The sequence below is a fragment of the Tinamus guttatus genome, unplaced genomic scaffold (assembly GCF_059628265.1).
Source record: "Tinamus guttatus ecotype Peru unplaced genomic scaffold, ASM5962826v1 Tinamus_guttatus_pri_ptg000275l, whole genome shotgun sequence".
Taxonomy (NCBI): Eukaryota; Metazoa; Chordata; class Aves; order Tinamiformes; family Tinamidae; genus Tinamus; species Tinamus guttatus.
In genome coordinates, this window is record NW_028288809.1 from 1 (window position 1) to 69451 (window position 69451).

General features: G+C 57.9%; 4 protein-coding genes across 4 annotated transcripts in view; 3 read left to right on the forward strand and 1 right to left on the reverse strand.

The window, feature by feature from the left end:
- The first annotated feature begins 475 nt into the window (after window positions 1–475).
- POLR2G (RNA polymerase II subunit G) lies at window positions 476–4990 on the forward strand. The gene is made up of 8 exons (XM_088527296.1): window positions 476–498; window positions 778–887; window positions 3825–3984; window positions 4061–4111; window positions 4192–4257; window positions 4497–4568; window positions 4644–4677; window positions 4831–4990. Exons 1-8 carry the CDS (start codon window positions 487–489, stop codon window positions 4842–4844), a joined length of 519 nt encoding a protein of 172 aa, XP_088383422.1. The 5' UTR covers window positions 476–486; the 3' UTR covers window positions 4845–4990.
- A 355-nt stretch (window positions 4991–5345) lies between these two features.
- On the forward strand, window positions 5346–10167 carry LOC104570486 (elongation factor 1-gamma). The gene is given in 11 exon segments (XM_088527293.1): window positions 5346–5423; window positions 6192–6350; window positions 6427–6490; window positions 6770–6912; window positions 7320–7463; window positions 7536–7665; window positions 8903–8968; window positions 8971–9088; window positions 9375–9547; window positions 9644–9768; window positions 9997–10167. Coding segments are annotated over 11 exon segments (1296 nt in total). The 5' UTR covers window positions 5346–5408; the 3' UTR covers window positions 10156–10167.
- Window positions 10168–40785: 30618 nt separating this feature from the next.
- LOC104571096 (neuroblast differentiation-associated protein AHNAK) lies at window positions 40786–63851 on the forward strand. The gene is made up of 5 exons (XM_088527295.1): window positions 40786–40939; window positions 43620–43810; window positions 46122–47505; window positions 47578–60611; window positions 60774–63851. Exons 1-5 carry the CDS (start codon window positions 40786–40788, stop codon window positions 63849–63851), a joined length of 17841 nt encoding a protein of 5946 aa, XP_088383421.1.
- A 5306-nt stretch (window positions 63852–69157) lies between these two features.
- Window positions 69158–69451, reverse strand: part of OTUB1 (OTU deubiquitinase, ubiquitin aldehyde binding 1) — a 13014-nt gene continuing 12720 nt past the window's right edge. The window contains exon 7 of the mRNA XM_088527294.1: window positions 69158–69360. Coding sequence (XP_088383420.1) covers window positions 69163–69360 — 198 coding nt within the window. The 3' untranslated portion in view covers window positions 69158–69162. The remainder of the gene's footprint in view (window positions 69361–69451) is intronic.

Sequence of the window (69451 nt, forward strand, 5' to 3'; positions counted from 1 at the left end):
TAGGGATCCTGGGGGGATCCTGGTGCTTCCCAGGGGGGTCCTGTTTTTTCCTAGGGATCCTGGGGGGATCCTGGTGCTTCCCGGGGGTCCCGGTCTCGTTCCGCTCCCCCCCGCCCTTTTGTAGGCTCCTCCCCTTACGCTGTCAATCATCGCCCACCTGTCAATCACGCCCAGGCGGACCAATCGGGCCGCGCGTCCCCTCTGGGTCCGCCCCCTCCGCGCCGTCGCTGTCCATCAAGGCTCCCAGCCACGCCCCCCGATAGCGCATGCGCAAAGGTCCTCCCGTCCCCAACGCCGCTCTTTTGCGCATGCGCAGGAGGCGGGGGAGAGGCCGGCCTCCCAGAAGGGGCGTGGCCTCCACGTTAAGAGGCGGGGCTAGCGGGAGGCGAGGCCCAATCAGCGGCGAGCTGACGGCGCGCAGCGGCCAATCAGCGGTGAGCTGGCGGCGCCGACCGTCCGTTCCGGCGGGGCGGCGGCGGCGGGACGATGTTTTATCACGTGGGTGGCGGCGCCGGCGCAGGGGGGTTCTGGGAACGCGAGGGGGGGTCACCGGGACACCGGGGAGACACCGGGAATGGGAGGGGGCACCGTAAGGAGAACGGAACACCGGGGAACCGCGACCGGAAGACCGGAGGGAAACCGGAAGGGGGTCAACACGGCCCGTTTTTGCGGGAGGGGGAGGGGGGGACAGCCGGTTCCGGTTGGGGGCAGTTATCCCGGTCTCCCGTTGCTCCCGCGGGAGCTGTTCCCGGTTTCCCGCCGTCCCGTTCCCGGTAGATCTCCCTGGAGCACGAGATCCTGCTGCACCCCCGGTACTTCGGGCCCAACCTGCTGAACACGGTGAAGCAGAAGCTGTTCACGGAGGTGGAGGGGACCTGCACCGGGAAGTGAGTGTGGGGGGGGGGGGCACCGGGGGGGACGGGGACCGGGAGAGGGGGAGGACACCGGGATGGGGGGGGGAGCACCGGGATGGGGAGGGGGAGGACACCGGGATGGGGGGGGGAGCACCGGGATGGGGAGGGGGAGGACACCGGGATGAGGGGGTAAAGCGGCATGGGGGGGGGGGGCACCGGGAGAAGGGGAGGACACCGGGATGGGGGGGGGCACCGGGATGGAGGGGGGGCACGGGGGGGGGGGGAGGGGCAGCGGGATGGGGAGGGGGGGGACACCGGGATGGGGAGGGGGGGGAGGACACCGGGATGGGGGGGGGGGGCACCGGGGTGAGGGGGGAAAGCGGGATGGGGGGGGGGACACCGGGAGAGGGGGAGGACACCGGGATGGGGGGGGGGGGGGCACCGGGATGGAGGAGGGGGCACGGGGGGGGGGCAGCGGGATGGGGAGGGGGAGGCCACCGGGATGAGGGGGGAGGGGCAGCGGGATGGGGAGGGGGAGGACACCGGGATGGGGAGGGGGAGGACACCGGGGTGAGGGGGGAAAGCAGGATGGGGGGGGGTGCACCGGGATGGGGGGGGCACCGGGATGAGGGGGGAAAGCGGGATGGGGGGGGGGCACCGGGATGGGGGGGGCACCGGGATGAGGGGGGAAAGCGGGATGGGGAGGACACCGGGATGGGGGGGGGGCACGGGGATGAGGGGGAGGACACCGGGAATGGGGGGGGCACCGGGATGGGGGGGGGAAAGCGGGATGGGGGGGGGGGGTCACCGGGATGAGGGGGGAGGACACCGGGATGGGGGGGGCACCGGGATGGGGGGGGGGAGGACACCGGGATGGGGGGGGGGGCACCGGGATGGGGGGGGACACTGGGAGAGGGGGATGTGGGGAGGGCACCAGGGTAAAGGGATATTGGGGGGGGGGACACTGGGAATGAGGGGACAGCGGGAGCAGGGAGACTGGGAGCGGGAAGGGCACTGGGAATAGGGAACAGCGGGAGTGGGGGGGACACTGGGAGGGAGAGACACCAGGAAGGGCGATGCTGGGAGCAGGGAACACCGGGAGCGGGGTGACGCTGGGACCGAGGTGATACCAGGAGCAGGGAACACCGGGAGCGGGGTGACACCAGGAACAGGGAACACTGGGAGCGAGGTGATGCCAGGAGCAGGGTGACAGCAGGAACAGGGAACACCGGGAGCGGGGGTGATGCCAGGAGCAGGGAACACCGGGAGCGGGGTGACGCTGGGACCAAGGTGATACCAGGAGGAGGGAACACCAGGAGCGGGGTGATGCCGGGAGCAGGGAATGCTGGGAGCGGGGTGACACCAGCAACAGGGTGACACCAGGAACAGGGAACACTGGGAGCTGGGTGACGCCAGGAACTGGGAACACTGGGAGCTGAGTGACACCAGGAGCAGGGAACACCGGGACCGGGGTGATACCAGGAGCAGGGTGACACCGGGACTGGGGTGACGGCAGGAACAGGGAACACTGGGAGTAGGGTGACACCAGAAACAGGGAACACTGGGAGCGGGGTGATACCGGGAGCAGGGAACACCAGGAGCAGGGTGATGGCAGGAACAGGGAACACTGGGAGTGGGATGACGCCGGGAGCAAGGTGGCCCCAGGAGCAGGGAACACCGGGAGCGGGGTGATGCCGGGACCGAGGTGATGCCAGGAGCAGGGAACACCAGGAGCGGGGTGATGCCGGGAGCAGGGAATGTTGGGAGCGGGGTGACACCAGCAACGGGGTGACACCAGGAACAGGGAACACTGGGAACTGAGTGACACCAGGAGCAGGGAACACCGGGACCGGGGTGATACCAGGAGCAGGGTGACACCGGGACTGGGGTGACGGCAGGAACAGGGAACACTGGGAGTGGGATGACGCCGGGAGCAGGGTGGCCCCAGGAGCAGGGAACACCAGGAGCGGGGTGATGCCAGGAGCAGGGAATGCTGGGAGCGGGGTGACACCAGCAACGGGGTGACACCAGGAACAGGGAACACTGGGAGCTGGGTGACACCAGGACCGATGTGATGCCAAGAGCAGGGAACACCAGGAGCAGGGTGACACCGGGAACAGGGTGACACCAGGAGCAGGGTGACGGCAGGAACAGGGAACACTGGGAGTGGGATGACGCCGGGAGCAGGGTGGCCCCAGGAGCAGGGAACACCGGGAGCGGGGTGATGCCGGGACCGAGGTGATGCCAGGAGCAGGGAACACCAGGAGCGGGGTGATGCCGGGAGCAGGGAATGCTGGGAACGGGGTGACACCAGGAACAGGGAACAGTGGGAGTGGGATGACGCCGGGAGCAGAGTGGCCCCAGGAGCAGGGAACACCGGGAGCGGGGTGACGCCAGGAGCAGGGAATGCTGGGAGCGGGGTGATACTGGAAGCGGGGTGACGCCGGGAGCAGGGAATGCTGGGAGCGGGGTGATACTGGAAGCGGGGTGACGCCGGGAGCAGGGAACACTGGGAGCAGGGTGATACTGGAAGCGGGGGTGACGCCGGGAACAGGGTGACACCAGGAGCGAGGTGACGCCAGGAACAGGGAACAGTGGGAGTAGGTTGACGCTGGGAGCAGGATGATGCTGGGAGGAGGGAACACCGGGAGCGGGGTGATGCCAGGAACAGGGTGACACCAGGAGTGAGGTGACACCAGGAACAGGGAACACCGGGAGCAGGGTGACACCAGAAACAGGGAACAATGGGAGCAGGGTGATACTGGGAGCGGGGTGACGCCGGGAGCGGGGTGACACCAGGAACAGGGAACAGTGGGAGCAGGATGATGCCGGGAGGAGGGAACACCGGGAGCAGGGTGACACCAGAAGCGGGGTGACTCCAGGAGCAGGGAACACCCGAAGTGGGGTGACACCAGGAGCGGGGTGACGCCGGGAGCGGGCGCCAGCGCCTGTCGCCGCCCTTCCTCCCAGGTACGGCTTCGTCATCGCCGTCACCACCATCGACAACATCGGAGCCGGCGTCATCCAGCCGGGCCGCGGCTTCGTCCTGTATCCCGTCAAGTACAAGGCCATCGTGTTCCGGCCCTTCAAGGGGGAGGTGGTGGACGCCGTGGTGACACAAGTGAACAAGGTGACACCCGCAGCGGCTCCGGAAAAACCCCTCGGGATCGGGATGAATCCGGCCGCCTCACGGGGCTGTTTTCCAGGTCGGGCTCTTCACGGAGATCGGCCCCATGTCCTGCTTCATCTCCCGGCACGTAAGTGGGAGGGCACCTCCGGATCGCTCCGGAGGCGGAATGTGGTGGAAATTCCCGGCTGATTCCTTGTCTTCCCTCAGTCCATCCCTTCGGAGATGGAATTTGATCCCAATTCCAACCCTCCCTGCTACAAGACGGTGGATGAGGTGAGCGCTCGGCTGCGACGGGAATGGTCCGGCAGGGAAAATTTGGGATGCGGAAGTGACTCGTCATCCCGTCTGCCCCTTTCCCAAAAGCTCCATTGGGCTCCAGGGTGACGGTATCCATAATTCCCCACCGTTTCCCTGCTTGGCTCCGCTTGGAGTATTCCCAAGGGAGCTGGGATGGGGGTCAGGAGCCGCCCTGGCTCCGTATGGATCCTGATCCCGGCCTCCCGCTCCCTCAGGACATCGTGATCCAGCAGGACGACGAGATCCGCCTGAAGATCGTGGGCACCCGCGTGGACAAGAACGACATCGTAAGTGGCATCCGCTGGGATCGGGAATGCCGGGAGCCTCCGGCTGTGCTTCCCACAAATCCCTTTCCCTCCTAGTTCGCCATCGGCTCCCTCATGGACGACTACCTGGGTGAGTCCCGCCGGGCGCTTCCCGACGGATCCCGGGCGCTTCCCGACGGATCCCGGCCGCTCCCGCCGGCATTCCCGGCCCGGCAAACAGCCTGCGGGATGGAGGGATGGAGCCGGGATCGCTCCGGGCTCCATCTCCCTGCGTCTCCCGTAGGTCTCGTGAGTTGAAGTGTGTCCGTTCTCAGCCCAACACCGGATGAATCCCGAGGTGACGGCATTCCCACAGGGATGACCGGGATGGCACCCGCCACCCACCCCAGTTTCCCCTTCGCTCCTTAACCCTTTTCCCAATAAAAAGAGTCTTTATTTTTTAACGTAATTCTTCATTTTCTATCATTTTTGGGCATAATTCCTTATTTCTAGCTCTTTCACTCAGGAGGAGTGCACGGTTGGGCGCCATTGGAGCCTGTGCTGGGGAAAAGGGGGAAAGTGCCGGGATCACGGGAGGGGCAGCGACCCGGTGCACCGGGACGCACCGGAACGGGCGCCCGGGGGCGGGCCCCCCACTCGAGCATCGCCGCTTTAAGCCGCCTTGCCCCTTTTAATGCGGCGAGAGCAGCGCGCATGCGCAGAGGCGCGCCCCTCCCTGCCCACACTCCCCCGCCGTCTCGCTTTACGGCATTCCGGGCTTCACGCGCCGCGCCCGCCGCGGGCCTTGCCAGCACTGCGGCGCTTTACGGCGTCGCGCGGCGTCGCGCGCGGCCTCCCTCTCCGTGCGGGCGCTCCTCCAAGATGGCGGTGGCCGGGGTGAGCGCGGCGGCTCCGCGCCGCATCCGCCGCCATCGGCGGCCGCGCGGGGGCCCCGGGGCCGCCCCGAGGGGCTACGGGGGCCCGGGAGGACCAAGAGGACCCGGGGAGCGCGGGGGGGGGGCAGGGAGCGGGGTTGGGGGGCGGTGCGAGTTGGGGGGGGAACCGAGTTTTGGGGTGAAACCGGGTCTTTGAGGGGAAGGAACCGGATTTTGGAGGGGGAACCGGGTGTTGGTGGGGGGTGGGAGCCGTGTTTGGGGTGAAACGGGGTTTTTAGGGAAAAGGAACGGGTTTTGGGGGGAAACTGGGTCTTTGGGAGCAGGGAGCAGGTCTGGATGGGGGCAGCCGCATTTTGGGGTGAAACCGGGGAGATTTGGGACTTTGGCAGGGCAGAACCTGGGTCTGCGGGGAGGGAACCGGGACTTTGCGGGGGGAAACCGGGTTTTGGGGTGAAAAATGGTATTTGCGGGGGTGAAACTGGGTCTTAGGGTGAAAGCGGGTCTTATGAAGGGGGGGCAGCCGGGTTTGGGTGAAAAAAACGTTTTTTAGGGGGTGAAACTGGGTGTTTAGGGAGGGAAATTGGGTCTTTCGGGTGTGAAACTGGATCTTTAGGGGGTAGGGAAGCAACTTTGGGAGAGCGGGATGAGCAGGAGGATCCCTCTGGGAACAACCGGAGCGGATAGTGTTACCGGGGGGGTTGTTCTCGCGGGTGTCACCGCGCCCGCCGCCTGTTGTCACCCCGCGGCTGCCTGTCGTCACCCCCCGCAGACCCTGTACACCTACCCGGAGAACTGGCGCGCCTTCAAGGCCCTCATCGCCGCCCAATACAGCGGCGCCAAGATCCGCGTCCTCTCCAGCCCCCCGCACTTCCACTTCGGACAGACCAACAAGACGCCGGAATTCCTCAAAAAGTTCCCTGTGGGAAAGGTGAGTTCCTGGTGGGATTAAGTGCAAGGAAAAAAGGGAATTTTGTCACTTACTGTCACCGTTTTATGTCCCCAAGGTGCCGGCGTTTGAAGGGGACGACGGTTTTTGCGTCTTCGAGAGCAACGCCATCGCCTACTATGGTGAGCGCCTGTCACTGTTGTCCCCAAAAGTGTCACTTTGGGGCCCCACAGACCCCCCTTTTCCCCTTCCCGCTGTTCCCAAGGCCCTTTTCCCATTTTCCCCCCCTTTCGGATAGGGAAGCGGCTTCTCCTTGCCAAGGTCAACAGCCGGACGCGCTTGGAAGCGGCTCCATTGCGGTGGGGGGGACATGGGGGTTATTTTTCCTGCTTATTTTTGGGAAAAGGGGTTTCCTAATGGTGCCGGGCTGGGAATTTGGGATTTTTTTTTCCTGTTCCCAGTGAGCAACGAGGAGCTCCGAGGTGCCACCAAGGAGACGGCGGCCGAGATCGTGCAGTGGGTGAACTTCGCCGACAGCGACATCGTGCCCCCCGCCAGCACCTGGGTATTCCCGACGCTGGGAATTATGCACTACAACAAGCAGGTGAGCAGGGGAGGCCGCAAATCCTTGCAAATCCCTCGGGAATTGTCGCTATTCCGGAGCGTTGCATCTGCAGGGAGGTAGGTCTGGAATGAGGGCGGAAATCCGGGCTGGAGATGGGAAAAACGGGATTTTTTCCTCTTGGGATGGATCAGGGGTTGCTCCGGAGAATCCGCGGAGCTCCCATCCCCTTGGGATAGCTGCGTTTTTCCCAAGGGATCGGACCGGAGCTCGGATCAACCCCGGCTTGGAAAGTGGCCACCTTAGAGGTGCTTCCAGCCCCTTGCAAGGGAGGATCCGCATCGGATCCCCACCAGGATCCCTGGATTTGGAGACCCGATCCGGATAAAGAGGACAAGGGAAGCGTTCCGAAGCCGGCCGGATTCCCACCATCCCTTTTTCCCTTCCAGGCCACGGAATTTGCCAAGGAGGAAGTGAAACGAGTCCTGGGAATCCTGGATTCCCACCTGAAAACGCAGACATTCCTGGTGGGAGAACGCGTGTCGCTCGCCGACATCTCCGTAGTTTGCACCCTCCTTTGGCTCTACAAACAGGTAGGAAACCTCGGGAAGGGCCCGGAGAAGCCGCCTCCCTTCCCGCCTCGGCATTCCCGACCCGTTTTCCAGGTGTTGGAGCCGGCTTTCCGGCAGCCCTTCGTCAACGTCAACCGCTGGTTCGTCACCTGCCTCAACCAGCCGCAGTTCAAGGCGGTGCTGGGCGACGTGAAGCTGTGCGAGAAGATGGCCCAGTTCGACGGTGAGCGGAATTCCCGGAATTCCCACCATTCCCGGCGGATCTCGGGATGTGCGGAAGGGCCCCGCCCCTTCCCGTGTGCTCCGTTCGCTCCGGGGTGTTTCCAAACGGATCATTGGGGGGTTCAATCCCCCCTTGTTCCCTGTGGTTCCCGCTCCGAAGGCGGGATGCTCCGAGGGAGCTCCCGGTTGTTGCCTTTCCCCTCGGGATCCCTCTTTTCCCCTTCAGGATCCCTCCCTTTTCCCCCTCGGGATCGCTCCCTTTTCCCCCTCGGGATCCCTCTTTTTCCCCCCCCTCGGGATCCCTCCTTTTCCCCCCCTCAGGATCCCTCCTTTTTCCCCCCCTCGGGATCCCTCTTTTTCCCCGCCTCGGGATCCCTCTTTTTCCCCCCCTCGGGATCCCTCTTTTTCCCCCCCTCGGGATCCCTCTTTTTCCCCCCCTCGGGATCCCTCTTTTTCCCCCCCTCGGGATCCCTCTTTTTCCCCGCCTCGGGATCCCTCTTTTTCCCCCCCTCGGGATCCCTCTTTTTCCCCCCCTCGGGATCCCTCTTTTTCCCCCCCTCGGGATCCCTCTTTTTCCCCCCCTCGGGATCCCTCTTTTTCCCCCCCTCGGGATCCCTCTTTTCCCCCCCTCGGGATCCCTCCTTTTCCCCCCCTCGGGATCCCTCCTTTTTCCCGCCTCGGGATCCCTCCTTTTTCCCGCCTCGGGATCCCTCCTTTTCCCCCCCTCGGGATCCCTCTTTTTCCCCCCCTCGGGATCCCTCTTTTTCCCCCCTCGGGATCCCTCTTTTTCCCCCCCTCGGGATCCCTCTTTTTCCCCCCCTCGGGATCCCTCTTTTTCCCCCCCTCGGGATCCCTCCTCCCCCCCCCCCTCGGGATCCCTCCTTTTCCCCCCCTCGGGATCCCTCCTTTTCCCCCCCTCGGGATCCCTCCTTTTCCCCCCCTCGGGATCCCTCCTTTTTCCCGCCTCGGGATCCCTCCTTTTTCCCGCCTCGGGATCCCTCCTTTTTCCCGCCTCGGGATCCCTCCTTTTTCCCGCCTCGGGATCCCTCCTTTTTCCCCCCTCGGGATCCCTCCTTTTTCCCCCCTCGGGATCCCTCCTTTTTCCCCCCTCGGGATCCCTCCTTTTCCTTCCAGGATCCCTCTTTTCCCTCTGGCATCCCTCTTTTCCCTCTGGGATCCCTCCCTTTCCCTTAGGATTAGAAACAGGAGGGAATTGACCTCCATTATCCCTCCCACAGCCAAGAAATTCGCCGAGAACCAGCCCAAAAAAGACACCCCCAAGAAGGAAAAACCCCCCAAAGAGAAAAAAAGCAGGAAAAGAAGGAAGAGAAGAAGCCGGCGCCGGAGGAGGAGCTGGACGAGTGCGACCAGGCCCTGGCTGCAGAGCCCAAATCCAAGGATCCCTTCGCCCACCTTCCCAAGAGGTGAGGCCCTTGCCGGAATGGGAAGCAGGGGGGGCTTCCCATCCATCCTGGCCGTATTCCCGTGTTTTTTTCCCACTTTTTTTGCCGCGTTTGGCCCCTTCGGGCCGTCCGTTTGCGCCGGCCCCTCTCCCTGCCTGGAAAAGGGCAAAGCCGCTTTTCCAGAAGGGAGGCGGAGCGGCTTCCCGCTGGGAAACCCGAGCCGCGTTGGCAGCTCCTCCCGCCGCTCCGGAGGCTCCGGAATGGCCAGGAGAGGGCGAACGTCCCGCGGTGCCGCTTCCCTCCGCAGCCCCTTCGTCATGGACGAGTTCAAGCGGAAATATTCCAACGAGGATACGCTCTCCGTGGCGCTCCCGCACTTTTGGGAACATTTCGACAAGGAAGGCTGGTCCATCTGGTACGCGGAATACCGCTTCCCGGAGGAGCTCAGCCAGACCTTCATGAGCTGCAACCTCATCACGGGTGAGATCCCGCTGCCGTTTTCCTCCTTTTCCCGACATTCCCTATCCCCGACATTCCCTATTCCCGACATTCCCGGCTGCTTTTTGATTTTTCCAGGGATGTTCCAGCGTTTGGATAAGCTGCGTAAAAACGCCTTCGCCAGCGTCATCCTCTTCGGAACCAACAACGACAGCAGCATCTCCGGAGTCTGGGTTTTCCGCGGGCAGGAGCTGGCATTCCCGGTGAGCATTCCCGTTCCCGGAGCGGCTTTGGGAGAATCCCGGCTTCTCCCAGAGCAGCTGCTTGGGATCCCTGCGGCACCCTGGGGATCGTGCCGAAATCAGGGAAAAATCACTATTTTGGGCTACGGATTGGGCACAAACGGGAGCAGCACAGCCAAAGGGAGGGAAAGGCATCCCGGGAATGCTTTTTTCCTGGAATGCCGACCTTTCCCGCTGCCTTTTCCGCAGCTGAGCCCGGACTGGCAGGTGGATTACGAATCCTACACCTGGCGCAAGCTGGATAGCGACAGCGAGGAGTGCAAGACGCTGGTCAAGGAATATTTCCTTTGGGAAGGAGAATTCCAGCACGTCGGAAAACCCTTCAACCAGGGCAAGATCTTCAAGTGAGGAAGAGGAGGAGGAAGGCGGCGGCGCCCGGCACCGCACGGACTCTCAGCGGGAAAGGGGGGGAATTTCGGGAAGGGCCGGAGCGCTCCCGGGAGTGGGAATGGGGTCGGAATGTTGTGACCCCCCCACACGTTATTCCAACAAAAAATAAACCCCCCCCCCAAGTGCTAGAGCTCCGGATTTGGCTCCGAATCTCTTCCCAGGTGGAAAAATGCTGGATTCTTGGGGGGCTGGGCACAAGGAGGAGGGGATTCCAGCCCTTTCCCGCTGGGATTTAAGGATGGGGTCGGCGCTGAGGCCTCCGGATCTCCTTGTGGCTCCCTGTTTTCCTTGGGATTTCCGGATCCGCAGGGATGGAGGGAGCACCCTGACCCCCCCCCTTGTGTCCCTGTGTGTTGTGCAGGGGTTGGAGGGGACACCCCAAAACTTGGGAACACCGCAAACCTTGGGAATGTCCCAAAACCTGGGGACAGGGAGGGGACACCCCAAAACTTGGGAACATCCCAAACCTTGGGAATATCCTAAAATTTGGGGACACCTCAACCTTTGGGGGCACCCTGAAACTTGGGGACACCCCAAACCTTGGGAATACCCCAAAACTTGGGGACAGGGAGGGGACACCCCAAACCATGGGGACATGGGGGGGACACCCCAAAACTTGGGAATATCCTAAAACTTGGGGACAGGGAGGGGACACCCCAAAACTTGGGGACATGGGGGAGGGACACCTGAAACTTGGTGACTTTGGGGGGGACATCCTCAAACCTTAGGGTTTTTTGGGAGGGACACCCCAAAATTTGGGGACTTTGCAGGGGGGGACCCTAAACCCTGGGGACAACCTGGGCTTGGGGACTTGGAGGGTTCCTCAAACCTTGAGGACTTTTGGGGGGGAAACCCCAAATATCAGGAGTTTGAGGGGGGACACCCCAAACCTTGGGGACACCCTGAAACTTAGGGACTTGGGGGCAAATATGGGGGAGCTGGGGGGGACACCCCAAATACAGGGGACACCCCAAACCTTGGGGACATGTTTTGGGGGGGAAACCCCAAATATCAGGAATTTGAGGGGGGATAACCCAAAGCTTGGGGACACCCTGAAACTTGGGGACTTGGGGGGGCAAATATGGGGGACATGGGGCACCCTAAACCTTGGGGACTGGTTTAGGGGGGACACCCCAAACCTTGGGGACATTTTTTGGGGGGGAAACCCCAAATATCAGGAATTTGAGGGGGGACGCCCTGAAACTTGGGGACTTGGGGGAGCAAATACAGGGGAGCTGGGGGGACACCCCAAATACGGGGGACACCCCAAACCTTAGGGACATTTTTGGGGGAAACCCCAAATATCAAGAATTTGAGGGGGGACACCCCAAATATGGAGGACACCCCAAACCTTGGGACCTTTTTGGGGGGGGAAACCCCAAATATCAGGAATTTGAGGGGGGACACCCCAAAGCTTGGGGACACCCTGAAACTTGGGGACTTGGGGGCAAATATGGGGGATTTGCGGCACCCCAAACCTTGGGGACACCCTGAAACTTGGGGAATTGGCAGAGCAAATATAGGGGAGCCAGAGGGGACACCCCAAGTACGGGGGACACCCCAAATGTGGGGGACACCCTGAAATTTGGGGACTTGGGGGGGGGAATATAGGGGAGCTAGGGGGGACACCCCAAATATGGAGGACACCCCAAAACTTGGGGACTTTTTTTGGGGGGGGGAAACCCCAAATATCAGGAATTTGAGCGGGGACACCCCAAACCTCGGGGACACCCTGAAATTTAGGGACTTGGGGGCAAATATGGGGGATTTGGGGCACCCCAAAGCTTGGGGACACCCCGAAACTTGGGGATTTGGGGCAGATATGGGGGGCATGGAGCACCCCAAACCTTGGGGACATTTTTTGGGTGGGAAACCCCAAATATCAGGAATTTGAGGGGGGACACCCTGAAACCTGGAGAATTGGGGGAGCAAATATAGGGGAGCTAGGGGGGACACCCCAAATATGGGGGGCACCCCAAACGTCGGGGACACGCTGAAACTTGGGGACTTCGGGGCAAATATGGGGGATTTGGGGCACCCCAAACCTTGGGGACATTTTTGGGTGGGAAACCCCAAATATCAGGAATTTGAGGGGGGACACCCCAAAGCTTGGGGACACCCTGAAACTTAGGGACTTCGGGGCAAATATGGGGCATTTGGGGCACCCCAAACCTTGGGGACACCCTGAACCTTGGGGAATTGGCAGAGCAAATATAGGGGAGCCAGAGGGGACACCCCAAGTACGGGGGACACCCCAAATGTGGGGGACACCCTGAAATTTGGGGACTTGGGGGGGGAATATAGGGGAGCTAGGGGGGATACCCCAAATATGGGGACACCCCAAACCTTGGGGACATTTTTTGGGTGGGAAACCCCAAATATCAGGAATTTGAGGGGGGACACCCTGAAACCTGGAGAATTGGGGGAGCAAATATAGGGGAGCTGGGGGGACACCCCAAATATGGGGGGCACCCCAAACGTCGGGGACACGCTGAAACTTGGGGACTTCGGGGCAAATATGGGGGATTTGGGGCACTCCAAACCTTGGGGACATTTTTGGGTGGGAAACCCCAAATATCAGGAATTTGAGGGGGGACACCCCAAAGCTTGGGGACACCCTGAAACTTGGGGACTTGGGGGCAAATATGGGGAATTTGGGGCACCCCAAAGCTTGGGGACACCCCAAAGCTTGGGGACACCCCGAAACTTGGGGACTTGAGGCAGATATGGGGGGCATGGAGCACCCCAAACCTTGGGGACATTTTTTGGGTGGGAAACCCCAAATATCAGGAATTTGAGGGGGGACACACTGAAACCTGGAGAATTGGGGGAGCAAATATAGGGGAGCTAGGGGGGACACCCCAAATATGGGGGGCACCCCAAACGTCGGGGACACGCTGAAACTTGGGGAATTCGGGGCAAATATGGGGGATTTGGGGCACTCCAAACCTTGGGGACATTTTTGGGTGGGAAACCCCAAATATCAGGAATTTGAGGGGGGACACCCCAAACCTCGGGGACACCCTGAAATTTAGGGACTTGGGGGCAAATATGGGGAATTCGGGGCACACCAAAGCTTGGGAACACCCCAAAACTTGGGGACTTGAGGCAGATATGGGGGGCATGGAGCACCCCAAACCTCGGGGGCTGGTTTAGGGGGTGACACCCCAAACCTTGGGGACATTTTTTTGGGGGAAACCCCAAATATCAGGAATTTGAGGGGGGACACCCTGAAACTTGGAGAATTGGGGGAGCAAATATAGGGGAGCTAGGGGGGACACCCCAAATATGGGGGGCACCCCAAACGTCGGGGACACGCTGAAACTTGGGGAATTCGGGGCAAATATGGGGGATTTGGGGCACCCTAAACCTTGGGGACATTTTTGGGTGGGAAACCCCAAATATCAGGAATTTGAGGGGGGACACCCCAAACCTCAGGGACACCCTGAAACTTGGGAACTTGGGGGCAAATATGGGGGATTTGGGGCACCCCAAACCTTGGGGACACCCTGAAACTTGGGGAATTGGCAGAGCAAATATAGGGGAGCCAGAGGGGACACCCCAAGTACGGGGGACACCCCAAATGTGGGGGACACCCTGAAATGTGGGGACTGGGGGGGGATATAGGGGAAGTAGGGGGGACACCCCAAATATGGGGACACCCCAAACCTTGGGGACATTTTTTTGGGGAAACCCCAAATATCAGGAATTTGAGGGGGGACACCCCAAACCTCGGGGACACCCTGAAACTTAGGGACTTGGGGGCAAATATGGGGAATTTGGGGCACCCCAAACTTGGGGACACCCCAAAACTTGGGAACTTGAGGCAGATATGGGGGGCACGGAGCATCCCAAACCTTGGGGGCTGGTTTAGGGGGTGACACCCCAAACCTTGGGGACATTTTTTTGGGGAAACCCCAAATATCAGGAATTTGAGGGGGGACACCCTGAAACCTGGAGAATTGGGGGAGCAAATATAGGGGAGCTAGGGGGGACAACCCAAATATGGGGGGCACCCCAAACGTCGGGGACACGCTGAAACTTGGGGAATTCGGGGCAAATATGGGGGATTTGGGGCACTCCAAACCTTGGGGACATTTTTGGGTGGGAAACCCCAAATATCAGGAATTTGAGGGGGGACACCCCAAACCTCAGGGACACCCTGAAACTTGGGGACTTGGGGGCAAATATGGGGAATTTGGGGCACCCCAAACCTTGGGGACACCCTGAAACTTGGGGAATTGGCAGAGCAAATACAGGGGAGCCAGAGGGGACACCCCAAGTATGGGGGACACCCCAAATGTGGGGGACACCCTGAAATTTGGGGACTTGGGGGGGATATAGGGGAACTAGGGGGGACACCCCAAATATGGGGACACCCCAAACCTTGGGGACTTTTTTTTGGGGGGGGAAACCCCAAATATCAGGAATTTGAGGGGGGACACCCCAAACCTCGGGGACACCCTGAAATTTAGGGACTTGGGGGAAAATATGGGGGATTTGGGGCATCCCAAAGCTTGGGGACACCCCAAAACTTGGGGACTTGAGGCAGATATGGGGGGCATGGAGCACCCCAAACCTTGGGGGCTGGTTTAGGGGGTGACACCCCAAACCTTGGGGACATTTTTTGGGGGGAAACCCCAAATATCAGAAATTTGAGGGGGGACACCCCAAATATGGGGACACCCCAAACCTTGGGGACATTTTTGGGTGGGAAACCCCAAATATCAGGAATTTGAGGGGGGCCACCCCAAAGCTTGGGGACATTTTGGGGGGGTTCATGCCATGCCGGTGCCAGGGGGGAGGGGACACGTGGTGACATTGCGGCCGGGCCTAATCGGCTCCATCTGGCGCTTTTGGGGGCCCCGAGGAAGGGTGAGTCACCCACACGCATCCTGCCCCGGGGGGGTGACACGGAGCGGGTGACAGCGCCCTGGCAACGCCGCGGGGGGGGACAGGCCACCACCGTGCAAAAACTACACCCGTTTCGGTGCAAACGGTGCAAATATTGCAGGAAAACGCTGCGCCGACAGTGCAAGGAATGGTGCATGTTGTGGTGCAAATATTGCTGCAAATTGTGGTGCAAATGGTGCAAATATTGGTGCATATCATGGTGCAAATATTGCTGTGAATTGTGGTGCAAACAATGCAAATATTTGGTGCAATTTTGCTGCAAATTGCGGTGCAGATGGTGCAAGTATTGGTGCATATTGTGGTGCAAATGCTGCTGCAAATTGCAGTGCAAACGGTGCAAATATTGCTGCAAATTGCAGTGCAAACGGTGCAAATATTTGGTGCAAATATTTGGTGCATATTGTGGTGTAAATGCTGCTGCAAATTGCAGTGCAAACGGTGCAAATATTGGTGCATATCATGGTGTAAATATTGCTGCAAATCGTGGTGCAAACTGTAAATATTTGGTGCAAATATTGCTGCAAATATTGGTGCAAATTGCAGTGCAAATGGTACAAATATTGGTGCATATTGTGGTGCAAATATTGGTGCATATCGTGGTGCAAATGCTGCTGCAAATTGCAGTGCAAACGGTGCAAATATTGGTGCATATTATGGTGCAAATATTGCTGCAAAGCGTGGTGCAAACGATGCAAATATTTGGTGCAAATCATGGTGCAAATATTGCTGCAAATTGCAGTGCAAACGGTGCAAATATTTGGTGCAAATAATGGTGCATATCGTGGTGCAAATATTGCTGCAAAATGCAGTGCAAACAATGGTGCATGTTGTGGTGCAAATGCTGCTGCAAATTGCAATGCAAATGGTGCAAATATTGGTGCAAATCGTGCAAATATTGCTGCAAATTGCAAATTGCAATATTGCACAGTGCAGCAAAGATTGCTGCAAATTGCAATATTGCACAATGCAAATGGTGCAAATTTTGGTGCAAATATTTGGTGCAAAATTGGTGCATATTGTGGTGCAATTATTGCTGCAAATCATGGTGCAAACTGCAAATTTCGATGCAAGTATTTCGTGCAGATATTGCTGCAAATCGTGGTGCAAACGGTGCAAAGTCTGGTGCAAATATTTTTTGTAAGATTGGTGTGTATTGTGGTGCAATATAGCTGCAAATCGTGTTGCAAACAATGCAAGTATTTGGTGCAAATTTGGTGCATATTGTGGTGCAAATATTGCTGCAAATCGTGGTGCAAACGGTGCCAATTTTGGTGCAAAATTGGTGCATATTGTGGTGCAATTATTGCTGCAAATCACCGTGCAAACTGCAAATTTTGGTGCAAATACTTGGTGCAAATATTACTGCAAATCGCAGTGCAAACGCTGCAAATTCGGGTGCAAATATTCGGTGCAAACAGTGCAAATATTGGTGCAAACCACCATGCAACCCCCACCCGTTGCCCCCCCCCCCCAGTAAATCCCCCCCTTTTAACCCTCCATTTACATTATCCCCCCCCCCCCCCACATCTGTCTGTCCCTCTGTCCCCATGACGGGTCCCCAGATGTGGCCGGGGGGGGGGGCACACCCAGAGCCCTGCCCCCCCCCCCGCACACATCTGGATTTGGGTTTCTTTTTTCGCTTGTTCTTGCTTAAAACAGGGCGGTGCCCGGACGGACGGACGGACTGACTCACCGAACACCCCCCCCTTCCACGTGCCAAGCCCTTCCCGCAGCCGTTTCCTTGGGAAAACGGGAATGCTGCTCCGGAGGGGGCTGCTCCATACGTATCCCCCCCTCCATGGCGAAAATAAGCTGGAAAAACACACGGAATTGCAGCAAAATTTGGTGCAAACTGGGGGGGGGATTGCAGCAGGAATGAGCCCCCTACTCCATGGGTTTTCCAGCCCCACTCCATGGGTTTTCCAGCCCCACTCCATGCGTTTTCCAGCCCCTCTCCATGGGTTTTCCAGCCCCACTCCATGCGTTTTCCAGCCTCTCTCCATGGGTTTTCCAGCCCCACTCCATGCGTTTTCCAGCCCCTCTCCATGGGGTTTCCAACCCCTTTCCATGAGTTTTCCAGCCCCTCTTTCCCGGTGCAATCCGGGGTGCCGGAGCTCGGCTCGCTCCGGGGTGTTTCCCTGCTCCGGGGCCTCTTCCCGGCCGGGGCGTGGGAGGGAGGCGGGAGCAGCCCCCGGAGCCGCGGCCAAATTCCTGTTTGTTTACTGGCGGCAGCAGGAATGCGAGGAAGGGCCTTCGGATCGGCCCTTCCCCGGCTCCGGAGGAGCGGGCACGGCGTTCCCAGAGCCGGAACGCTGCCTTGGAAAGAGCCGGGTTTTTAAGCCGTGGATAGAGGGATCGTCAAGGCCCGACCCCATCCCAGTTGGGAAAAATCCCACTCGGAATGGGGATTGTAAAGGGTTGGGGGGGGGAGCTGCTGCTTTCCCGCATCCGGAGCAGTTCCCCCTTTTCCAGTGACTCATGCCGGGCTCGGCAAAACGCAAAGAAGGGAAGTGGCTGCCGGAATCACTGCTCCGTGTGTCCCCCCCATTCCCAAGCACATTCCTAGGGTGCCAACGGGATCGGGGCCATCAAATGCATGTGGCGCTTCCAGCTTTGCTCCGATCCTTCCCGGATCAGGCTCCGGAGCGGCGGCCTCTCTGTTGCATCCGGGCGGGAAGCGGGAGCTGGGGCCGGGCTGCGTTTTTCCCGCCTGGATTGGAGCCGGGAGGCTTTTCCCGGTGCCAATGGCCGCGCTTGGCAAAGGCTGTGGCCGGCAGCCAGCTCGGAATCCGAAAAATCCCTGTGCGCGGCCGCGCTGCTCCGAGCGCGAGGCCTGGCGGGATTGCACCCGGAATGGGATCGCACCCGGAGCAGGATTGCCCCTGGGGCTGCACCTGGGGATGGGATTGCATCGGGAATGGGATTGCACCAGCCCCGGAGTTGCATCCAGCGCCGGGATTTCACCTGGAATTGCAGCAGGGAAGGGGGCTGCGTCTGGGGGTTGCCCAAGGAGAAGGGATTGCACTGAGGCTAGGGATGCACCGGGATTGGCGTTGGGAATTGCACCGGGAGTTGCACTGGGATCAGGATTGCACCCGGACTGGAATTGCACCAGGGTTGGGAATTGCACCAGGAGTTGCACTGGGATCAGGATTGCACCCGAACTGGAATTGCACCAGGGTTGGGAATTGCACCAGGAGTTGCACTGGGATCAGGATTGCACCCGAACTGGAATTGCACCAGGGTTGGGAATTGCACCAGGGGTTGCACTGGGATCAGGATTGCACCCGAACTGGAATTGCACCAGGGCTGGGAATTGCACCAGGAGTTGCACTGGGATCAGGATTGCACCCGGACTGGAATTGCACCAGGGCTGGGAATTGCACCAGGGTTGGGAATTGCACCAGGGTTGGGAATTGCACCAAGGTTTGTGGCGGGGGGGGGGGGGAAGCTCCTTCCTGCCCCCCCCCTTCCCATCCATCCATCCATAGCGATCCATAGGGATCCATCCATAGGATCCATAGGCTCCTGCTGCGCTGCTTCCCCATCTCCCTCCGTGTCCCAGCAGCAGGAACTCGCTGCTGTATTCCCAGGAAGACAGACCGGAGCCAGTGGAGGAATTTCCTCCAGCTCCGTGCCCCTCCGGGGCGGTTTCTTCCCAGCGGATCCCTGCCGGAACGCCGCAGCGGGCGGCGCGGCCTCGTGATGAGCCATGGCTCCGGAATGCGCCGGCCGCCTCCAGGGGCCCGGGAAAAGGCGCTTGCAAGGAGGCGTATCCCGCCGACATTCCTGGGGAGCCCGGAGAGCCGGGAACGGCTGGAATCCTCCTGTGTTTGGAAATACTCCCCCTGGGAGGGTGTGTGCATGGATGTGCAAATGGGTGTGCATGCCCTTGCATGCATGTTAGTGCATGCACATGCATGTATATGCGTGCGTATACATATATATAAATGGGTGTGCATGTATACACGGATGCATATATGCATGCATATACATGCACTGCATATTGCATGTGGTTGCATGCATGGGTGCATGTGCATGCATGAATATGCACACATTGGCATATTGCATGTGCATGCGTGCGCAGGTGGTTGCATGCATATGCATGCACTGCATATTGCATGTGCATGCTGTTGCATGCATGGGTGCGTGTGCATGCATGAATATGCATGCATTGGCATATTGCATGTGCATGCGTGCACAGGTGGTTGCATGCATATACATGCACTGCATATTGCATGTGCGTGTTGTTGCATGCATGGGTGCGTGTGCATGCATGAATATGCATGCATTGGCATATTGCATGTGCATGCGTGCACAGGTGGTTGCATGCATATACATGCACTGCATATTGCATGTGCGTGTTGTTGCATGCATGGGTGCGTGTGCATGCATGAATATGCGTGCATTGGCATATTGCATGTGCATGCATGTGCAGGTGGTTGCATGCATGTGTGCATGCATGCTTATGCACACATTGGCATATTGCATGTGCATGCATGTGCAGGTGGTTGCATGCATGGGTGCATATGCATGTATGTTTGCACACATGTGCATGAGTTTGCACACATGTGCATGAGTTTGCATGCATTTAAATGTGTTTGCATGCATGTGCGCTGGCATGCATGAGTTCGCACACATGTGCATGAGTTTGCACATGTGTGCATGAGTTTGCATGCATTTACATGGGTTTGCACACGTGTGCGTATGTGCATGAGTTTGCATGCATTTACATGAGTTTGCACACATGTGCATGAGTTTGCATGCATTCACATCTGTTTGCACACATATGCTCTGGCGTGCATGAGTTTGCGTGCATTTACGAGTTTGCACACATGTGCACGAGTTTGCACACGTGCATGAGTTTGCACGCGTGTGCGCTGTCATGCACACATATGCATGACTGCGCACGCATGCATGTGCATGCATACAGGTGCCTGCAAGTGCACATGCTTGCACGCATGTGCAATCGCACGCGTGCACGGGCGCGCATTCCCATGCATCTGCTCGCACGGAATGCGCGGAATCCATAGGTGCGCGCGCCCGTGTTTGCCCGTGTTTACGTGCCGGCCTGCCCGTTGCCAGGCCGTGCGGCTCCGGAGTCAGCGGCATCCGGAAAAGCCCGGCTCGCCGCCCCCGGAGCGCGGCTCTCCGGGCGGGAAGGAGCCGCCGGTGAGTCATGAGCGCGGAGCGCGGCGCCCGGATCGCGCCGCCTCCGCCCCGGCTCCGTGTCGGCCGCGGCGCCTGCGGATCCGCCGCCTTCCAGGGCTCCGGATACGCCCGGCCTCGGCGCGGGGTGTCCCAGGGCTCTGGATACGCATGGAATCAATGCAGGGTATTCCAGGGCTCTGGATTCCTATGGCCTCAGTGCAGGGTGTTCCAGGGTTCTGGATATGCCCGGCCCCAGCAAAGAGTATCCCAGGGCTCTGGATACACATGGATTCAGTGCAGGGTGTTCCAGGGTTCTGGATACACATGGAATCAATGCATGGTATTCCAGGGCTCTGGATACACATGGAATCAATGCAGGATATTCCAGGGCTCCGGATACGCCCGGCCTCGGCGCGGGGTGTCCCTGGGCTCTGGATACACATGGAATCAATGCAGGGTATTCCGGGCCTCTGGATTCCTATGGCCTCAGTGCAGGGTGTTCCAAGGCTCTGGATACACATGGAATCAATGCAGGGTATTCCAGGGCTCCGGATACGCCCGGCCTTGGCGCGGGGTGTCCCAGGGCTCTGGATAAACATGGACTCGGTGCAGGGTATCCCAGGGCTCTGGATTCCTATGGACTCAGTGCATGGTATTCCAGGGCTCTGGATACACATGAATTCAATGCAGGGTATTCCAGGGCTCTGGATTCCTACAGCCTCAGTGCAGGGTGTTCCAGGGTTCTGGATACACATAGAATCAATGCAGGATATTCCAGGGCTCTGGATACGCCTGGCCTCAGCGCGGGGTGTCCCAGGGCTCTGGATATACATGGAATCAATGCAGGGTATTCCAGGGCTCTGGATACGCCCGGCCTCGGCACGGGGTGTTCCAGGGCTCTTGGATACACATGGAATCAATGCAGGGTATTCCAGGCCTCTGGATTCCTATGGCCTCAGTGCAGGGTGTTCCAGGGTTCTGGATATGCCCGGCCTCAGTGCAGGGTGTTCCAAGGCTCTGGATACACATGGAATCAATGTCAGATATTCCAGGCCTCTGGATTCCTATGGCCTCAGTGCAGGGTGTTCCAGGGTTCTGGATATGCCCGGCCTCAGTGCAGGGTGTTCCAGGGCACTGGATACACATGGACTCAGTGCATGGTATTCCAGGGCTCTGGATACACATGGAATCAATGCAGGATATTCCAGGGCTCCGGATACACCCGGCTTCGGCGCGGGGTGTCCCAGGGGTCTGGATACACATGGATTCAGTGCAGGGTGTTCCAGGGTTCTGGATACACATGGAATCAATGCATGGTATGCCAGGGTTCTGGATACACATGGAATCAATGCAGGGGTATTCCAGGGCTCTGGATACGCCCGGCTTCGGCGCGGGGTGTCCCAGGGCTCTGGATACACATGGAATCAATGCAGGATATTCCAGGGCTCCGGATATGCCCAGCCTCAGCGTGGGGTGTCCCAGGGCTCTGGATAAACATGGAATCAATGCAGGGTATTCCAGGCCTCTGGATTCCTATGGCCTCAGTGCAGGGTGTTCCAGGGTTCTGGATACGCCCGGCCTCAGTGCAGGGTATTCCAGGGCTCTGGATACACATGGAATCAATGCAGGATATTCCAGGGCTCCGGATACGCCCGGCCTCGGCGCGGGGTGTCCCAGGGCTCTGGATACACATGGAATCAATACAGGATATTCCAGGGCTCCGGATACGCCCGGCCTCAGTGCAGGGTGTTCCAGGGTTCTGGATATGCCCGGCCCCAGCAAAGAGTATCCCAGGGCTCTGGATACACATGGATTCAGTGCAGGGTGTTCCAGGGTTCTGGATACACATGGAATCAATGCAGGATATTCCAGGGCTCTGGATACGCCCGGCCTCGGCGCGGGGTGTCCCAGGGCTCTGGATACACATGGAATCAATGCAGGGTATTCCAGGGCTCTGGATTCCTACAGCCTCAGTGCAGGGTGTTCCAGGGTTCTGGATACACATAGAATCAATGCAGGATATTCCAGGGCTCTGGATACGCCTGGCCTCAGCGCGGGGTGTCCCAGGGCTCTGGATATACATGGAATCAATGCAGGGTATTCCAGGGCTCTGGATACGCCCGGCCTCGGCACGGGGTGTTCCAGGGCTCTTGGATACACATGGAATCAATGCATGGTATGCCAGGGCTCTGGATACACATGGAATCAATGCAGGGGTATTCCAGGGCTCTGGATACGCCCGGCCTCAGTGTGGGGTGTTCCAGGGCTCTGGATAAACATGGACTCGGTGCAGGGTATTCCAGGGATCTGGATACGCTCGGCCTCAGTGCAGGGTGTTCCAAGGCTCTGGATACACATGGAATCAATGCAGGATATTCCAGGGCTCCGGATATGCCCGGCCTCAGCAAAGAGTGTCCCAGGGCTCTGGATGCACATGGAATCAATGCAGGGTATTCCAGGCCTCTGGATTCCTATGGCCTCAGTGCAGGGTGTTCCAGGGTTCTGGATATGCCCGGCCTCAGTGCAGGGTGTTCCAAGGCTCTGGATACACATGGAATCAATGCAGGGTATTCCAGGGCTCTGGATACGCCCGGCCTCGGCGTGGGGTGTTCCAGGGCTCTTGGATACACATGGAATCAATGCAGGGTATTCCAGGGCTCCGGATTCCTATGGCCTCAGTGCAGGGTGTTCCAGGGTTCTGGATACGCTCGGCCTCAGTGCAGGGTGTCCCAGGGCTCTGGATACGCATGGAATCAATGTCGGATATTCCAGGGCTCCGGATACACCCGGCCTCAGTGCAGGGTGTTCCAGGGTTCTGGATATGCCCGGCCCCAGCAAAGAGTATCCCAGGGCTCTGGATACACATGGATTCAGTGCAGGGTGTTCCAGGGTTCTGGATACACATGGAATCAATGCAGGGTATTCCAGGCCTCTGGATTCCTACGGCCTCAGTGCAGGGTGTTCCAGGGTTCTGGATACACATAGAATCAATGCAGGATATTCCAGGGCTCTGGATATGCCTGGCCTCAGCGCGGGGTGTCCCAGGGCTTTGGATATACATGGAATAATGCAGGGTATTCCAGGGCTCCGGATACGCCTGGCTTCAGCAAAGAGTGTCCCAGGGCTCCGGATACACATGGACTCGGTGCAGGGTATCCCAGGGCTCTGGATTCCTATGGACTCAGTGCATGGTGTTGCAGGACTCTGGATAAACATGGACTCAGTGCAGGGTTTTCCAGGGCTCCGGATACGCCCGACCTCAGCAAAGAGTGTGCCAGGGCTCTGGATATGCCCGGCCTCGGCGCGGGGTGTCCCAGGGCTCTGAATACACATGGAATCAATGCAGGGTATTCCAAGGCTCTGGATACACATGGACTCAGTGTAGGGTATTCCAGGGATCTGGATACGCTCAGCCTCAGTGCAGGGTGTTCCAGGGCTCTGGATACACATGGAATCAATGTAGGATATTCCAGGGCTCCGGATACACCCGGCCTCACTGCAGGGTGTTCCAGGCCTCCAGATACACCCAGCCTTGATGGAGGATATTCCAGAGCTCCAGTGGCTCCGGATATGCCTGGCCTCAGTGCAGAGGCTCCAGGATCTCCAGAGGTTCCAAAGTCTCTAACGATTCCATGGTCTCTGGAATCCCCGCAGGTTACTCCAGGGCTCCGGATATGCCCGATCCCAGTGCAGGGTGTCCCGAGGCTTCGGGGTTTCCAATGGCTCCAGGTGCAACAGGCCTTGGAATCTCCAGCAGCTCCTGGGTCTCCAGAGGCTCCAAGGTCTCCAATGATTCCAGGGTCTCTGGTAGCTCCCGGAATGCCCGGATTCAGTGCAGGGTCTCCGGATGCTCCGGGGTCTCCACGGGCTCTGGATACACCTGGACTCAGTGCAGGGTGTCCCATAGCTCCGGAGTCTCCAATGGCTCTGGATGCAACAGGTCTCCGTGCGGCTCCAGGGTCTCCAGCGGCTCCGGAGTCTCCAGCGGTTCTGGAGTCTCCATCAGCTCCGGAGTCTCCAACAGCTCCAGAGTCTCCAGTGGCTCTGGAGTCTCCATCAGCTCCGGAGTCTCCAGCAGCTCCAGGGTCTCCAGCGGCTCCAGAGTCTCCAGCAGCTCCAGAGTCTCCAGCAGCTCCAGGGTCTCCAGCAGCTCCAGGGTCTCCAGTGGCTCCGGATTCTCCAGTGGCTCCGGAGTCTCCAACAGCTCCAGAGTCTCCAACAGCTCCAGAGTCTCCAGTGGCTCCGGAGTCTCCAACAGCTCCAGAGTCTCCAGCAGCTCCAGGGTCTCCAGTGGCTCCAAGTCTCCAGCGGCTCTGGAGTCTCCAGCAGCTCCAGGGTCTCCAGCAGCTCCAGGGTCTCCAGGGGCTCCGCAGTCTCCAGTGGTTCCGGATTCTCCAGCAGCTCCAGGGTCTCCAGTGGCTCCGGATTCTCCAGCGGCTCCGGAGTCTCCCGCAGCTCCGGTGTCTCCAGCACCTCTGGATACACCCAGCCTTGATCCGGGGTATCCCACGGCTCCGGGATCTCCAATGGCTCTGGATGCAACAGGCCTTCATGCAGCTCCAGGGTCTCCGGCAGCTCCGCATTCTCCAGCAGCTCCGGAGTCTCCAACCGGCTCCAGATTCTCCAGTGACTCTGGAGTCTCCATCAGCTCCAGGGTCTCCAGTGGCTCCGGATTCTCCATCAGCTCCAGGGTCTCCAGCAGCTCCAGAGTCTCCAGTGGCTCCGGAGTCTCCAACGGCTCCAGAGTCTCCAGCAGCTCCAGGGTCTCCAGTGGCTCCAAGTCTCCAGCGGCTCCGGAGTCTCCAGCGGCTCCGGATTCTCCAGCAACTCTGGAGTCTCCAGCAGCTCCAGGGTCTCCAGTGACTCCGGAGTCTCCAGCAGCTCCAGGGTCTCCAGTGGCTCCGGAGTCTCCAGCGGCTCCAGAGTCTCCCGCAGCTCCGGTGTCTCCAGCACCTCTGGATACACCCAGCCTTGATCCGGGGTATCCCACGGCTCTGGGATCTCCGTCGGCTCCGGGGACGCCCAGCCTCTCCGCTTCGGCTCCCTGGCTGCTCCGATGCCTCGTCATCCCGGTTGTCCTGGCGACCAAACCATAATAAATGCAAATAATCGGAGCGGCCGCCGGCGTTGCCGGGGAAACTCCGATGACAGCAACGGAGACGCCAGGGAAACCCCTCCGGAGCTCCGGCTTCGCTTCCCACTTGTGGCCGCTTCCCTTTGGTTTCCCGCGAGGCCGGAGCAGCCGGATGAGGCGCAAACCAGAGCTCCCCGCGCTTCCGAGCGGCCGCAAAACCCTAAAATTAGCCCTAAAAATTAGCAGGAAACACTTGGGCATCGGAATAAGAAAAGGGAAAGGGGAGGCCGGGCATGGCAGCACCTCCAGGATCCTGGTTGTTGTATCCTGCCTTTTTTTTTTTTTTTTTCTGGAGTCAGGGCATGAAGGAGCTGCTCCGTTTGCTGGATGGGGGATCCTGGCTCCGTGATCCCATTGCAAGGGGAGATCCCATCTCCGTGATCCCATTGCAAGGGGGGATCCCAGCTCCGTGATCCCATTGCAAGGGGGGATCCCATCTCCGTGATCCCATTGCAAGGGGGGATCCCGGCTCCATGATCCCATTGCAAGGGGGGATCCCAGCTCCGTGATCCCATTGCCCTGGAGGGGATCCCAGCTCCATGATCCCATCACTCCAGGGCAATCCTGGCTCCATGATCCCATTGCAAAGGGGGGATCCCGGCTCTGTGATCCCACTGCTCCAGGGTGATCCCGACTCCATGATCCCATTGCAAAGGGGGGATCCCGACTCTGTGATCCCACTGCTCCAGGGTGATCCCGACTCCATGATCCCATTGCAAGGGGGTGGATCCCAGCTCCGTGATCCCATTGCAAGGGGGGATCCTGACTCCATGATCCCATTGCACAGGAGGGGATCCCAGCTCCGTGATCCCATTGCTCCAGGGTGATCCCGACTCCATGTTCCCATTGCAAGGGGGCGGATTCCAGCTCCATGATCCCATTGCCCTGGAGGGGATCCCAGCTCCATGATCCCATCACTCCAGGGCAATCCTGGCTCCATGATCCCATTGCAAAGGGGGGATCCCAGCTCTGTGATCCCACTGCTCCAGGGTGATCCCGACTCCATGATCCCATTGCAAAGGGGGGATCCCGACTCTGTGATCCCACTGCTCCAGGGTGATCCTGACTCCATGATCCCATTGCAAGGGGGGATCCTGACTCCATGATCCCATTGCACAGGAGGGGATCCCAGCTCTGTGATCCCATCGCTCCAGGGCAATCCTGGCTCCGTGATCCCATTGCAAGGGGGGATCCTGACTCCATGATCCCATTGCACAGGAGGGGATCCCAGCTCCATGATCCCATCGCTCCAGGGCAATCCTGGCTCCATGATCCCATTGCAAGGGAGGATCCCAGCTCCGTGATCCCATTGCTCCAGGGTGATCCCGACTCCATGATCCCATTGCAAGGGGTGGATCCCAGCTCCATGATCCCATTGCCCTGGAGGGGATCCCAGCTCCATGATCCCATCACTCCAGGGCAATCCTGGCTCCATGATCCCATTGCAAAGGGGGGATCCCGGCTCTGTGATCCCACTTCTCCAGGGTGATCCCGACTCCATGATCCCATTGCAAAGGGGGGATCCCTGCTCTGTGATCCCACTGCTCCAGGGTGATCCCAGCTCTGTGATCCCATTGCAAGGGGGGATCCTGACTCCATGATCCCATTGCACAGGAGGGGATCCCAGCTCCATGATCCCATCGCTCCAGGGCAATCCTGGCTCCATGATCCCATTGCAAGGGGGGATCCCAGCTCTGTGATCCCATTGCTCCGGGATGATCCCGGCTTCATGCTCCCATTGCCCTGGAGGGAATCCCAGCTCCATGATCCCATTGCACAGCAGGGGATCCCAGCTCTGATATCCCACCGCTCCAAGGTGATCCCGACTCCATGATCCCATTGCAAGGGGGCGGATCCCAGCCCCATGATCCCACTGCACAGGAGGGAATCCCAGCTCCGCGATCCCATTTCTCCGGAGCGCTCCTGACTCCATAATCCCATTGCCCCAGAGGAGACGTCAGCTCCGTGATCCCATTCCTCCAGGGCGATCCCAACTCCATGATCCCGGAGGGGATCCCGGCTCTCCGGCCGGCATTCCGGACCCGTCCGCCGCTCCCGGGTATTTATAACGTGGGCAGAGCCGAGTCCGGCGGTTATTTATAACGCGGCGGCCGCAGCTCGTAAACATCCCCCCTTTCCCCCCCCTGCTTCCCAATCCCAGCCCCGTGTCCAGGCCTGAGGCCACGGTGAGGGGCTCCGGGATTGGGAGGGGGCAGGTTTGGGAAGGCGGGGGGGGGTCAGTCTCTTCCTGCTGCCTGGAATTTTATTGGACACCTGGTGGGGGCCGAAATGTTGGGATTTCAGGTTGGGAGCAAGAGGTTAAAAATAATAAAAGTCAAAAAAAATCTATAATCTATTATATTATATATAATTATATATAATACATATATAATATATGTATATAATGTATATATATGTATATATAATGTATATATATGTATATACATAATACATATATATATACACACATAATATATATATATAAAAAATATATATATACATAATATATATATTATGTATATATACATGGGTATTGTGTATTACAAATATATATAAGTGACCCTGAGGTTCTGCCTGTTTTATGGAAAGATATTCCCATTCTGTCAGCCATGGGATCCCGGTCCCATCCCGAGGATGGGGGAGTGTTTGGAGACGACTTTTTGGGGAAAAGGAGGGAGCAGGATGGGGGGGTCTGGGGTGGGATGGGGGCGCTTCCCATGCTGGGATTTGGGACCTGTTCTGGGATAGGGGGTCCCATCCCAGGCTCCAGATCCCATTGGAGTGTCCCATCCCTGGATCAGGGTCCGATCCCGGACTTGGGATCCTGTCAGGGGTCTCATTCCGGACTCAGGGTCCCATCCGGCCAACAGGATCCTGTTGTGGGGGGGGGTGTTGGGAGCTCCATCCCGGTCCCGCCATCCCAGGACTTGGAATCTCCCGGATGCTCCATGCGCTGCCATCCCTGTGCGCTTCCCAGTCCCATCCCGGGTGTCCCAGGCCGCCCTTCCCGCTCCCATCCCAGGCTCCCTGGGTTGCCCTTCCTGCTTCCAACCCGGGCTGCCCTTCCTAGTCCCATTCCAGGTCCCCTCAGGCCGCCCTTCCCAGGCCCATCCCAGGCTCCTCTTCCCGCTCCCATCCCGGCCTCCTTGGGCCGCCCTTCCCGCTCCCATTCCGGGCTCCCCGGGCCAGTCTTCCTGCTCCCATCCCAGTCTCTCTAGGTTGCCCTTCCCAGTCCCATCTTTGTCCCCTCGGGCTGCCCTTCCCGGTCTCCCGGGGCCACCCTTCCAGGAATCCCTGGATGACACATCCCAGGCCGCCCTTCGTGTTCCCATCCCAGGCTCGTCAGGCCGCCCTTCCCACTCCCATCCCGGGCTTCTCAGGCTGCCCTTCCTAGTCCCATCTCCATCCCCTTGGGCCGCCCTTCCCGCTCCCATCCCGGGCTCCCCTTCCTTCTCCCATCCCGGGCTCCCTGGGCTGCCCTTCCCGCTCCCATCCCGGCCTCCCGGGCTCCCCTTCCCGCTCCCATCCCGGCCTCCCCTTCCCTCTCCCATCCCCGTCCCCTCGAGCCGCCCTTCCCGCTCCCATCCCGGGCCCTGCATCCCGGGCTCCCCTTCCCTCTCCCATCCTGGGGCCGCCCTTCCCTCTCCCATCCCAGGCTCCCCTTCCTTCTCCCATCCCGGGCCCCCAGGCCGCCCTTCCCGCTCCCATCCCGGGCTCCCCTTCCTTCTCCCATCCCGGGCTCCCGGGCCGACCTTCCCGCTCCCATCCCAGGCTCCCCTTCCCTCCCCCATCCCGGGCTCCCCGGGCTCCCCTTCCCTCTCCCATCCCGGAATCCCGGGCCGCCCTTCCCACTCCCTCTCCCCTCCCGGACTCCCCTTCCCGTTCCCATCCCGGGCTCCCCTTCCCGTTCCCATCCCGAGCTCCCCTTCCCGCTCCTTTCCCGGGCTCCCCTTCCCTCTCCCATCCCGGACTCCCGGGCCGCCCTTCCCGCTCCCATCCCGGGCTCCCCTTCCCGCTCCCATCCCGAGCTCCCCTTCCCACTCCCATCCCGGGCTCCCCTTCCCGCTCCCATCCCGGGCTCCCCTTCCCACTCCCATCCCGGGCTCCCCTTCCCGCTCCCATCCCGAGCTCCCCTTCCCGCTCCCATCCCGGGCTCCCCTTCCCACTCCCATCCCGGGCTCCCCTTCCCGCTCCCATCCCGGGCTCCCCTTCCCGTTCCTATCCCGGGCTCCCCTTCCCGCTCCCATCCCGGGCTCCCCTTCCCGCTCCCATCCCGGGCTCCCCTTCCCACTCCCATCCCGGGCTCCCCTTCCCGCTCCCATCCCGGGCCGCCCTTCCCACTCCCATCCCGGGCTCCCCTTCCCGTTCCCATCCCGGGCTCCCCTTCCCGTTCCCATCCGGGCTCCCCTTCCCTCTCCCATCCCGGACTCCCGGGCCGCCCTTCCCGCTCCCATCCCGGGCTCCCCTTCCCGCTCCCATCCCGAGCTCCCCTTCCCACTCCCATCCCGGGCTCCCCTTCCCGCTCCCATCCCGGGCTCCCCTTCCCACTCCCATCCCGGGCTCCCCTTCCCGCTCCCATCCCGGGCTCCCCTTCCCACTCCCATCCCGGGCTCCCCTTCCCGTTCCTATCCCGGGCTCCCCTTCCCGCTCCCATCCCGGGCTCCCCTTCCCGCTCCCATCCCGGGCTCCCCTTCCCACTCCCATCCCGGGCTCCCCTTCCCGCTCCCATCCCGGGCTCCCCTTCCCGTTCCCATCCGGGCTCCCCTTCCCTCTCCCATCCCGGGCTCTCGGGCTCCCCTTCCCGCTCCCATCCCAGACTCCCCGGGCTCCCCTTCCCTCTCCCATCCCGGTCTCCCGGGCCGCCCTTCCCACTCCCATCCTGGGCTCCCCTTCCCACTCCCATCCCGGGCCCTGCATCCCAGGCTCCCCGGGCTCCCCTTCCCTCTCCCATCCCGGGCTCCCCGGGCTCCCCTTCCCGTTCCCATCCCGGGCTCCCCTTCCCGTTCCCATCCCGGGCTCCCCTTCCCGTTCCCATCCCAGGCTCCCCTTCCCACTCCCATCCCGGGCTCCCCTTCCCGTTCCCATCCGGGCTCCCCTTCCCGCTCCCATCCCGGGCTCCCCTTCCCTCTCCCATCCCGGACTCCCCTTCCCGCTCCCATCCCGGGCTCCCCTTCCCACTCCCATCCCGGGCTCCCCTTCCCGTTCCCATCCCGGGCTCCCCTTCCCGCTCCCATCCCGGGCTCCCCTTCCCGTTCCCATCCTGGGCTCCCCTTCCCGCTCCCATCCCGGGCCGCCCTTCCCTCTCCCATCCCGGACTCCCGGGCTCCCCTTCCCGCTCCCATCCCGGGCCCTGCATCCCAGGCTCCCGGGCTCCCCTTCCCTCTCCCATCCCGGGCTCCCCGGGCTCCCCTTCCCGTTCCCATCCCGAGCTCCCCTTCCCACTCCCATCCCGGGCTCCCCTTCCCGTTCCTATCCCGGGCCGCCCTTCCCGCTCCCATCCCGGGCTCCCCTTCCCTCTCCCATCCCGGACTCCCGGGCCGCCCTTCCCGCTCCCATCCCGGGCTCCCCTTCCCTCTCCCATCCCGGGCCGCCCTTCCCGCTCCCATCCCGGACTCCCGGGCCGCCCTTCCCGCTCCCATCCCGGGCTCTCCGGGCGGCGCCGCCCGCGCTGGTCCCTCCCCCGGTGACACGGGGCGAGGCTCCCGCCGGGCGCCCTACAAAGAGCGCGGCCCGCGCGGGGCGCGGCCACTCGCCGCCCTCCGCCGCCCCCGAGCGCGGCCCGGAGCCGCCGCCGCCGCCGCCAGGAATCCGCCCTCGCCTCGGAACCGGGACCGGACGGCACCGGACGGGACGGGCCGCTATGGCCGTACCGGGGAGCTGAGAGCAGCCGGGCCGCAGGTACCGAAATCGGGTTGTTTTGGGGGGAAAAAAGTAAAAATAGGGAGAAGGCGCGGGGGGGTACGGGGGGGGGGGGTGTACCGGGATCTGGCACCGGGAGCCGGATTTGGTAGCTGGGAGTTGCACCGGGAATCGGAGAAGTGGCTCCGGGATCGGGATCGGGACAGAGGTCGCAGCGAGGGAGCGGGAGCGGCGGCCGGCGACGGGGAGCGGCCCCGGGGGCCGCGATCGGGGAGCGAGGAGCGGCACCGGGGGAGCGGGAGTGACACGGGGGACCGGGAACGGCACCGGGGGAACCGGGAGCGGCGCCGGGAGCGGCACCGGGAACTGGGGAATGACAGCGGGGACTGGGAGTGGTCCCGGGACAGCGGGACCGGGAGCGACTGCGGGAACCCGGGAGCGATCCCGGGGGCTCGCGAGCAGCCCCGGGACACCGGGATCAGCCCCGGGGCACCGGGAGAGGCTTTGGGATCAGCTCCGGGACACCGGGAGCCGCCTCGGGGCGCTGGGATTGGGATCGGCACCGGGAAACTGGGAGCGGCCCCGGGGCGCCGGGAGCGGCCCCGGGACGCCGGGATCAGCTCGGGGACACCGGGATCAGCCCCGGGACGCCGGGAGCGGCCCCGGGACAACCGGGAGCGGCCCCATGCGCACGGAGGAGCCTCGGGCTTCCCCGGGACGGGCGGGGCCGCCGCCCCGGGCGGGGCCGCGGCTGGAAAGTGTCGGCGGGGGCGGGGAAGGGGGCGGGGACGGTCCCGCCGTCGGGGGCGGGGGGGGGGAACGGGCGGAGGAGGGAAGATCCCGTCGTCCAGGACGGGGGGGGCCCGGAGAAGCCGGGGGGGGGGGGGGTCCCGTCGAGGGGAGGGTCCCGCTGACACCGGGGGGTTCCCGGGGCTCCCTGCGGTTTCGGGCCGGTCCCGCCGTCGGGGGATGGACTCGGATGCGGGGGGGGGGTCCCGTCGGTGGAGGGGGCGGATCCAGGCGAACCCGTTCGGGAGGTCCCGGTGGACCCGGGCGGGGCGGTCCCGCCGTCGTTGGGGGTGGGGGGGAGTCCCGGTAAGACCGGGGTTGGGGGCGGGGGGGGGGGGGGGCGGTTCCCGGTCGAGCTGCGTGGGCGGGGCCGTCGTCGTGGGGGGGGGTCCCAGTGGACCCGTTTTGGGGATCCCGTTGGGGGATCCCGGCCTGGACGGGGCGGGGGGGGGGGGAGGATCCCGTCGGACCCGTTTTGAGGGGTCCCGTCGGGCCCGTTTTGGGGGGGGGGGGGATCCCGTTGGACCCGTTTTGGGGGGTCCCGTCGGGCCCGTTTTGGGGTGGGGGGGTCCCCGCTCGGGGCTCGGTGCCCCCGCGGGCCCCGCCCGGGCCCCGGGAGTCCCGTGGGGGGACGGGACGGGACGGGGGCGGCTCCGGCCGCCCTTTAATTAACGTTAATTGGAGGGGGGGGGGGCGGTTCAGATATGCGTGGGGGGGGTCCCGTATTGGTGCCAGGAGGTCCCATGTGCGCCCTGGGGGTCCCATATGGGTGCTGGGGTGTCCCATATTGTTCCCAAGGGGTCCCATATGGGTGCTAGGGGTCCCATATGGGTGTTGGGGGTCCCATATGGGTGCTGGGGTGTCCCATATTGTTCCCAAGGGGTCCCATCTGGGTGCTAGGGGTCCCATATGGGTGTTGGGGGTCCCATATGGGTGCTGGGGGAGCCTGTGTGGGTCCTAGGGATCCCATATGGGTGTTGGAGGTCCCATATGGGTGCTGGGAGGTCTTATATTGGTGCCAGGTGACCCATGTGGGTGCCAAGGGGGTCCTATGGGGGTCCTGTATGGGTGCCGGGGAGTCCCGTATTGGTCCCAGAGGGTCCCACATGGGTCCTGAGGGTCCCCTATGGGTGCCAGGGGACCCCAGGTGGGTCCTGGGGGTCCCCCATGGGTGCCAGAGGGTCCCACATGGGTCCTGAGGGTCCCCTATGGGTGCCAGGGGATCCCAGGTGGGTCCTGGGGGTCCCCTATGGGTGCCATGGGTGTCATATTGGTGCCAGGGAGTCCCCCATGGGTGCCGGGAGGTCCCCTATGGATTCTAGGTGGTCCCATATGGGTTCCGGGGGGGGGGTCCCACATGGGTGGGTACAACAGGGAATTCGCTCCAAGCCGGAATGCCAAGACGGAGGGGGGCAAACGGGATTTACCCCCCTCATCCTCTGCCATAAATCTGCCAAAATTCCGAAAAGGCGGAAGCGGCGCGGGCGGAATAGCGGCGGGTGGGGGGGGGACACCACATTTTGCAACGTTGCATTCGGCTGCGCCCGCATCTGTCCCCAACGTGGTCCCCACCCCGGAGCCGGCGTCCCGGGCAGCCGGATCGACAGGTCCCGGAGCCGGCCGGATCGCTCTCGCTTGGCCCCCGGGAATCCCGCGGCCGCCTCGGAGCTGGTCCGACTGGTCGGAGCCGGGATGTGGGCAGCCGCCTCGGAGCCGCTCCCGTCGCTTCCCTTTACTTTTCGGTCCGTGGTTTTGTTTGCTTTGCTTTCGCCCATGCATGATTCCAACTGTGGCATAGGCCTTTCCGGGCTGGAATGGCGCATTCCCATCCTGGGATGCGGCTTGCTTTGGGATACGGGGCTCCAATGGCCATTGCAAGCGCTTGCTTCCCGCCCAGCCATCGGAGCGGGGCCGGATCCTTCCCGCTCCGTGCCACGGAGAGGGATGCAAGCCCATTTATCCCTGTTCCAAAGCGGAGCATCCGGGATGGATGCAGAGGAATAGTGGGATGAGGGCACCCACATGCTGCAGCGGCTCCATCCATGCAATTCCCAAGGAGCAATCCCGGCGGGAAGAGTCTTTTCCCTCTTTTTTGGGTGCATCGCGCACGGCTGTGGATTTGCGCCGCTGCCGCTTGGCTCAGCAGATCTTCCCTTTTGTATCCCGTTTTTTTTTTTGGCATCGCTCGGCTCCGGGATTGCATCAGGCGGCCGTTCCCGGCCGGGTGACAACAATGAGCCAGGCCCGGCTGTTCCCCAGGGATTACAGTCGCCGGCCGCTCTCCGTCTGGGTGCTCCGGCGGCATCGGCTTCGTGCCGTGGCACTTCCAAGGAATCAGGGAACGGATACATGGAGACAAAGGCAAAAATTTGGGGTGTTGCACTGCAAAAATGCAAAGATTTGGATGCTATTCTGCAAAGATTGCAAAGATTTGGGGTGAGGATCTGAAAAAAAAGGCAAAGATTTAGGGTGTCGCTATTGCAAAAATTTGGGTTGAAATTGCAGGTTTTGAGTGCTGTTCTGTAAAGATTGTACAGATTTTGGGGTGTGATTGCAAAGAATTGGGGTCCTGCTGCATGGCAGCAATGGCAAAAAAATGGGGTGCTGCCCTGCAAAGATTGCAAAGATTTGGGGTTCTGCCGTGCAGCAGAGATTGCAAAGATTTGGGGTAAAATTGCAAAGATTTGGGGTCCTGCTCTGCAGCAGGAATTGCAAAGATTTGGGGTAAAATTGCAAAGATTCAGGGATTCCAATGCGCAGCAGTGATTGCACAGATTTGGGTTGGAATTGCGAAATTTGGGGTCCAACCCTGCAGCAGGGATTGCAAGAATTTGAGGAGGAATTGCAAGGATTTGGCTGCAAAGATTGCAAAGCTTTAGGATCCTGCTCTGTTGGGAATGCACTGGGATTTGCCAGGCCATTCCCAGGAGGAACAAACCGGGAAGGATCCCGTTGTCACGCTTCTCCCGGCCGCCTTTGTGCATCTATGGATTTGGGGTTTGGGATCCAACGGGATCGCGTGCAGCCCCCCCAGATCGGATGCATCCCGCCTTTGGAAAAGCCCTGTGCTCCGGCACGGTGTTCCCGGGAATCCGGTCCCCTTGGGCACGGCATGCGACGGCGGCTAAAAATATGGGAACGGGGCAGCACGTGGTTGAGCCGAGAATAGCAGCAGCCGAGGACGTCCGCGAAGGTCTCCCCTTCCCAGACGCTGGAAAATCCGTCCCTTCCCGGCTGTCCCACCGGCTCCGTCCCCATTGCGACCCGGAGCTGGGGAATCCGCTCCCGTTTGCCTGGATAAGCCGAAGGTTTTTCTGTTTTGGTTGCGTTTCTGTTATGGGGGGAATTGCTCTGCAATCCTTGGAGGTGTGCAAAGATCCTCTGGAATTGTGGGAGGGATTCGGGAATTGTTTTGCAATCCTTGCTCCATGCAAGGACCCTCTGGAATCCCAGGTTTTGGGAATTGCTTTGCAATCCTTGTTCCATGCCAGGACCCTCTGGAATCACAGGAGGGTTTTGGGAATAGCTTTGCAATCCTTGTTCTTTGCAAGGAATCTCAGGAGCTTTTGGGAATAGCTTTGCAATCCTTGTTCCATGCAAGGACCCTCTGGAATCACAGGAGGGTTTGGGAATTGCTTTGCCACCCTTGTTCTGTGCAAGGAATCTCAGGAGCTTTTGGGAATTGCTTTGCAATCCTCGCTCTGTGCGAGGACCCTCTGGAATAGCAGGAAGTTTTGGGAATTGCTTTGCAATCATTCCATGCAAGGACCCTCTGGAATCCCAGGAGCTTTTGGGAATTGCTTTGCAATCCTCGCTCCATGCAAGGACCCCCTGTTATCCCAGGTTTTGGGAATTCCTTTGCAATCCTTGCTCCATGCCAGAACCCTCTGGAATCTCAGGTTTTGGGAATTGCTTTGCAATCCCTGCTCCATGCAAGGACCCCCTGTTATCCCAGGTTTTGGGAATTGCTTTGCAATCCTTGCTCCATGCCAGGACCCTCTGGAATCCTGGGTTTTGGGAATTGCTTTGCAATCCCTGCTCCATGCAAGGACCCCCTGTTATCCCAGGTTTTGGGAATTGCTTTGCAATCCCTGCTCCATGCAAGGACCCCCTGTTATCCCAGGTTTTGGGAATTGCTTTGCAATCCTTGCTCCATGCAAGGACCCCCTGTTATCCCAGGTTTTGGGAATTGCTTTGCAATCCTTGCTCCATGCCAGGACCCTCTGGAATCCCAGGTTTTGGGAATTGCTTTGCAATCCTTGCTCCCTGCAAGGACCCTCTGGAATCCCAGGTTTTGGGAATTGCTTTGCAATCCTCGCTCCATGCCAGGACCCTCTGGAATCCCAGGTTTTGGGAATTGCTTTGCAATCCCTGCTCCGTGCAAGGACCCTCTGGAATCCCAGGTTTTGGGAATTGCTTTGCAATCCCTGCTCCATGCCAAGACCCTCTGGAATCCTGGGTTTTGGGAATTGCTTTGCAATCCCTGCTCCGTGCAAGGACCCTCTGGAATCCCAGGTTTTGGGAATTGCTTTGCAATCCCTGCTCCGTGCTCCGCTCCGAGCGCCGCTCCCGCTCTGAGTCACCTCCCCACCCAGCCCAGCCCACGGACTCTCTCCTCGGCTTCCCCTGAGTCACAAACCAGTTTGGCCTCTGCTTTTCTTTTTAATTTATTTATTTTAAACCTTTTATTCCCATTTCCAGATCCTTCCACGGCCACCCTGGGTTGCAAAGTCCCCTCTCCCGCCCCGCGGTGCTGGCGGGAATGCTTTGCATTCGGATGCAGCAGAAAATGAGGGTTGCAACCGCTAAAATGCAACTTGCAACCTGAAAATGAGGGTTGCAACCCCCAAAGCAAAGGCTGCAATCCTGAGGGGAAGGTTGCAGTTCCTAAAGCAAATGTTTCAACCCCAAAATGAAGCTTGTAACCCTAAAATGAAGCTTGCAATCCCAAAATGAAGCTTGCAATCCGAAAATGAAGTTTGCAATCCCCAAAATGAAGCTTGCAACCCCATAGGGAAGGTTGCAACCCCATGGGGAAGGTTGCAACCCTAAAGGTGAAGGTTTGCAATCCCAAAATGAAGCTTGCAACCCTAAAATGAAGCTTGCAACCCTAAAATGAAGCTTGCAACCCCATAGGGAAGGTTGCAACCCTGAAAATGAAGCTTGCAACCCCATGGGGAAGCTTGCAACCCCATGGGGAAGCTTGCAACCCCATGGGGAAGGTTGCAACCCCATGGGGAAGGTTGCAACCCCGAAAATGAAGCTTGCAACCCTAAAATGACGCTTGCAATCCCAAAATGAATTTTGCAACCCCAAAAATGGAGTTTGCAACCCTAAAATGAAGCTTGCAATCCGAAGTGAAGCTTGCAACCCCAAAATAAGGTTTCCAGCCCCAAAATAAGATTTCCAACCCCAAAATAAGGTTTGCAACCCCAAAATAAAGTTTGCCTGCCCAGCTCAAGTGTCCCAGGAGCTGCCCCCAAACTTCCACGCACTTTTCCAGCTCCCGCATGTCCTTGGATCGCAGGGAATGGCGCTTTTTTCCCTGCATTTTTGCTCCTGAAGAGGAAAGGTGGAGCCGCATGTGGGTATTGCTGGCTGCTCCCTTGCGGCTTTCACTTCCCTAAAAACGGGGTTAAAATCCCCGGTTTTGCTCCAACGTCTCCCATTCCCGCATCCCGGTTGGAATCCGGGTGCTGCATCGGGGCCCTGGTGGCGCCTTGGAGCGAGTTGGGGCATTTCCAGAAAGAAATATGGGGAAAAAATCCCTCCTTTTAAGCAATTCGTTGCTGCTTTTATATTTCCTGCCCGGGCAGCGTTTGGGTTTAATTGCGGTTTAAGAGCGCAGAGGAACCAGGGTGCAGCCCAAAAGGGGAGGTTTCAGCCCCAAAATGAAGGTTTCAGCCCCAAAATGAAGGTTTCAGCCACAAAGTGGATGTTGCGGTCCCTAAAATGAAGGTTGCAACCCCAAAATGAAGCTTGCAGCCCAAAAAGAAGGTTGCAGCCCCAAAATGAAGTTTGCAACCCCTAAACTGAAGGTTGCAACTCCAAAGAGAAGGTTTCAGCCCCAAAAGGAAGGTTGCAACCCCAAAAATGAAGTGTGCAGCCCCAAAATGAAGGTTGCAGCTGAAAAATGAAGGTTGCAGCTCCAAAATGAAGCTTGCAAGCCCTGAAGTGGTTTGCTGCCCAAAAATGAAGGTTGCAGCCCCAAAATGAAGGTTGCAGCTCCAAAAATGACGGTTGCAGCCCCAAAATGAAAGCTGCAGCCCAAAAGAAAGGTTGCAACCCCAAAATGAAAGTTGCAGCCCCAAAAGCGAAGTGTGCGACCCCAAAAATGAAGGTTGCAACCCCAAAATGAAGGTTGCAGCCCAAAAAGAAGGTTGCAGCCCCCAAAGTGTGCAACCCCAAAAATGAAGGTTGCAGCCCAAAAAGGAAGGTTGCAACCCCAAAATGAAGCTTGCAAGCCCCGAAGTGAAGTTTGCAATCCAAAAATGAAGGTTGCATCCCCAAAATGAAGGTTGCGACCCAAAAATGAAGGTTGCAGCCCCAAAATGAAGATTGCAGCCCCAAAAGGAAGGTTGCAACCCCAAAATGAAGCTTGCAAGCCCCAAAGTGAAGTTTGCAATCCAAAAATGAAGGTTGCATCCCCAAAATGAAGGTTGCGACCCAAAAATGAAGGTTGCAGCCCCAAAAATGAAGGTTGCAGCCCCAAAAGTGAAGGTTGCAGCCCCAAAATGAGGGTCCTTGCAGCATTTTTACCCAAATCCAGGTGCATTTCGCCCCCCTCACGGGTCCCTTCCCGCTCTCTCCGCCAGGCCGGGAAGCAGCACGGACCCTTCCCGAGAGGCCCGGAGCAGAAATTCCTGGGGCGGCTCCGGCCGGACACAGAATCCCAGCAAGGTCAGTGGGGCTTGGGCTGCACGAAACGCGTGGGAATTGCGCGGCGGATCCCGTTTTTCCACAAATCCCGGGTGCATCCCATTTTTCCCGCAGATCCCGCATGCATCCCATTTTTCCCGCAGATCCCGCCTGCATCCCATCTTTCCCACAGATCCCGAGTGCATCCCATTTTTCCTGCAGATCCCGGGTGCATCCCGTTTTTCCCACGAATCCCGCATGCATCCGATTTTTCCCGCAGATCCCGAGTGCATCCCATTTTCTTCCACAGATCCCGGGTGCATTCTGGTTTTTCTGCAGATTCGGGGTGCATCCCATTTTTCCTGCAGATCCCGAGTGCATCCCATTTTTCCCGCAGATCCCGGGTGCATCCCATTTTTCCCGCAGATCCCACGTGCATCCCATTTTTCCCACAGATCCCGGGTACATCCCGTTTTCTTCCGCAGATCCCGAGTGCATCCCATTTTTCCCGCAGATCCCGGGTGCATCCCATTTTTCCCGCAGATCCCGCCTGCATCCCATCTTTCCCACAGATCCCGAGTGCATCCCATTTTTCCTGCAGATCCGGGTGCATCCCATTTTTCCCACAGATCCCGGGTACATCCCGTTTTCTTCCGCAGATCCCGAGTGCATCCCATTTTTCCTGCAGATCCCGGGTGCATCCCATTTTTCCCGCAGATCCCGCCTGCATCCCATCTTTTCCACAGATCCCAAGTGCATCCCATTTTTCCTGCAGATCCGGGCGCATCCCGTTTTTCCCACGAATCCCGCATGCATCCGATTTTTCCCGCAGATCCCGGATGCATCCCATTTTTCCTGCAGATCCCGGGTGCATCCCGTTTTTCCCACGAATCCCGCATGCATCCGATTTTTCCCGCAGATCCCGAGTGCATCCCATTTTCTTCCACAGATCCTGGGTGCATTCTGGTTTTTCTGCAGATTTCGGGGTGCATCTCATTTTTCCTGCAAATCCCACGTGCATCCCATTTTTCCTGCGAATCCCACATGCATCCCATTTTTCCTGCAGATCCCGGGTGCATCCCGTTTCTTCTGCAGATTTGGGGTGCATCCCATTTTTCCCGCAGATCCCATGATGTGCATCCCATTTTTCCTGCAGATCCCGTGTGCATCCCGTTTTCTTCTGCAGATCCCAGGTGCATTCTGTTTTTTCTGCAGATTTGGGGTGCATCCCATTTTTCCTGCAGATCCCAGGTGCATCCCGTTTTTCCTGTATATCCCGCGTGCATCCCGTTTTCCTGCAGATTCGGGGGTGCATCCCGGTTTTCCCGCATATCCCGCGTGCATCCCATTTTTCCCACATATCCCGGGTGCATCCCGTTTCTTCTGCAGATTCGGGGTGCATCCCGTTTTCCCGCAGATCCCACGTGCATCCCATTTCTCCCGCAAATCCCGTGTGCATCCCATTTTTCCCACAGATCCCGCATGCATCCCGGTTTTCCCGCAGATCCTGGGTGCATTCTGTTTTTTCTGCAGATTCGGGGTGCATCCCATTTTTCCCACAAATCCCGCGTGCATCCATTTTTCCCGCAGATCCCAGGTGCATCCCGTTTCCTCTGCAGATTCGGGGTGCATCCCATTTTTCCCACAAATCCCACGTGCATCCCATTTTTCCCGTAGATCCCAGGTGCATCCCGTTTCCTCTGCAGATTTGGGGTGCATCCCATTTTCCCGCATATCCCGCGTGCATCCCATTTTTCCCACATATCCCGCGTGCATCCCGTTTTCCTGCAGATTCGGGGGGGTGCATCCCGTTTTCCCGCAGCTCCGGGGGTGCATCCCGGTTTTCCCGCGGCTCCCGGGCGCATCCCGCTGTTTTTCCGCAGATGGAGCGGGAGGAGGAGACGCGGGAGATCCTGCTGCCCAGCTGGCAGGGCAGCGGCTCGCACGGCATCACCATCGCGCACACGGACGACGGCGTCTTCGTGCAGCGCGTGCAGAGCAACTCGCCGGCCGCGCGCGCCGGCGTCGTGCGCGAAGGTGCGTCCCGGCACGCGGCCCTTGCACGCTCACCTTGCACACTTGTGTGTGAACCTTGCACGCTCACCTTGCACATCCCTTGCACGCTTGTTTTGTGTGCATCTTGCACGTGCCCCTTGCACGCTTCTTTTGTGTGCACGTCTTGCACACTCACCTTGCACGCTTGTTGTGTGTGCATCTTACACGCTCACCTTGCATGCTTATTGTGTGTGCACGTCTTGCACACTCACCTTGCACGCTCACCTTGCACGCTTGTTGTGTGTGCATCTTGCACGCTCACCTTGCACGTGCCCCTTGCACGCTTCTTTTGTGTGCACGTCTTGCACATTCACCTTGCACGCTCACCTTGCACACTTGTGTGTGCACCTTGCACGCTCACCTTGCACATCCCTTGCACGCTTGTGTGTGAACCTTGCACGCTCACCTTGCACGCTCCCCTTGCACGCTTGTTGTGTGTGCATCTTGCACGCTCACCTTGCACATCCCTTGCACACTTGTTGTGTGTGCATCTTGCACGCTCACCTTGCACATCCCTTGCATGCTTGTTTTGTGTGCATCTTGCATGCTCCCCTTGCACACTTGTGTGTGCACCTTGCATGCTCACCTTGCACATCCCTTGCACGCTTGTTGTGTGTGCATCTTGCATGCTCACCTTGCAAACTTGTGTGAACCTTGCACGCTCACCTTGCACATCCCTTGCACGCTTGTTGTGTGTGCATCTTGCACGCTCACCTTGCACGCTTGTTTTGTGTGAACCTTGCACGCTCACCTTGCACATCCCTTGCACGCTTGTTTTGTGTGCACGTCTTGCACGCTCACCTTGCACACTTGTTGTGTGTGAACCTTGCACGCTCACCTTGCACATCCCTTGCATGCTTGTTGTGTGTGCATCTTGCACACTCACCTTGCACGTGCCCCTTGCACGCTTCTTTTGTGTGCACGTCTTGCACACTCACCTTGCACGCTTGTTGTGTGTGCATCTTGCACGCTCACCTTGCACATCCCTTGCACGCTTGTTGTGTGTGCATCTTGCACGCTCACCTTGCACGTGCCCCTTGCACGCTTCTTTTGTGTGCACGTCTTGCACACTCACCTTGCACGCTTGTTGTGTGTGCATCTTGCACGCTCACCTTGCACATCCCTTGCACGCTTGTTTTGTGTGCATCTCACACGCTCACCTTGCACGTGCCCCTTGCACGCTTCTTTTGTGTGCACGTCTTGCACACTCACCTTGCACGCTTGTTTTGTGTGAACCTTGCACGCTCACCTTGCACATCCCTTGCACGCTTGTTGTGTGTGCATCTTGCATGCTCACCTTGCACGTGGCCCTTGCACGCTTGCTTTGTGTGCACGCTCCCCTTGCACACTTGTGTGTGTGCACCTTGCACGCTCACCTTGCACATCCCTTGCACGCTTGTTTTGTGTGCATCTTGCATGCTCCCCTTGCACACTTGTGTGTGCACCTTGCACGCTCACCTTGCACATCCCTTGCACGCTTGTTGTGTGTGCATCTTGCACACTCCCCTTGCACACTTGTGTGTGTGCACCTTGCACGCTCATCTTGCACGCTCACCTTGCATGCGCCCCTTGCACGCTTGTTGTGTGTGCACCTTGCACGCTCACCTTGCACGCTTGTTTTGTGTGCATCTTGCATGCTCACCTTGCACGCGCACCTTGCACGCACCCCTTGCACACTTGTTGTGTGTGCATGTCTTGCACACGCCCCTTGCACGCTTTTGTGTGCACCTTGCAGGCTTGTTTTGTGTGCACATGCCCCCTGCACGCTCCCCTTGCAAGATCTTGTGTGCACATCTCAGATGTCCCTTGCACGGTTGTTTTGTGTGCATACTCCCCTTGCACGCTCCCCTTGCACACTTCTTTTGTGTGCATGCTCCCCTTGAACGCTTTTGTGTGCATGTCTTGCATGCACCCCTTGCATGCTTGTTTTGTGTGCATGTCTTGCATGCGCCCCTTGCACGTTCACTTTGCACGCACCCCCTTGCACACTTGTTTTGTGTGCATGCTTCCCTTGCACGCACCTCTTGCACGCCTTGCAAGCGCCCCTTGCACTTCTTTTGTGTGCACCCTTTGCACGCTCCCTTTGCACTTTCGTGTGCACCCATTGTACGCTCCCTAGACACACATCCCTTGCACACTCCCTTTGTGTGCACCCTTTGCACGTCCCCTTGCATGCTCCCCTTGCATGTCTTGCACACTTTTGTGCACACCCATTGCATGCGCCCCTTGCACACTCCCTTTACATGCTCCCCTTGCACACTTCTTTTGTGTGCACCCTTTGCATGCCCCCTTGCACACTCCTTTTGCACTTTTGCACCCTCCCTTTGCGTATTTCATATGCACCCTTTGCACGCCCCCTTGCACACTCCTTTTGCACGCTCCCCTTGCACATTCCCTTTGCACATTTTGTGTGCAGCCTTTGCATGCTCTCCTTGGATACTTTTGCACACTCCCCTTGCACATTTTGTGTGCACCATTTGCACGCTCCCCTTGCACGCTCTCCTTGCACGCTCCCCTTGCACATTTTGTGTGCACCCTTTGCACGCTCCCCTTGCACGCTCTCCTTGCACACTTTTGCACACTGCCCTTGCACGCTCCCCTTGCACACCCCTTTTGCACACCCCCCCCCGTGTCCCCCACTCACCCGTCCCCGTCCCCGCAGGGGATCAGATCGTCAGCGCCACCGTCTACTTCGACCAGCTGCCGCGCGGGGAGGTGGCCCAGCTGCTCGACACCATGGGCCACCACCGCGTGGGGCTGCGGCTGCAGCGCCGCGGGGACCGCGGGGACCGCGGGGACCGCGGGACGGGGACGGCCGACGGCGGCGCCCCCGCCAGCCCCGAGCTCGTCCTGGTGAGTGACACCCCCCCCAGGGGGACAGGGAGGGGGGACAGCGGGGACGGGGCTGCGGTGGCACTGGGGATGTGCGGGATGGCACCTTGTGGGGACACTGGGGATGTGTGTGATGTCACCCTATGGGGACACTGGGGATGCGCGTGATGGGACCCTATGGGGACACTGGGGATGTGTGTGATGGCACCCTATGGGGACCTCAAGGTCTTCCTCCTATGGGGACACTGGGGATGCGCATGATGGCACCCTATGGGGACACTGGGGATGTCACCCTATGGGGACACTGGGGATAAGTGAGATCCTAACCCTATGGGGACGTGCGGGATGGCACCCTATGGGGACACTGGGGATGCACATGGTGGCACCCTATGGGGACAGTGGGGAGGCCCTTGATGTCACCCTATGGGGACATTGGAGATGTCATCCTATGGGGACACTGTGGATAAGTGAGATCCTAACCCTATGGGGCACTGGGGATGTCAACCTATGGGGACACTGGGGACACAGGTGATGGCACCCCATGGGGACACTGGGGATGTCACCCTATGGGGACACTGGGGAGGCGCAGGATGGCACCCTATGGGGACACTGGGGATGTCACCCTATGGGGACACTGTGGATAAGTGAGATCCTAACCCTATGGGGACACTGGGGACGTGCATGATGGCACCCTATGGGGACACTGGGGAGGACCTTGATGTCACCCTATGGGGACACTGGGGATGTCATCCTATGGGGACACTGTGGATGAGTGAGATCCTAACCCTATGGGGACACTGGGGATGTGCATGGTGGCACCCTATGGGGACATCAAGGTCTTCCTCCTATGGGGACACATGTGATGTCACCCTATGGGGACACGCGGGATGGAACCCTATGGGGACACGGGGGATGTCCCCCTATGGGGACACGGGGGATGCACATGATGGCACCCTGTAGGGACAGTGGGGAGGCCCTTGATGTCACCCTATGGGGACATTGGAGATGTCATCCTATGGGGACACTGGGGATGTCACCCTATGGGGACACTGTGGATAAGTGAGATCCTAACCCTATGGGGCACTGGGGATGTCAACCTATGGGGACACTGGGGACACACGTGATGGCACCCTATGGGGACACTGGGGATGTCACCCTATGGGGACACTGTGGATAAGTGAGATCCTAACCCTATGGGGACACTGGGGATGTCACCCTATGGGGACACTGGGGACGCGCAGGATGGCACCCTATGGGGACGCTGGGGATGTCACCCTATGGGGACACTGTGGATAAGTGAGATCCTAACCCTATGGGGACACTGGGGATGTCACCCTATGGGGACACTGGGGATAAGTGAGATCCTAACCCTATGGGGACACTGGGGATGTGCATGATGGGACCCTATGGGGACACTGGGGATGTCATCCTATGGGGACACTGTGGATGAGTGAGATCCTAACCCTATGGGGACAATGGGGATGTCACCCTATGGGGACACTGTGGATAAGTGAGATCCTAACCCTATGGGGACACTGGGGATGCACCTGATGGCACCCTATGGGGACAGTGGGGAGGACCTTGATGTCACCCTATGGGGATGCACGGGATGGCACCCTATGGGGACACTGGGGAGGACCTTGATGTCATTCTATGGGGACACTGGGGATAAGTGAGATCCTAACCCTATAGGGACACTGGGGATGCACCTGATGGCACCCTATGGGGACACTGGGGATGTCACCCTATGGGGACACTGGGGATGCGCGTGATGGCACCCTATGGGGACGTGCATGATGGCACCCTATGGGGATGCGCATGATGGCACCCTATGGTGACGCGCATGATGTCACCCTATGGTGACACTGGGGACAAGCTTGGTCCTTGTCCTGTGGTGACACTGGGGACAAGTGACATGAAGGTCCTCCTCCTATGGTAACACTCGGGATGCGCTTGATCCTAACCTTATGGTGACATCAAGGTCCTCCTCCTATGGTGACACTGGGGACAAGCTTGGTCCTTGTCCTGTGGTGACATCAAGGAAGAGCTTGGTCCTCATCCTACGGTGACACTGGGGACAACCTTGGTCCTATGGTGACGGTGACCCTGGGCCTACAGTCCAGTCCCTATGGGGATGGTCCAGTCCCTATGGGGATGGTCCTAGCCCTGAGGTGACACCAAGGGACAGTCCCATCCCTAGAGCTCGCCCACCATGGGCAACTGACCGTCTCGCTGCCGTGCCCCGATCCCAAGCTCCATCCGAGCATCTCTCCCGCTTCCGGGTGCGGAATTCCCACCGGGAAAGGGCTAACTGGCCCTTGTTGCCTTCCAGAGCGGGGATGACGAGGAGTACAGGCGGATCTACACGACCAAGATCAAGCCCCGGCTCAAGTCGGATGACGCGACGGACGCGGACGCGGGCGGAACGCAGAGCAGGACCATCACGGTCACCAGGAAGGTCACGGCCTACACGGTCGACGTGAGCGGCCGCGAAGGAGCCGACGGGAAAACGGGGCCGCCCCAACAGGAATTCGTCCACGTGGAGCCTGGGAAAACTGGGATGAGGGTCACCCAGACGACGGACTTGAGCGTGGCCATTGGAGGGGCCGCTCCCAGCCCAACGGTTGAGTCGGCATCCAAGAAGCTGGACGTCCACATGGGAAAGGCCCAGGTGGGAAGACCCGGGATTTCGGGAATGCAAGGCCCGGGCGTCCACGTGAGGAGTCCGGAAATACACGTTCCAGGCGGGGAAATAGGAAAAACGGTTACGATGGAGGGATTTCATGTTTCCGGTGAGGGCTTCCACGGCCCGGAGGCTTATCCGAATGGACGGATGGGAAGCCCGGATGGCGATTTTCACGTGAAAGGCCCCAAAGTGGATGGCAAAATGCACGTTTCCAGCATGGACATTCAAGGAGAGCCGGGAGGAAAGTGGCCTCAAGTGGGTTTTGCCGGTCCCAACGTGTGGGGAGATATCAAAGCCCCCGGAGTCGATGTTTCCCTACCGCCCGTAGGCAGCCCAGACAGCGAGGTGGGAAAAATCAAGATTCCTGCCATGAAAATGCCCAAATTTGGGTTCCCCCTTGCGGATCCTTCCATGGAGGCTCAAGGAGAGGTGGACATTGCCGGGCCCAAGGGGCCAACTCTATCCCTGGATGCTCCTGCAGCCTCTATCCGGATGGTGGGTGCCCAAGTGTCCTCTCCTGGGGTGGAAGGGGTTAAAGTCACCAAGCCCCAGGACATGGGGCTGGAAGGGGCTGTGAAGATCCCATCTCCAGCCCTGGAAGTCCCCAGAGCGGATATCCAAGGAGCCAGCATGGAGCTAACTCCGGGCCTGGACACCCAAGGTGGCCTGGGAAAAGTGAAGATACCCCAGATGACCATGCCCAAATTTACCGCCTTGGATGCCCAGGGACAAGGTCCTACCGTGGAGGTGCTTCCAAAGGGGGACACGGGACACGTCGACATTCCTGCTGTGGCCATCAAAGGAGAATGGAAAGGTCCCACATTCGGGAAGACCGAAACACCGAAAATATCCATGGCTGATGTAAACCTGAATCTGAAGGGTGCTCACGTGAAGGGAGATGCAAGCGTTGGTGGCCCAAGAATGGAAGGGGACATCAGAGGACTTGGGTTTGACGCCAAAGGTCCCAAGATTGACATTAAGGCGCCTCATGTTGAACTCGAATGCGTAGAAGGTTCCCTGAAAGGGCCGGGTATTTCAATGCCTTCCAAAATATCCGTGCCGGATGTGGACGTCAACGTGAAGGGACCTCAGCTGAAGGGAGAGGTGGATGTTTCCAGCCCACAAATAGGTGGCAACCTGAAAGGACCTCAGATGGACATCAAAGGTCCCAAAGTTGGGGTGGACCTGCCTGGTGTAGACATTAAGGGCCCCAAAGTCACGATGCCAGAGATGCACGTCAAGACCCCACAGATCTCCATGCCCGACATCGACTTGAACCTCAAAGGCCCCAAAGTCAAAGGAGACCTGGATGTTTCTGGCCCCAAAGCACCTGCATTTGATATCAAAGGCCCCAAAGTTGAACTTGAAGCACCAGACGTGGACATCCACGGCCCAGATGCTAAACTGAAGATGCCCAAGCTGAAAATGCCCAAATTTGGGGTGCCCGGCCTGAAAGGAGAAGGCCCTGACCTAGACGTGACACTTCCAAAGGCCGAGGTGGATATTTCTGGTCCCAAGGTGGACATTGAAGTGCCAAGTGTGGACATTGAAGGGCCAGAAGGCAAGTTGAAAGGCCCCAAGCTGAAAATGCCCGAAATGCACATCGGTGCCCCAAAAATAGCCCTGCCAGACGTTGACCTGAACCTGAAAGGCCCCAAAGTGAAGGGTGATGTCGATGTCTCCGTCCCCAAGGTCGGCGTTGATATGAAAGGCCCCGAATTAGAGCTCAAGGGCCCCAAAGTCGACCTCCAAGCACCAGAGTTGGACGTCCATGGCCCGGAGGGCGGCCTGAAGATGCCAAAACTGAAAATGCCCAAGTTTGGCCTCAAAGGAGACGTGCCAGAAGTGGACGTGAAACTTCCCAAGGGAGCTATTGAGGTCTCAGGTCCAAAGGTGGAGGCTGACGTTGGTTCTTTGGACATCAAAGGCCCTGAAGGAAAACTCAAGGGCCCCAAAGTCACGATGCCAGAGATGCACGTCAAGACCCCACAGATCTCCATGCCCGACATCGACTTGAACCTCAAAGGCCCCAAAGTCAAAGGAGACCTGGATGTTTCTGGCCCCAAAGCACCTGCATTCGACATCAAAGGCCCCAAAGTTGAACTTGAAGCACCAGACGTGGATATTCATGGCCCAGATGCTAAACTGAAGATGCCCAAGCTGAAAATGCCCAAATTTGGGGTGCCTGGTCTGAAAGGAGAAGGCCCTGACCTAGACGTGACGCTTCCAAAGGGCGAGGTGGATATTTCTGGTCCCAAGGTGGACATTGAAGTGCCAAGTGTGGACATTGAAGGGCCAGAAGGCAAGTTGAAAGGCCCCAAGGTGAAAATGCCCGAAATGCACATCGGTGCCCCAAAAATAGCCCTGCCGGATGTTGACCTGAACCTGAAAGGCCCCAAAGTGAAGGGTGATGTCGATGTCTCCGTCCCCAATGTCGGCGTTGATATGAAAGACCCTGAATTAGAGCTCAAGGGCCCCAAAGTCGACCTCCAAGCTCCAGACTTGGACATCCATGGCCCGGAGGGCGGCCTGAAGATGCCAAAACTGAAAATGCCCAAGTTTGGCCTCAAAGGAGACGTGCCAGAAGTGGACGTGAAACTTCCCAAGGGAGCTATTGAGGTCTCGGGTCCAAAGGTGGAGGCTGACGTTGGTTCTTTGGACATCAAAGTTCCTGAAGGAAAACTCAAGGGCCCCAAAGTCACGATGCCAGAGATGCACGTCAAGACCCCACAGATCTCCATGCCCGACATCGACTTGAACCTCAAAGGCCCCAAAGTCAAAGGAGACCTGGATGTTTCTGGCCCCAAAGCACCTGCATTCAACATCAAAGGCCCCAAAGTTGAACTTGAAGCACCAGACGTGGACATCCACGGCCCAGATGCTAAACTGAAGATGCCCAAGCTGAAAATGCCAAAATTTGGGGTGCCCGGCCTGAAAGGAGAAGGCCCTGACCTAGACGTGACACTTCCAAAAGGCGAGGTGGATATTTCTGGTCCCAAAGTGGACATTGAAGTGCCAAGCGTGGACATTGAAGGGCCAGAAGGAAAAGCAAAAGGTCTCAAATTTAAAATGCCTGAATTGAATATTCAGACACCCAAAATCTCCATGCCAGACGTAGACCTCAGTTTGAAGGCCCCCAAACTGAAAGGAGATGTGGATATTTCTGGTCCAAAGATCCAGGGAGAGCTCAAGGGGCCCAAAATGGAAGTGGAAGGTCCCAAAGTGGATGTCGAGGTGCCTGATGTAGACCTGGAATGTCCAGAAGGGAAAATTAAAGGCCCCAAATTTAAAATGCCAAAACTTAACATCAAAGCACCTAAAATATCCATGCCCGATGTCGATCTGAACCTAAAAGGGCATAAGGTGAGAGGAGAGATGGATGTTACTGTTCCAAGGATAGAAGGTGACCTGAAGGAGCCATCTGTTAATATCAAGGGTCCAAAAATAGACGTTGAGGGCCCAGATGTGGACCTGGAATGTCCGGAGGCCAAACTAAAAAAGCCTAAAGTGAAGTTGCCCCATTTCAACGTGTCCGGCCCAAAGTTTGAGGGGGCCGACGTAGATGTGAATCTGCCAAAAGGAGAAATGGAAATTTCCGGACCAGAGGCGGAACTAGACGTCGAAGGGCCAGAAGGAAAATGGAAAGGGCCTAAGTTCAGGATGCCGAAGCTGAACATTAGAACTCCGAAAATATCCATGCCCGATGTAGATTTGAACATAAAGGGACCTAAAGCGAGAGGAGAGATGGATGTTACGGTTCCTAAGATTGAAGGTGACTTGAAAGGACCAGAAATAGAGATTAAAGGGCCTAAATTGGATGTTGATGCACCTGATATTGAGTTGGAGTGCCCGGAAGGCAAAGTGAAAGGCCCCAAATTCAAGATGCCCGAAATGCACATCAAGGCACCCAAGATCTCCATGCCCGACGTTGACTTCAACCTGAAGGGCCCCAAAATAAAAGGAGATATGGATGTCTCCATGCCCAAGGTAGAAGGGGACCTGAAAGCTCCCGATTTGGACATCAAAGGCCCCAAAGTGGATATTGAAGCCCCTGACGTGGACATCCATGGCCCAGAAGGGAAGTTCAAGATGCCCAAGTTCAAGATGCCCAAGTTTGGGATGCCCGGCTTTAAAGCAGAAGGCCCCGAGGTGGACGTGAACCTCCCAAAAGGAGACCTAGAAGTGTCTGGTCCAAAGGTGGATATAGAAGGCCCAGAACTGGACATTGAAGGCCCAGAAGGGAAGCTGAAGGGTCCCAAGTTCAAGATGCCAGAAATGCACATCAAGGCACCCAAGATCTCCATGCCCGACGTTGACTTCAACCTGAAGGGCCCCAAGATCAAGGGGGACGTGGACGTGTCTCTCCCTAAGGTGGAGGGAGAGCTGAAAGCTCCTGATTTAGACATCAAAGGCCCTAAAGTGGATATTGAGGCACCTGATATGGACATCCATGGCCCAGAAGGAAAGTTCAAGATGCCCAAGTTCAAGATGCCCAAGTTTGGGATGCCGGGAATGAAGGTGGAAGGTCCCGAGGTGGACGTGAACCTCCCAAAGGGAGACCTGGACGTGTCTGGTCCAAAGGTGGACATTGAGGGTCCAGAACTGGATATTGAAGGGCCAGAAGGGAAGTTGAAGGGTCCCAAATTCAAGATGCCAGAAATGCACATCAAGGCACCCAAGATCTCCATGCCTGATGTCGACTTCAACCTGAAGGGCCCGAAAATAAAAGGAGATATGGATGTCTCCATGCCCAAGATAGAAGGGGACCTGAAAGCTCCTGATTTGGACATCAAAGGCCCCAAGGTAGACATCGAGGCACCTGATGTGGACATCCATGGCCCAGAAGGAAAGTTCAAGATGCCCAAGTTCAAGATGCCCAAGTTTGGCATGCCTGGCTTTAAAGCAGAAGGCCCCGAGGTGGACGTGAACCTCCCCAAAGGAGACCTGGATGTGTCTGGTCCAAAGGTGGACATTGAGGGTCCAGAACTGGACATTGAAGGCCCAGAAGGGAAGCTGAAGGGTCCCAAGTTCAAGATGCCAGAAATGCACATCAAGGCACCCAAGATCTCCATGCCCGACGTTGACTTCAACCTGAAGGGCCCCAAGCTCAAGGGGGACGTGGACGTGTCTCTCCCTAAAGTGGAAGGAGAACTGAAAGCTCCTGATTTGGACATCAAAGGCCCTAAAGTGGATATTGAGGCACCCGATGTGGACATCCATGGCCCAGAAGGGAAGTTCAAGATGCCCAAGTTCAAGATACCCAAGTTTGGGATGCCAGGAATGAAGGTGGAAGGTCCTGAGGTGGATGTGAATGTTCCTAAAGGAGATCTGGAGCTTTCTGGTCCAAAGGTGGACATTGAGGGTCCAGAACTGGACATTGAAGGCCCAGAAGGGAAGCTGAAGGGTCCCAAGTTCAAGATGCCAGAAATGCACATCAAGGCGCCCAAGATCTCCATGCCTGACGTTGACTTCAACTTGAAGGGCCCCAAAATAAAAGGAGATATGGATGTCTCCATGCCCAAGCTAGAAGGGGACTTGAAAGCTCCTGGTTTGGACATCAAAGGCCCTAAAGTGGATATTGAGGCACCCGATGTGGACATCCATGGCCCAGAAGGAAAGTTCAAGATGCCCAAGTTCAAGATGCCCAAGTTTGGAATGCCAGGAATGAAGGTGGAAGGTCCTGAGGTGGATGTGAACCTCCCAAAAGGAGACCTGGACGTGTCTGGTCCAAAGGTGGACATTGAGGGTCCAGAACTGGACATTGAAGGCCCAGAAGGGAAGTTGAAGGGCCCTAAATTCAAGATGCCAGAAATGCACTTCAAGACACCCAAGATCTCCATGCCGGACATTGACCTCCACCTCAAGGGACCGAAAGTCAAAGGGGACTTGGATGTTTCTGCTCCAAATATTGAAGGGGACCTGAAAGCTCCTGATTTGGACATCAAGGGTCCCAAAGTGGACATTGAGGCACCTGATGTGGATATCCATGGCCCAGAAGGGAAGTTCAAGATGCCCAAGTTCAAGATGCCCAAGTTTGGGATGCCGGGGATGAAGGTGGAAGGTCCTGAGGTGGATGTGAATGTTCCTAAAGGAGATCTGGAGCTTTCTGGTCCAAAGGTGGACATTGAGGGTCCAGAACTGGACATTGAAGGCCCAGAAGGGAAGCTGAAGGGTCCCAAGTTCAAGATGCCAGAAATGCACATCAAGGCACCCAAGATCTCCATGCCCGACGTCGACTTCAACCTGAAGGGCCCCAAGATCAAGGGGGACGTGGACGTGTCTCTCCCTAAAGTGGAAGGAGAGCTGAAAGCTCCTGATTTGGACATCAAGGGTCCCAAAGTGGATACTGAGGCACCCGATGTGGACATCCATGGCCCAGAAGGGAAGTTCAAGATGCCCAAGTTCAAGATGCCCAAGTTTGGAATGCCCGGCTTTAAAGCAGAAGGCCCTGAGGTGGATGTGAACCTCCCAAAGGGAGACCTGGACGTGTCTGGTCCAAAGGTGGACATTGAGGGTCCAGAGCTGGACATTGAAGGCCCTGAAGGGAAGTTGAAGGGGCCCAAGTTTAAGATGCCAGAAATGCATTTCAACGTCCCGAAAATCTCCATGCCGGACATCGACCTCAACCTAAAAGGGCCCAAAGTAAAGGGAGAAATGGATGTGTCTGCACCAAAAATAGAGGGTGATTTGAAGGATGTGGATTTGCACGTTAAAGGGCCCAAAGTGGAGGTTCCTGACGTGGACCTTGAGTGTCCTGAGGGAAAGATAAAGGGCCCCAAATTCAAGATGCCAGAGATGCACTTTAAAGCCCCCCAAATCTCCATGCCGGACTTCGATCTCAACCTCAAAGGCCCCAAAGTGAAGGGCGACGTGGACGTTTCCGTCCCTAAACTAGAAGGCGAGTTGAAAGGCCCCGACGTGGATATCAAAGGCCCCAAAGTGGATATCGACGTTCCTGACGTCGAGCTGGAAGGTCCCGAGGGAAAAGTGAAGGGCCCCAAGTTCAAGATGCCCGAAATGCACTTCAAGACCCCAAAGATCTCCATGCCGGACATTGACTTGAACCTCAGAGGCCCCAAGGTGAAGGGGGACGTGGATATTTCTGCTCCCAAACTAGAGGGGGACTTGAAAGCTCCAGACGTGGATATCAAAGGCCCAAAGGTGGATATTGAAGCTCCTGATGTTGATATTGAGGTGCCAGAGGGGAAGTTGAAGGGTCCCAAGTTTAAGATGCCTGAGATGCATTTCAAGGCTCCTAAGATCTCCATGCCTGACTTTGATCTGAACCTGAAAGGCCCAAAAGCAAAAGGAGAAATGGATGTGTCCGTTCCTGGCTTAGAAGGGAACCTGAAAGGGCCTGAAGTCAATGTGAAAGGTCCAAAGGTGGACATAGAGGTTCCCGATGTGGAGCTGGAAGGTCCAGAAGGAAAGGTAAAGGGGCCCAAATTTAAGATGCCAGAAATGCACTTCAAGACACCCAAGATCTCGATGCCAGACATCGACCTCAACCTGAAAGGCCCCAAAATGAAGGGGGATGTGGACGTGTCTCTTCCCAAAGTAGAGGGGGGCTTGAAAGGTGCAGACGTGGATATCAAAGGCCCAAAGGTGGATATTGAGGGTCCAGAACTGGACATTGAAGGCCCTGAAGGGAAGCTGAAGGGTCCCAAGTTCAAGATGCCAGAAATGCACATCAAGGCACCCAAGATCTCCATGCCCGACGTTGACTTCAACCTGAAGGGCCCCAAAATAAAAGGAGATATGGATGTCTCCATGCCCAAGCTTGAAGGGGACCTGAAAGCTCCCGATTTGGACATCAAAGGCCCCAAAGTGGATATTGAAGCCCCTGACGTGGACATCCATGGCCCAGAAGGGAAGTTCAAGATGCCCAAGTTCAAGATGCCCAAGTTTGGGATGCCCGGCTTTAAAGCAGAAGGCCCTGAGGTGGATGTGAACCTCCCAAAAGGAGACCTAGAAGTGTCCGGTCCAAAGGTGGATATAGAAGGCCCAGAACTGGACATTGAAGGCCCAGAAGGGAAGCTGAAGGGTCCTAAATTCAAGATGCCAGAAATGCACATCAAGGCACCCAAGATCTCCATGCCCGACATTGACCTCCACCTAAAGGGACCGAAAGTCAAGGGGGACTTGGATGTTTCTGCTCCAAATATTGAAGGGGACCTGAAAGCTCCTGATTTGGACATCAAGGGTCCCAAAGTGGACATTGAGGCACCCGATGTGGACATCCATGGCCCAGAAGGGAAGTTCAAGATGCCCAAGTTCAAGATGCCCAAGTTTGGGATGCCAGGAATGAAGGTGGAAGGCCCCGAGGTGGATGTGAACCTCCCAAAGGGAGACCTGGAAGTGTCTGGTCCAAAGGTGGATATAGAAGGCCCAGAACTGGACATTGAAGGCCCAGAAGGGAAGCTGAAGGGTCCCAAGTTTAAGATGCCAGAAATGCACATCAAGGCACCCAAGATCTCCATGCCCGACGTTGATTTCAACCTGAAGGGCCCCAAGATCAAGGGGGACGTGGACGTTTCTCTCCCTAAAGTGGAAGGAGAACTGAAAGCTCCTGATTTGGACATCAAAGGCCCTAAAGTGGATATTGAGGCACCCGATGTGGACATCCATGGCCCAGAAGGGAAGTTCAAGATGCCCAAGTTCAAGATGCCCAAGTTTGGAATGCCCAGCTTTAAAGCAGAAGGCCCCGAGGTGCATGTGAACCTCCCAAAAGGAGACCTGGACGTGTCTGGTCCAAAGGTGGACATTGAGGGTCCAGAGCTGGACATTGAAGGCCCAGAAGGGAAGCTGAAGGGTCCCAAGTTTAAGATGCCAGAAATGCACATCAAGACACCCAAGATCTCCATGCCCGACATTGACCTCCACCTCAAGGGACCGAAAGTCAAAGGAGACTTGGATGTTTCTGCTCCAAATCTCGAAGCTGACTTGAAAGCTCCTGATTTGGACATCAAGGGTCCCAAAGTGGACATTGAAGCACCCGATGTGGATATCCATGGCCCAGAAGGGAAGTTCAAGATGCCCAAGTTCAAAATGCCCAAGTTTGGAATGCCGGGAATGAAGGTGGAAGGTCCTGAGGTGGATGTGAATGTTCCTAAAGGAGACCTGGAAGTGTCTGGTCCAAAGGTGGACATTGAGGGTCCAGAACTGGACATAGAAGGGCCAGAGGGGAAGTTGAAGGGTCCCAAGTTCAAGATGCCAGAAATGCACATCAAGGCACCCAAGATCTCCATGCCCGACGTCGACTTCAACCTGAAGGGCCCCAAGCTCAAGGGGGACGTGGACGTGTCTCTCCCTAAAGTGGAGGGAGAGCTGAGAGCTCCTGATTTGGACATCAAAGGCCCTAAAGTGGATATTGAGGCACCCGATGTGGACATCCATGGCCCAGAAGGGAAGTTCAAGATGCCCAAGTTCAAGATGCCCAAGTTTGGGATGCCGGGGATGAAGGTGGAAGGTCCTGAGGTGGATGTGAATGTTCCTAAAGGAGATCTGGAGTTTTCTGGTCCAAAGGTGGACATTGAGGGTCCAGAACTGGACATTGAAGGCCCAGAAGGGAAGCTGAAGGGTCCCAAGTTCAAGATGCCAGAAATGCACATCAAGGCACCCAAGATCTCCATGCCCGACATTGACCTCCACCTAAAGGGACCGAAAGTCAAAGGAGACTTGGATGTTTCTGCTCCAAATCTCGAAGCTGACTTGAAAGCTCCTGATTTGGACATCAAGGGTCCCAAAGTGGACATTGAAGCACCCGATGTGGATATCCATGGCCCAGAAGGGAAGTTCAAGATGCCCAAGTTCAAGATGCCCAAGTTTGGAATGCCGGGAATGAAGGTGGAAGGTCCTGAGGTGGATGTGAATGTTCCTAAAGGAGACCTGGAAGTGTCTGGTCCAAAGGTGGACATTGAGGGTCCAGAACTGGACATAGAAGGCCCAGAAGGAAAGCTGAAGGGTCCCAAGTTCAAGATGCCAGAAATGCACATCAAGGCACCCAAGATCTCCATGCCCGACGTTGACTTCAACCTGAAGGGCCCCAAGCTCAAGGGGGACGTGGACGTTTCTCTCCCTAAAGTGGAGGGAGAGCTGAAAGCTCCTGATGTGGACATCAAAGCCCCTAAAGTGGATATTGAGGCACCCGATGTGGACATCCATGGCCCAGAAGGGAAGTTCAAGATGCCCAAGTTCAAGATGCCCAAGTTTGGGATGCCGGGGATGAAGGTGGAAGGTCCTGAGGTGGATGTGAATGTTCCTAAAGGAGACCTGGAGCTTTCTGGTCCAAAGGTGGACATTGAGGGTCCAGAGCTGGACATTGAAGGCCCTGAAGGGAAGCTGAAGGGTCCCAAGTTCAAGATGCCAGAAATGCACATCAAGGCACCCAAGATCTCCATGCCTGACGTTGACTTCAACCTGAAGGGCCCCAAGCTCAAGGGGGACGTGGACGTGTCTCTCCCTAAGGTGGAGGGAGAGCTGAAAGCTCCTGATTTGGACATTAAGGGCCCCAAGGTGGACATTGAAGCCCCTGACATGGACATCCATGGCCCAGAGGGCAAAATCAAAATGCCCAAGTTCAAGATGCCCAAGTTTGGGATGCCGGGGCTGAAAGGAGAAGGCCCCGACGTCGATGTGAATCTACCTGAAGCTGACATTGCTCTTTCAGGTCCCAAGCTGGACATTAATGCTCCAGATTTGGATGTGGAAGGAGCAGAATTAAACATAAAGGGCCCTAAATTTAAGAAACCCGACATGCATTTCAGTGTCCCCAAAATCTCCATGCCGGATATTGATTTAAATTTGAAGGGGCCAAAAGTAAAGGCTGATGTTGATGCTTCCCTTCCCAAAATAGAGGGTGAACTGAAAAGTCCAAAGGTGGACATCAAAGGGCCAGAAATTGAGGTGGAATCTCCCAAGCTTGATATAGAGGGAAAAGCCAAAAAATCCAGATTTAAGCTTCCAAAATTTGGCTTCTCTGGTCCTAAAGCGCCCAGTGCTGATGTGGATGTGAAACTTAAAAAGCCTGAGGTGGAAATAACGGGGCCCAAAGTTGATGTCCACGCGCCGGACGTGGACGTGCAGGCCAAAACGAAGGGCTCCAAATTTAAAATGCCTTTTCTGAGCATTTCCACCCCTAAAGTCTCCATGCCGGATGTGGAGCTCAACCTGAAAGGGCATAAAGTGAAAGGAGATTTGGATCTTTCCACTCCCAAATTGGAAGGGGAGCTGAAGGGACCCGACATCGATATCAAGGGCCCCAAGGCCAACATTGAGGCGCCCGACGTGGATATTCATGGACCGGAGGGGAAGCTCAAAATGCCCAAGTTCAAAATGCCCAAATTCGGCATGTCGGGATTGAAAGCCGAGGGGCCGGAGTTGGATCTTCATGTCCCAAAAGGGGACCTTGACGTTTCGGGTCCCAAGTTGGCTGTGGAAGGTCCCGATTTGGACATCGAAGGGCCAGAGGGGAAGCTCAAGGGGCCCCACATCAAGATGCCAGAAATGCACATCAAGACCCCCAAGATCTCCATGCCCAACGTTGACCTGCACCTCAAAGGCCCCAAAATCAAGGGCAACGTGGACGTGCCCCACCTGGAAGGGTCCCTGAAGGGACCCGAATTGGACATAAAAGGACCAAAAGTGGACGTGGAGGGTCCCGACCTGGACATCGAAGGCCCTGAAGGAAAAGTGAAGGGTCCCAAGCTGAAGATGCCCGATCTGAACATCAAGGCTCCCCATATTTCCATGCCGGATTTCGATCTGAATTTGAAAGGCCCCAAGCTGAAAGGAGGGCTGGATGCGGATATTTCGGTGCCCAAAATGGAAGGGGACTTGAGCGGGCCAGAAGTTACCATCAAGGGGCCAAAGGTGGACATCGATGCTCCTGAGCTGGACGTGGAAGGGCCAGAAGGGAAATGGAAAGGTCCCAAGTTCAAAATGCCGGAGATGCACATAAAAGCGCCCAAAATTTCCATGCCCGATATCGACTTGAACCTTAAAGGTCCTAAACTGAAAGGAGACGTAGATGTTTCTGCCCCAAAGCTGGAAGGGGATTTAAAGGCTCCTGACATCAGTATTGGTGGCCCCAAGGTGGACATTGAGGCACCCGACGTGGATATTCATGGCCCAGAAGGGAAGTTCAAGATGCCCAAGTTCAAAATGCCCAAGTTTGGGATGCCGGGAATGAAGGTAGAAGGTCCCGAGGTGGATGTGAACCTCCCAAAGGGAGACCTGGAAGTGTCTGGTCCAAAGGTGGACATTGAGGGTCCAGAACTGGACATTGAAGGCCCAGAAGGGAAGTTGAAGGGTCCCAAATTCAAGATGCCCGAGATGCACTTCAAGACCCCCAAGATCTCCATGCCTGACATTGATTTGAACCTGAAAGGCCCAAAAGTGAAGGCAGAGGTGGATGTGCCGAAAGTGGAAGGGGATTTGAAAGGTCCCGAGGTGGAAATAAAAGGCCCTGAGGTCGACATCGATGTTCCCAACGTGGACATCGAAGGGCCCGAAGGGAAATGGAAAGGCCCCAAGTTGAAGATGCCGGAGATGCATTTTAAGGCTCCGAAAATTTCCATGCCGGACTTTGACGTGAACCTAAAAGGCCCGAAAGTGAAGGGGGACGTGGACGTGTCCGTGCCGGCCGTGGAAGGTGACCTGAAAGCGCCGCAAGTGGATATCAAGGGCCCTGGGTTGGATATCGGGGCCCCAGATGTCAATATCGAGGGCCCCGAGGGAAAGATAAAGGGCCCCAAATTCAAGATGCCAGAGATGCACTTTAAAGCCCCCAAAATCTCCATGCCGGACTTCGATCTCAACCTCAAAGGCCCCAAAGTGAAGGGCGACGTGGACGTTTCTGTTCCTAAACTAGAAGGCGAGTTGAAAGGCCCCGAGGTGGATATCAAAGGCCCCAAAGTGGATATCGACGTTCCCGACGTCGAGCTGGAAGGTCCCGAGGGAAAAGTGAAGGGCCCCAAGTTCAAGATGCCCGAAATGCACTTCAAGACCCCAAAGATCTCCATGCCGGACATTGACTTGAACCTCAGAGGCCCCAAGGTGAAGGGGGACGTGGATATTTCTGCTCCCAAACTAGAGGGGGACTTGAAAGCTCCAGACATGGATATCAAAGGCCCAAAGGTGGATATTGAGGGTCCAGAGCTGGACATTGAAGGCCCAGAGGGGAAGTTGAAGGGTCCCAAGTTTAAGATGCCAGAAATGCACATCAAGGCACCCAAGATCTCCATGCCCGACGTTGACTTCAACCTGAAGGGCCCCAAGCTCAAGGGGGACGTGGATCTTTCTGCCCCTGATCTGGAAGGCCCTAAAGTCGAGATCGAGGGCCCCAACGTGGACATCGAAGGCCCTGAGGGAAAGCTGAAAGGTCCCAAGTTTAAGATGCCCGAAATGCACTTTAAAGCCCCCAAAATCTCCATGCCCGACTTTGATCTCAACCTGAAGGGCCCCAAAGTGAAAGGGGACCTGGACGTGTCGGCGCCAGGGGTGGCCTGTGAGCTCCAAGGCCCAGAAGTCGACATCGGAGGTCCTAAAGTCGAGGTCGATGTCCCCGACGTGGATATCGAAGGCCCGGAGGGGAAATTCAAGCTGCCCAAGTTCAAGATGCCCAAATTTTCCATGCCCGGCTTCAAAGGGGAGGGCCCAGACGTGAACGTGAACCTGCCCAAGGGCGACCTGGACATTTCCGGCCCCAGCGTCGACGTAGAGGCTCCCGAGTTGAACGTGGAAGGAAAACTGAAAGGACCCAAATTGAAGATGCCTGAATTGCACATGAAGACCCCCAAGATCTCCCTGCCCGACGTCGACCTCAACGTGAAGGGGCCTCAGCTGAAAGGAGACGTGGACATTTCTGGTCCTGGCTTAGAAGGAGACTTGAAAGCCCCCAAAATTGACGTGAAAGGCCCCAAAGTGGACATTGATGCTCCCGACGTGAACATCGAGGGGAATCTCAAAGGCCCCAAGTTCAAGATGCCAGAAATGCACATCAAGGCACCCAAGATCTCCATGCCCGACGTTGACTTCAACCTGAAGGGCCCCAAGCTCAAGGGGGACGTGGACGTTTCTCTCCCTAAAGTGGAGGGAGAGCTGAAAGCTCCTGATTTGGACATCAAAGGCCCCAAAGTGGACATTGAGGCACCCGATGTGGACATCCATGGCCCAGAAGGGAAGTTCAAGATGCCCAAGTTCAAGATGCCCAAGTTTGGAATGCCAGGAATGAAGGTGGAAGGTCCTGAGGTGGATGTGAATGTTCCTAAAGGAGACCTGGAGCTTTCTGGTCCAAAGGTGGACATTGAGGGTCCAGAACTGGACATAGAAGGCCCAGAAGGGAAGCTGAAGGGTCCCAAGTTCAAGATGCCAGAAATGCACATCAAGGCACCCAAGATCTCCATGCCCGACGTTGACTTCAACCTGAAGGGCCCCAAGGTGAAGGGGGACGTGGATATCTCGGCACCCAAGTTGGAAGGGGATTTGCAATGTCCGGACATCGACATCAAAGGCCCCAAATTGGATATTGAGGCACCTGCCCTCAACATCGAAGGGCCGGAGGGCAAAATGAAAGGGCCCAAGTTCAAGATGCCGGAGCTGCACGTCAAGACCCCCCAGATCTCCATGCCCGACATCGACCTCAACCTAAAGGGCCCAAAGCGGAAGGGCAACGTGGACGTCCCGTGCCCAAAACTCGAGGCAGACCTGAAGGCTCCCGAAATCGATGTGAAAGGCCCCAAAATAGACATCGAGGGCCCAGACGTGGACGTTCACGGGCCGGAGGGCAAACTGAAAATGCCCAAAATGAAACTGCCGAAGTTTGGCATGCCCGGGTTTAAAGGAGAAGGCCCCGAGGTGGACGTGAACCTGCCCAAGGCCGAGGTTGAACTTGCAGGGCCCAAGGTCGATATCAGCGTCCCGGACGTGAGCGTGGAAGGGCCGGAAGGAAAAGTGAAAGGTCCGAAACTGAAGATGCCCGAAATGCACGTGAACGTGCCCAAAATCTCCATGCCCGAAATCGACTTGAATTTGAAAGGCCATAAGGCCAAGGGAGGCTTCGACGTCACCTCCCCGAAGGCTGAAGGTCACCTGAAGGGGCCTGAAGTCGGTATCAGCGTCCCGGAATTTGGGGTGAAAGGCCCCGAAGTCGACGTCGAAGGTCCCGACGTCAACGTCGAGGGCCTGGAGGCCAATGTCAAAATGCCCAAGCTCAAGAAACCCAAGTTTGGGTTTGGGGTGAAAAGCCCCAAGGCCGAAATCAAGGGACCGGGGGTGGAAGTGGATTTCCCGGAGGCCGACGTGAACGTGGAGCCTCCCGACGTCAGCGTTTCCGGCAAAGGCAAGAAGAGCAAGTTCAAGATGCCCAAACTCCACATGAGCGGCCCCAAAGTCAAGGGGAAGAAGGGGGCGTTCGACGTGAACGTCACCGGCGGAGACCTCGACGCCAACGTGAAGGCTCCGGAGCTGGACGCGAGCGTCGCCGCTCCCGACGTGACCATGAAGGGCGACGTCAAGTCCCCCAAGGGGAAGAAGCCCATGTTTGGGAAGATCTCCTTCCCGGACGTCGAGTTTGACCTGAAATCGCCCAGATTCCGGGGGGACGCGTCCGCAACGGTCCCAAAAATCGAAGGGGAGCTTCAAACGCCGGAAGTCAAAGGACCCACCATTGACGTGGCCGTCCCCGACCTTGACCTAAGCGTGAAAGGACCAAAAGGAAAAGGCGCCGTCGGCGTTCCCGGAGTAGAACTGGAAGGTCCGGAAGGAAAGCTCAAATTCCCCAAGGTCTCCTTGCCCAAAATGGGGAAAACGGGTGTCGCTTTGGAAGGACCCGACGCCAACTTGGACATCTCGGCCCCAGCAGTGGAAGGAAGCGTGAAGATCCCTCCGGTTGACGTCAACCTCGGCTCGGTTGAGGCCAAGCTGAAAGGCCCCAAGGTCTCGCTGCCCGATTTGGAGGCCAACCTGAAAAGACCGAAACTAAAGGGAGATTTGGATGTCTCGGGCTCTGCGGAAGGGCCGACGATCGGCCTGGAAGCGCCGGACGTTGATATCGGAGGGAAGGTCAAAATGCCGACGTTGAAACCGCCCAACGGGGAGGGCCCCGACCTGAGCGTGAAAGGAGGCTCCATCCCGCACGTTGGGGTAGACGTGAAAGCCCCAGGCGCCAACGTGGATCTCGGCGTCGCTCTCAAAGGGCCCTCGGTGGACGTCTCCGCTCCAGACTTTGACATCAACCTGAAAGGACCAAAAGTGAAGGGAGATCTGGACGTTTCCGCCGGCGTCAAGTCCCCCAAGGCCTCGGTGGAGGCCCCAGATGCCACCTTGGAGGTGCTGGGGGGCACAATCAAGCTCCCGTCCCTCAAACTGCCCCAGTTCGGCATGTCCGGCCCCGGCGTTGACGGATCCGACCTGAGCGTCAGTCTGGAAGGCCCCAAAGGAGGCCTGAAAGGGCCCGGAGTCGCCGTCGGCTTGGGAGGCTCCGACGCGGAATGGAAAGGGCCGACGATCCAAGCGCAGGCGCCCGGCGTCTCCTTGAACGACGTCGACGTGAGGTTGAAAGGACCAAGTCTCCGGGCCGAGGGGGACATCCGAGGCCTCCAAACGGGGCTGGAAGCGCCCGGGATGGACGTGAAGGCGCCCGGAGCGAGCGGCCGCCTCGAGGCCGACCTCAACCTGAGCCTCCAAGGGCCCAAGATCAAGGGCGGCGACGTGGCGGCCCCTTCGTGGAGTCCCAGCGCGTCCCAAGGGAGCCTGGAATGCGGCCTGGGCAAAGTCTCCTTCCCCAAGCTGCGGATGCCGAAATTCGCCTTTTCCGAGGCCGACGGGAAGGGCCGGGAAGTGGGGGTGGACGTGGACTTCCCGCCGGGCGCCGCGGAGCCGGAGCCGGACGACGCGGAGGCGCCGCACAAGAAATCCAAGCTCAAGATGCCCAAATTCGGCTTTTCCAAGCAGAAGGGCAAAGCGGGCGGCGCCGCTCCGGCCTCTCCGGAGGCCTCCGGCTCCAAGGGCGACCTCAAGAGCTCCAAGGGGAGCCTGGGCTCCGCCGAGGGCGACCTGGACGGCGCCAAGGCCAAGTTCTCCCTGTTCAAGGGCCGCAAGGGCCGGCACCGCTCGTCCTCCTTCAGCGACGAGCACTCGGCCTCCGCTCCGGACCTCGACGCCGGGAAGGCTCCGAAGATGAAATTCGGGACGTTCGGCGGCATCGGCGCCAAGACCAAGGGCTCCTACGAGGTGACGGGCAGCGACGAGGAGGCCCCGGCCAAGGGAGGCCCCAAGAAGTCCCGGTTGTCCTCGTCCTCCAGCAACGACAGCGGCTCCAAGGGCGGCCTCCGCCTGCCCTCCGTGGAGCTCACGGTGGCCAAGAAGAAGGAGTAGCGCCCGCCCGCGGGCGCCGCTGTATATAGGGGCTGTACATACGTTCCGGAGCCCGGGACGCCTCCGGAGGCAGCGGGATGAGGCCGAGGAGCGGGATGAGGCCGAAGAGGAGGCCCGCGGCCTCCCCGCGCTCCCGTTGCTTCCGTTTGCTACGAGCTGTTTCGATATCATTTCTGGTTAATTTTTTCATTTTTCCTCTCATTTTCCTGAATATTTTCAGTGTTCGGTTCGTGGAAATCTTCTTTTTTTTCCCTCCATCCCGATTTTTTTCGCCTGTTCGTCGCGCGGGGCTGATTTCCGTCACAAAAATAACCAAAAAAACACACAAAAAAAAGATATATGGAAATAGAAATGGATATACGGGAAAGAGAGGATATATAGGGGGAAAAGGATATATGGGGGGAGAGGATATATGGGAAAAAAGGATATATAGGGGGAGAGGATATATGGGAAAAAAGGATATATAGAAAAAAAAGATATATGGGGAAAAATGGGTATATGGAAATGGACATATGGAAAGAAAGGGATATGGGGGAAAAGGATATATGGGAAGGAATGGATATAAGGAAAACACTGTAAAAATGTTCTTTTTTTTTTTTACCAAAAAGAGATGCTCAACTTGATTCCTATGGTGGGGCAGAAAAAAATAAAATAATCCGAGGATTTTTCCCCCGGATTTTGCGTGGGACGGCCGCTTGGAGGAGCCAAAATCGCCGCTTTCTGCAGGAAAAAAGGGCTCAAAACCGGCGGAATTTCCCCCCGGAATTTCCTGGTTTGGATTAATTTGTGGAAAAAACCATCGCGGGGGGGGGCCGCTCTGCCGGGATCTGTTACCGTTTCTGTTATCGCAAATTAAAGGAAAAAAGAAAAAAAAGGAAAAAAAGAAAAAAAAAAGAAAAAAAAAAGACTTTCAGCACTTTAATGGCAAAATTAACGGAGAATGTAAGAAAAAAGGGTCTTGTAAAATGCAAATAAACCAAAGTTTATTACCCAGGATGGAGGGAATCGCGTCGGCTCCTTCTTCTCCCGGTTGCGGATGGGGCTCCCGGGTCCCTTCGTGTCCCGGAAAACCTGGAATTTGGGGACCTTCCGGATCCGGAGGGTCCCGGCGGCTCCGGGGCTTCTTCCGGGTGGGAATTGCCCCAGGTGGATTCATGGAAGCTCCTCATGGGAGTGACTCAATCCTGGGTTATTTATGGGGTTCCTGGAGCTTCTTCCATCATTCCCAGGGCTCCTTCCAGGTGGGAATTGCCCCAGGTGGATTCATGGAAGCTCCTTATGGAAGTGACTCAATCCTGGGTCATTTATGGGATTCCTGGAGCTTCTCCCATCATTCCCAGGGCTTCTTCCAGGTGGGAATCACCCCAGGTGGATTCATGGAAGCTCCTCATGGAAGTGACTCGATCCTGGGTTGTTTAGAGGGTTCCTGGAGCTTCTCCCATCATTCCCAGGGCTTCTTCCAGGTGGGAATCACCCCAGGGGGATTCATGGAAGCTCCTCATGGGAGTGACTTGATCACGGGTTATTTATGGGGTTCCTAGAGCTTCTCCCATCATTCCCAGGGCTTCTTCCAGGTGGGAATTGCCCCAGGTGGATTCATGGAAGCTCCTCATGGAAGTGACTCAATCCTGGGTTGTTTATGGGGTTCCTGGAGCTTCTTCCATCATTCCCAGGGCTCCTTCCAGGTGGGAATTGCCCCAGGTGGATTCATGGAAGCTCCTCATGGGAGTGACTCGATCCTGGATCATTTATGGGGATTCCTGGAGCTTCTCCCATCATTCCCAGGGCTTCTTCCAGGTGGGAATTGCTCCAGGTGGATTCATGGAAGCTCCTTATGGAGGTGACTCGATCCTGGGTTATTTATGGGGTTCCTGGAGCTTCTCTCATCATTCCTGGGGCTTCTTCCAGGTGGGAATTGCCCCAGGTGGATTCATGGAAGCTCCTCATGGGAGTGACTCAATCCTGTTTTTTTTATGGGGTTCCTGGAGCTTCTCCCATCATTCCCAGGGCTTCTTCCAGGTGGGAATTGCCCCAGGTGGATTCATGGAAGCTCCTCATGGGGGTGACTCAATCCTGGGTTATTTATGGGGTTCCTGGAGCTTCTCCCATCATTCCCAGGGATCTTCCAGGTGGAAATCACCCCAGGTGGATTCATGGAAGCTCCTTATGGAGGTGACTCGATCCTGGGTCATTTATGGGGTTCCTGGAGCTTCTCCCATCATTCCCAGGGATCTTCCAGGTGGGAATTGCCCCAGGTGGATTCATGGAAGCTCCTTATGGAGGTGACTCAATCCTGGGTTGTTTATGGGGTTCCTGGAGCTTCTCCCATCATTCCCAGGGCTTCTTCCAGGTGGGAATCGCCCCAGGTGGATTCATGGAAGCTCCTTATGGAGGTGACTCAATCCTGGGTTGTTTATGGGGTTCCTGGAGCTTCTTCCATCATTCCCAGGGCTTCTTCCGGGTGGAAATTGCCCCAGGTGGATTCATGGAAGCTCCTTATGGAGGTGACTCAATCCTGGGTCGTTTATGGGGTTCCTGGAGCTTCTCCCATCCTTCCTGGGGCTTCTTCCAGGTGGGAATCGCCCCAGGTGGATTCATGGAAGCTCCTCATGGGAATGACTCAATCCTGGGTTATTTATGGGATTCCTGGAGCTTCTCCCATCATTCCTGGGGCTTCTTCCAGGTGGGAATCACCCCAGGTGGATTCATGGAAGCTCCTTATGGAGGTGACTCGATCCTGGGTTGTTTAGAGGGTTCCTGGAGCTTCTCCCATCATTCCCAGGGCTTCTTCCGGGTGGGAATCACCCCGGGTGGATTCATGGAAGCTCCTCATAGGAATGACTCAATCCTGGGTTATTTATGGGGATTCCTGGAGTTTCTCCCCTCATTCCCGGGGCTCTTTCCGGACGGCGGGACCTGCCCTGGCCGGATTCCCGGGACCTCCCGGTAACGGGACGAGCCCCAAGGAGGAGCCCCAGGATCCAAGTTGGGATTTTATCCCATTTTACTTAATTTTGAACTCGATTTTCCCCTTATTTTTTATTTTTTCTAAGCTTTTCTCATTCTAACATTATTTAACCTAACATCAATTTTATTCACTTTGCTCATTTTATTAATTACTTAATTCACTTTATCCTTTCTACTTTATTTATTTAATACTTCATACTGTATGTTACACTAAAGCAGAAAGAGTGAAATAAAACTTCATTTTGCTACATTTTACTGTATTTCACTATATTTTACTGTACTTTACGATATTTTACTGTATTTTGCTATATTTTAATGCATTTTATTGCATTTTCCTGCATTTTACTAATTTCACGTGTGTTTACGGGGCGCTCCCACCCCTGAGGGCGGGGGCCATTTTGTTCAGCGCGGCATGCCGGAAGCGGTAGTCTTCCGGGATCGCACTTCCGGGCGGCCATCTTGAAACCCGCAGGGAATGCCGGGAACTGTAGTCTTCTGGCGGGGCGGACCCAGGCGGCCATTTTGGCCCGCGCGGGGCACTGTGGGAGCTGTAGTCGCATCGGAGCGGCCATTTTGGCCCGCGCGGGGCACGCCGGGAGCTGTAGTCGCCTCGGAGCGGCCATTTTGGCCCGCGCAGGGCACTGTGGGAGCTGTAGTTTCCCCAGAGCGGCCATTTTGGCCCGCGCGGGGCACGCTGGGAGCTGTAGTTCCCCCCCCCCCGGACCATTTTCCTCGTTACGGCCCCAGGGAGGGGGCAATAAATCCCAGGAGGGGGCGGGGAGGGGCAAATCCCGCCCCCAATTCCCAATCCAACCCCCCTCCCCCCTTTTCCAGCCCCGTTGGACGCCTGGGCCCACCCGGAAGTGTCACCCGGAGCCCCGGGGGTGCCCAAGTGACACCCAGGGGACCCCCCCCGTCCCCCCCCCACCCCAGGGCCCCAAGAAAGACCCGGAGCCGCCGCTGGGGCAAAAGGGGCCGTTTTATTACCCCGGGGGGCGGCGGGGGGGGGGTCCTCGTGCGAGGGGACGCGGCCCCGTGCAAAGGGACGGATCCGTGTGCAAGGGGACGGATCCGTGTGCAAGGGGACGGATCCTCGTGCAAGGGGATGGATCCGTGTGCAAGGGGAAGGGTCCTCGTGCAAGAGAACCGTGTCCCCGTGCAAGAGGAGGGATCCCCGTGCAAGGGGATGGGTCCTCGTGCAAGGGGACGGATCCTTGTGCAAGGGGATGGATCCTCGTGCAAGGGGAGAGATCCGTGTGCAAGAAAACCGCGTCCTCGTGCATAGGGCCGGATCCTGGTGCCAGGAGCCGCATCCTGGTGCCAGGAGCCACATTCCCATGCACGGAGCGGGATCCCCATGCACGGAGCGGGATCCCCATGCGCGGAGCTGCATCCCCGTGCAAGGAGCCGGATCCCGGTGTGAGGGGCCACGTCCCCACGCGTGGAGTGGGATCCCTGTGCCCGGAGCTGCATCCCCACACACGGAGCCGCATCCCAGGGCCAGGAGCGGGATCCTGGTGCCCGGAGCCGCATCCCAGTCCCTGGAGCTGCCTCCCTGCACCTGGAGCCGCGTCCACGTGCACAGAGCTGCATCCCGGTGCCCAGAACCGCATCCCTGCACCCGGATCCGCATCCCGGTGCCCGGAGCTGCATCCCTGCACCCGGATCCGCATCCTGTTGCCCGGAGCCGCGTCTCCACGCACAGAGCTGCATCCCGGTGCCCAGAACCGCATCCCTGCACCTGGATCCGCATCCTGGCGCCCGGAGCCGCATCCCTGCACCCGAATCCGCATCCCGGCACCCGGATCCGCATCCTGGCACCCGGATCCGCATCCTGTTGCCCGGAGCTGCGTCTCCACACACAGAGCTGCATCCCGGTGTCCAGAACCGCATCCCGGTGCCTGGATCCGCATCCCGGCACCCAGATCCGCATCCCGGCGCCCGGAGCCGCGTCTCCACGCACAGAGTTGCATCCCGTTGCCCAGAATCGCATCCCTGCACCTGGATCCGCATCCCGGTGCCTGGATCTGCATCCCTGCACCCGGATCCGCATCCTGGCACCCGGAGCTGCATCCCAGTGCCCGGATCCGCATCCCTGCACCTGGATCCGCATCCCGTTGCCCGAAGGTGCATCCCGGCGCCTGGAGCCGCATCCCGTTGCCCGGATCCGCATCCCGGTGCCCGGAGGCGCATCCACATGCACAGAGCCGCATCTCATTGCCCAGAACCGCATCCCATTGCCCGGAGCCGCATCCCATTGCCCGGATCCGCATCCCTGCACCCGGATCCGCATCCCGTCGCCCGTCGCCGCATCCCGGTGCCCGGCTCCGGTGCCCGGTGCCGCTCACTTGTAGAGGATGTCGTAGTGGCCCGGCCGGTAGAGCAGGTGCACGCGGGGCTGGGAGCCCTCGGGGAACACGTGCGGGTTGGTGGCGCCGCCCTCGCCGCGGTCCATGTACTCCACGAGCACCGGCACGTGCAGCGCGCGCGCCAGCGCGATGATGTGGATGTGGTCGCTCTCCTTGCACATGGGCTCCACCTCCTAGGGGACATGGGGACACGTGAGGGGACATGGGGACATGGGGACATGTGAGGACACGGGGACACGTGAGGACACGGGGACATGGGGACAC

Excerpts from the sequence above, each read along its gene's own strand:
- POLR2G (XM_088527296.1), top strand. Across the intron at positions 888-3,824 it reads GAGGGGACCTGCACCGGGAA|GTACGGCTTCGTCATCGCCG; the intron begins GTGAGTGTGGGG and ends CCTTCCTCCCAG. Across the intron at positions 4,112-4,191 it reads CCTGCTTCATCTCCCGGCAC|TCCATCCCTTCGGAGATGGA; the intron begins GTAAGTGGGAGG and ends GTCTTCCCTCAG.
- LOC104571096 (XM_088527295.1), top strand. The coding sequence starts at position 40,786 with ATGGAGCGGGAGGAGGAGACGCGGGAGATCCTGCTGCCCAGCTGGCAG. Across the intron at positions 47,506-47,577 it reads AGGTTCCCTGAAAGGGCCGG|AGGTGGATGTTTCCAGCCCA; the intron begins GTATTTCAATGC and ends AGCTGAAGGGAG. Across the intron at positions 60,612-60,773 it reads TGGACATCAAAGGCCCCAAA|GTGGACATTGAGGGTCCAGA; the intron begins GTGGACATTGAG and ends TCTGGTCCAAAG.